A 72,089-nucleotide genomic window follows, 5' to 3' on the forward strand; every position below is an offset into this window, starting at 1 on the left:
CCACTGGAACTATGTTTTTGAAGCTCTGCACAAAAACAGGGTCTTGAAAAGAAATGGCATAAGTGCCTTCAACCCATTTGCTCTTGCATTTCCATGTCCAGCATGCTTGCTGGGAACACACTTTGTAGTTCTGGTAGAATGTGTTGGCGTATGAGATTTTCAAGCAGTCAGAAACGTGTCAATAGCATGGAACTTCCAAAGTATGTCACAAAATAGAATAAATACAATAAATACACAAAATAGAATAAATAAACAAAAATAGAATAAATACAAAACAGAAACTACATGCTTGCAATGTAGAAAAATAGTCTGGAACAAATTTAAGGCAATGAACCTAAGGAAAAAAAGTTGAACAATAGTTACAGAATACAAGATACAGAATTGCCAGACTAGATCACTGAAGAAGATCAGCTTTCTGAGACTATCAATTCAATATGCAGCAGATGTCAGCAAACACTAACTTTTTTTAATTTTTATTTTTTAAAGGATAATGTTTAGCTTCACTTGGAAGAGTACTGAAAGCAAGAAAAAGGGTGTTATTTTGTTGTTACAAGACACAGATATTATAATGTGTTATATGAGACCTTGGTTTAATCACATCTTGAGCACTTTGTCAAGTCATAGTGTCTACTCAAGAAGGATGTAGATAAGTTAGAAAAGGTACTGAGAAGGGAAACTAAGATAATGATGGTGATGGAGCATCTATATTATAAGGAAAAACATGAAAAAACTTCGAACTTTTCAACTCAGGAGGAAAAAAAGAAGAAAGGATGATGGAGGTAAGATAAAGATACAAAAGATCATCAAAGCAGTAGATAAATCATAGAATCACAGAATGGTTTGTGTTGTAATGGTTCGGGTTTTTTGAAAACCCATCCAGTTCCAACTCCCTGCCATGGGCAAGGCAGCCACCCAGCAGCTCAGGCTGCCCAGAGCCCCATCCAACCTGGACTTGAGTGTCTGGAGGGATGGGCCACCACAACTTCTCTCAGCAGCTGTGTCAGTGCCTCATTGCCCTCTGAGTAACGAATTTTCTCCTAACATCTAACCTAAAGCTGAAAAGTTCTTGACTCTAGGTAAGCACTGATCAGCATTATCTAAAAGATTGACATGTTGTCAACAGTATTGTCATCCCAAAAACCAAAATACACGATGGTACCAGTTACTAGGAACAAAATTAACTGTATCTCAGCTGAAACCAGGAAACAGGACACGAAGGACGTTCTCCAGTGAGAATGTGGCAGGCAGGATGTTAACTTCAACAGTCCTAACATCGACCGATAGCAGTCAGTTCCAACAAAACCAGTAAGCTGAACACCAGAACTGTAATGTTTTAAAGCACTTCTGAAGAAATGAAGGAAGGTCAATCACTAGAATTGCCTTCAGGCTGACAATCTGTAGCCTAAAAAATTTGGTCCTGTTGGAGACATACTTCTCTAGAACAGTTTATTCTAAATAAATATAATATGGCTTTTAGAAGAAAGTTAGATCATAGTTATTGCTATTGCCCCAGAGTGATGATGCAAACCAGGATCACCGCTTGCTGAGAAAGTCACAGTGTATAGAGTGGGGTGAAGGCTAGATTTGATTAGAGATTAGGAGATAAAAACAGTCTCATGTAGAACCAGATGACAGTAAGAAGCCAGAGGCAGTAGAGCGGGGAACGCTGAGTCCTTTCTGAATTGATAATGGATAAGGGTGCTTTTCAGCTGACGCTGCTGACAGCCAGGTTTAGAATATAAGGTGTGATGCTTGGTACTAAGTAACTGACTTTACCCACAACTCTGTCTGTTAACCACCTTTTGTTACAGTGTTTACTTATTCAGGCTGTAGACATTATAGCTGTGAAAACTAGGGATAGGAAAAAGGGATAGACACTCATTTTACATGTGGAGAAGACAAATATGGGATGATAGAAGGCCTGTCTAAAATTGCCCAGCAGTCTCAGCTGGAACCAGGGTCTGAGTCCTAGATTTCTAAGTCCTTGTCTGAACTCTCAAGCTGAGCACCTCTTTCCTGTTAATGGTAGTGCTGTTACACCAGGCAGGCACAGCTGGACAAGTTAATACATTGCGTTAGAATGACTCTATATAATCAATCAGCTGCATGAAGTGAACATCTGGCATAATAATCTTCTTGATTTTCTTTCCTTCCGTTCTTTTTCTTGTTTCCCTGGTTGGTGATTTCTTCCTTTTGTAGAAAAGCTTCATCATTCCATCTCCAAGGATTAGCTGACACAGAAAATTATAATAGAATCTTGCTATCACTGTGATGGAATATCTTTTTGGCACAAAATTCTTTTAATAAGCTAGCATCTTTCCATGTCTTCCTTAGCTGTCACAGGTATGCAGCCCTTTAATGTCGCCTCAAGAATGGAAGAAATGAACAAAAGAAAAATATCTGCTGATATTTGTATTTTCAACAAAATTTGCTGCGCTAATGTTTGTGCCTCTTCTTGTTTATGGGTTACGGAAGGATTTTAGACAGCCAGTTTACGGGCATCAGTGTCTAAAAAGAGAGAGAGAGTCTTACAGACAGAACAGATATCTTCAAAACAGGATAATTAAATAAAACCTACCAGGCAGGTGGATAGAATACTTGGAAACTCAGACCAGCCTTGTCTGAACAATTTCTTTTCTTATCCCTTCAGTAATTTTCCTACATCTAGAACATCCCTTACTGTTTCCAATTTTTTAATGTGCGCACTAGTTTTCACATTTACTCTACTTAGTTTTGAAAGGCAGGGGATGGAAGAGGGATTATAGAATCTCAGAATCATAGAACAATAGAATTGCTCAGGTTGGAAAAAACCTTAAAGATCATCAAGTCCAACCACAACCCAACCATACTACCCTCCACTAAATCATGTCCCTGAGTACCGTATTCAAACAGTTTTTAAACACATCCAGGGATGGTGACTCAGCCACCTCCCTGGGGAGCCTATTCCAGTGCTTAAAAACCTTTTCTGTAAAGGTTTTCCTGATATCCAACCTAAACCTTCCCTGGCACAACTGGAGGCCATTTCCCCTCGTCCTGTCACTTGTCACCAGTGACAAGAGACCAACCCCGCTCTTGCTGCAATCACCTTTCAGGTATTGGAAGAGAGCAATAAGGTCTCTCCTCAGTCTCCCCCTCCCCATACTGAACAGCACCAGTTCCTTCAGTCTCTCCTCGTAGAGCACACTCTCCAAGCCCTTCACAAGCCTTGTTGCCCTTCTTTGGACCTGCTCCAGCACCTCCGAGTCCTTTCTGTATCGAGGTGCCCAAAACTGAGCACAGTACTCGAGGTGAGGACTCACCAGTGCCAAATTCAGGGGCGGGATTACTTCCCTAGTCCTACCATTCAGGTTGTGGAGAAAGAGAAACCCCAAAACCCCAGAACCACTTTTCATCCTCATCACATTTAAAATGAGAAAACAGAGGCAAAAGAGAATCTCTAAGCGTCAGAAAACACAGAAATGTCTGTCTTGTATGACCAGTTACAATACTGTATTTAAACATTTCTGTCAATCAAATGAATGGGAGAGAAAAATTAAAAACTGAACTCATCAAAAAGGAAAAAAAAAAAAAAAAGTGAGCAAGCTACAATTTGCTCCTGGTTATTACATGATATAAAAAAGATGCTAAACTCATCAGATAAATTGTTTTCCGTGAATTAGTCACTCGGGTCTAAATTGCTACTCTTTCAGGCAAATACAGTGGAAACCTATGACTCCTTGTCATCAGATTTGTACTTCAGCAGCTGCATCATATTCACTGTTCTTAGCAGAAGTGGCTTTGTGTGACAGTTAGCAATATAATAGTAACAAAAGAATTGTGAAATCTTTCTCTCACGGTATTTTTGTTTGTTTGTTTGTTGTTTTTTAAAATTACCTTGTTCCATATTCATTTTACAGCTCTACCTTTCACATATAGACTCTGGCTCAGCGAATTTCAGCTTACTTGCTTGTAGTCAAGCAATGCTGAAGAAAGAATACAGTGTTAGTAATGTGTTTATTTCCCTTGATGAAGTGGCACATTGACATGTTTTGTAACCCTTTAAGCTGCAGTAACTCCCCAGTCCATCCTCTGCATTCCTTTCTGCTTGCATGAAATTACTTGGCACCCTAAAGAAATGGTCTAGTAAGTAGCCTTCAAAAAGCACTGCAGGTAAGCAAAACAAAAGGGTAGAGAAAATACACTCACTAGTGGAAAGGAATGGCAGAGAAGAAGTAAAAGAATGATATGAAGTATTAATAATACGTTCACTTAAAAAACTTGGGTCCAAAATCTGAACCTCTTTCTCTGCTTGACCAATCCAGAAATAAATGTAGTGTTGCTTTTAGTTTAATAATTTCTTTTCCTGTCTATTATATATGAGTACATCCACACAAGCTGTTTTTTCCACTTTCATCAAAACTCCATTTTGACGAATAATAAATCTATATTTCATTATCACATCTTTGCCAGTCTCCTTCAGCATTTTTAAAAGGAGATGGTGTAAGTAACAGAGGGCTTAGAATTGTACTTGTATTTTTATTTTGTTCTGATTTAATCCTTTGCCTCTAGATAAATGATTCAAACACGAGGCAGGTGCCATCAATGACAGGCAGTGTCATCAAACACTGTACAGCTGATATACTATAAATCTACACATCTAACTGTTATTAATATAGATATTTTAGCCTGTGATTGTGCAAGGGCTGTTTGTGAATAGAGAGAAAGAAAGGCAGACTGGAGAAAACAGAGTAAAGAATAAGCTGTGTTAATCAAAGCTGCAATATATATAGATGTTAATTATCTACATGAGACAAATGGTGGGTCAAAGTTAGATAATGTCATTTGCTATTGTAAAAGCACAGGGCAGTTCTTTCTTAAGAGGTAGCAGGAACACTGTGCACTTTTGGCTGAAACAGAAGTACAGAAAGTGCCTGAAAGCGTTTTTTGGATTGTTTCCTCAGATAAGTAACTCACTTTTCCCAGCTCTTAATCTCTTGACAGGGAGTAAGATGAAGGGAGTAACAGCACTTAGAGTGCTCTGTTACAAGTAAGTTGACAAGAACAAGTGTCTGAATATAACTGGGGTCATACCCTGCATGTGGAGCCTTCTCGTGTTGTTTAATCCTACATCGCAGGAAATATTACCACCAACACATGGGCCTGTGTGGGCCTGGTCACACAGCACTCTGATGGAGTCAATGGTAAATCCTCACCAGACACAGTGAGGAGGAGTCCCATGGAAAGGTCACTCCAGCTGGATTGCCTTTTTGCATTTTAGGACAGGCCCTGCAAGATGTTGGCATCTGTAGTGCGAGCTCTCTGGGGTGGCTGGTCCTCTAACAAGCAGTAACACAGAGATTGAAAAACCTTTACTAAACCACATTGTAATATCAGACACAACAAATTCTACTTCTGAAATAAGATCCAGTACAGAGAAAGTTTGGTTATCAAAGTAAAAAGCATTCCTACATTTTCAAACTCTGGCAGATAGTAGTTAGTAAGCAGGTCTACAAGCATTTAAGCTTATCTTTTGTCTAGGAAATTCAGCTCAGGACAAAACAAAATGCAATGGATCACTTTGAATTTGAGATAAAAATGAATCAGGGTGGTTTTTAAAAGTCTGAAGCAGGGCCTTTAAATGATTGACTTTCACACAGCGCTGAAGAAAATAGGACCATTTTAATTATCATCTGTACAGAAGAAGGTACAATGATCTCTCACAGATCCTCTTCCATCGATATATACAGTGAGAAGGAGAGAGTTATTATTACCCCAGAGCACTGAATACAGCTCACCAAGAAGTATTCCTTCAGAAAGTTAAAAAACAACATTTCAGTAAAGCGTGTAATTGTAACTTAGAGAAGGCACCATGAAACTAGATAACCTTTCAAATCCATTTATCAAAGGAGTTACATTTCTCATTTTAAGGCAAGCGACGTAATAAATATAGATCAAAGAAAGCTAGTCAGTATATAAAATGCTGAATTAGATGAAAAGGCTATTCACAAAAGAGAGTTATATATTTTACAGCTTCTTCTCAGCTCTTCTTATTCAGTGACTAAGCTTTGTTTTCTGTGTCGAACTTTACCAGCTGTTATGTTACATAGCTATAACTTCTAGGGAAATTTTGTAGGAAAAATAAAGGGAGACTTTATGGAGATCCATAAAGAGGAGAAATGGCCACCCACACCCTTTGATAGGGGTGTAGGGTTGATACTCACAAGCCTCACAAATAAGGGAGGCATTAAGCCTTTGCCGTGGGGGGCACTAAAGAAGTAGCTGGGTGAACAGAGCTCTTGCTAAGGAGCCCAGACTTAACAGAAGTGGGAGTGTTCTCATCATTCCTGCTCTCAGGACAGTATTAATGGAAGTGTCAATTATCCTTCATGCCATCCTTAAATCTTTGGAACACACAAGACCACAGTGACAACAGGAGGTGTTATTTTCACCTTCCCAGCCAGTTTCAGTGAATTTGGTTCCTTCATGTGAAACAGTCCTCTTTTGAGCCTGTCAACAGATACATAATTTTCTAGAGAGTAGAAGTATCCCTTTTAACAAGAACTTTCCCATTATTGTAGGTTTCCCTATATACTTGTCACTGATGGCTCTCTGATTTCTTGCCATTCCTGTAGAAAAAAATTGAACTGTTCCCTTAATACTGGAAACCAAAGGAATGATGTTGCATTATTAAGTTTGGGGATGCCTGACTGCCAAATTTGCAAGCAGCTAATTTGATAACTCAGCATCATGTTAACAGAGTTTTGATGTACCATGTGTTGCATTTGTACTTTTTGAGGATAAATAATTCTTTCAACATCCGTCTATTACAGAGAAAATTTTATATGTTCTACCTATTGAAAATTTCATGCTTCATGTTTTGCTAGAGATTATTTGTAATGCATAGAGTGAAGTCTAATTTGTGATCTGGGAATAACAAATACTAAATCTAGGCAGAGAACACTATATGAAAATCCTATAACTTGTCAGACCTGAAGAGCCTAATGCAAGTGCATTATTTCTATAGCTCCTGATACTGTTTACAGCTTCTGAAAAGTTTGGGAAATTTTCTAGAAAACATCCTTTAGATGCAGTTTACGTAGTTAATACAACAAAACAAACAAAGAAATTACGAAAGTGGGAGGAACTGCATTTTTGTGTGAAATAAACAAAAATTTGCTTGCTGGAATGCAAGGAGAAAAACTGAAACAAACAAGAATTCTTTGAGTTTACCCTCTATGAGCAAAACCATGAATAAAATCATGCTAATTTTTCAGCTGTATCAATCACAGAAAGGAAGACATGGGCAACATTCCCCCTCTTCTGTACAGGATGAGTTTCATGCAAGTGTTGTACTATACAATGTCCATAGCTGCAGGATACACAGCCAGCTTGCTGTGTAAGGGAGCCTGTAGGCAACTCCCACTCAGCGATCTTGCTGCTGGCATGGCCTTGCAGCAAGAACTCCTCATGACAAATCCTTTTTGGTTGTTGTTCTTTTCTTATGCTGAAATTGTATGTTGGCTTGAATGATCCAAAGGGAGAGCTTCTCCCTATAGACAAGATTTGCTTTGTTCTGTGCAGTACTCCATGGGAAAAATCCATCTGGACTCTGTCTAATGCAGTATAAACACAAGGTGCTCAGCATCTGAATGGACATAAGATTCATTCATCATCTACATTGCTTTCTTATTCATTCTCATTAAAGCAGTTATCTTATTAAGCCATTTATCTGCCTTTCTTAGTAAGCTCCAGACAGAATCATTCCTGTCCTCTTTCCTCACTTTCCACTCACTCTAGTGCAAAACACATTCCAAGGAAAATAAATAGCAGCTAAGCTCTGTCTGATAGCTTTTCATTTTAAAAAGTAAAAAACCACCATGTCATTCACCAAATATGTCTCCATGCATTCCCCCACAGTGATGGCTCCTACAAAATTAACGCCCTAAAACTGTATCAAGGCTGGGAGTGTGAGCTGAACATCACATCCATCCACTCTGACTGGAAGGCAATACTGACTCTATCTATTTGGGCAATGTTGAGCTGTCATTTAAAAATATCAGTACAGATTAAGTTCTGTTCTAAGATTCTTAGAAAATTGATCTACACTACCTTCAAACACAATATATTGGATAATCTCTGCTAGAACGGCTGAAACTGAGCTTATTCTTTTCCCATATCTGACTTTTTTCTTAAGGAGCTTTGAATGGTTATTTTAATTAAGGCTGTCTGTCTATCATCACAATTTTTCTTAATTTTGTTCAATTTTAGCCAGTGGTAAAGTCTGGTGTATTCTATTTTAGAAATGTCTAAACTTGCAATTATAGTCTACTTCAATAACAATGATCTTGAGCAGGTAAAGTTCATGGCAGAAAACTCTGCACAGATACTACTATATTCTTGAATTACTTAAGTTCCTGATACAGAATACATTTAACTTCACTAGCCCAAGATTATACAAGCATAAAATGTTAAAATGATCAGTGATTTAAAAAAAAAAATTATTATCTCCAATTTCATGACCAATCCATTAACACTATTAAAACAAGTTTCGATTCAGGTATTATTCTGTTGATATTCCATAATAACCATTTATATAGCTAGTACTCTTATTTTTATGTCAGATGATCTCTTAGTAAAATTCCCCTAACAATAAGCAAATGGAACAGTTACTTGCTGATTGCGCTAAGGAATACTGCATAGAAATTTCAGTTCTGGTCCAAATCTGCAGTATATTAAGTTAATGTTTCAGATGCCATAGCTATACAAGATGCAACAGCAACAAATTCCATTTTACACTTAATCTATTAAAGCAGCACTTATAGGGGCACTATAATTCTTATAAATGAAAAGCTAAGAAAAGTTGTTCACCTTTCAGAAGTGACTTATCAGCATGATTTTTCTTTTCTATTAGTATAGTGAATGTAGCCAAAAGGATTGTAGATGGAAAGCTGCAGCAGTGTCTGGGAATTTGGTGGTGCTAATCTGCTGAGACACAAGTTACTGGAAGAGCAATGTGAATACCTGCTCCTCACTTATCAGGTAACTGTTTATTCCATATGTCTGTTCTGGGGATTATGAATTACCTTATGCTTCGTCTGTAGTTTGTTATAGCAAACTACATATATATATATATGCAAGCAGACAGTTAAGAAATATTTAAATGCACAGAGCAGGAATATGACAAATACTGAAAGGAAAATCAGGTTTTGGGACACTGTACTGATTTCACATGCACAGCAATAATATTACAGCATACAGAAATCTTCATACAGACTTTTGTGCATGCAAGTATGTATTTATGTACATACATAATCTACTTAAACACATACAGAAATGCTTCATAGCTATCTGCAAAGCAGTAAGATATATTATGAAAATGATGCCTTCATTTGATGTGGTATGTGACGTAGGTGTGCAGAGCAGAGCACTGAGAGTACTTGCACACATCCAGAAGATGTCATTACTGTTTTAAAACATCAGGTTAATATATTTTCTCCTTTGTGCCCCGCCTCTTTATTACTAGTAGAGTAAGTCTATTTAATTTCATGAAAAAAAATGATTCATAGATCTCAAAGGACTTTGTCAAAGTTGTTAGATATTACTTCAGCTCACATAGGTGTAGAAGAAATGCCTAAACTCATGCAGTGAACTTAAATACTTGTTAAAATATCTGTGCTTCCTTAATGCAACAACACTGCCATCCTCCACGCTGCAACCCTAAGTTGGATCTTTGTACTGCTGCTCTTTGTACTGCATCCTCTTTACCTTCAACATGAAGTAGTCTTAAATCAGCAGCACTTCTTTTCGTGATTGCCAAAACTGATTTTAGTCTTTCTGTAGGCAGGAGGACACTCAATTCACGATCGTAACCACTAGAGGTCAGGCAAGATATAATTCATCGCTGTACAGAAATTTCTGGCGTTGTTAGCAAGATAAAAGTTACCGGAGTGACATTCACATAAGAAGATTAAAATATGACTTTATGTCAGAAAGCTAGAGAACTATGCTCTCGAAAACTAGTATATTCCAGTCAGATGACTTGCACTGGTAGGAAGATAATGGTGAGGGAATGCAATTTTATTACATATGAAACAGGTGTTCAGTTAAATATGGACAATTATATAAATAGAAATTGTTCATAACAAACACTGCATTCATCAGGTGTTAAAATCTACCCCAAAACCATTTATTTAATGGATCTTTTGTTGTCATACGAAGAAGTTTACTCCCACTGCTTTCACTATACAAGGGAGGAGGAGGCATATGAAATAGAAAAACACTATTAATCCTCTTGTCTGAATCAGACTGAGTCTTTGAATATATGTAGACTGATACTGAAATATTCAAAACAGTTCAGTAGCTACTTCCCTGAATTATCCACTTAAGTTGTCTCTGCTTTGGTGAGGACCTCTGAGATCTCCTGCTCCTCAATGAGGAGTGGTGAGGTAGTCTCAGTGGGTGCACAGAGGACTTTTTGCTACCAAACAAGCAACTCACCAATTTGTCTGATGTGCAGCAGCATGCAAAGCCACCTCCGATGGACCTTGTCAATATCTTGACAAGGAAGTTATTTCCTTGGATACATTTAATATAATTCTGCCAACAGCAAGGAGTAAGGTGGGGCCAGATAGCAAAAAAAAAAAAAAAAAAAAAAAAGAACCAACAGAAAGAAAGAAAGAAAGAAAAAAGAGCCAAAGTGTTTATGGATACTTGCTGTCTACCTGTCTACTTGTCTACTGGACTGTCACACTGTCACACAGTTGTATTATGTATATAAATCTTTAGTGGTATTAGGCAAAAAGGTACATAGCAAACTTAGACCTACTTATAACACTACGATAAAAAACAACAAAAATGGAAGACATACATATTTTTACTTATTAGAGCCTGCTAATCTTTAACACTTGTAGATTTCTGATAAATCTGATAGATGTTTTCTTTCTACAACAGCTGGCATCATCTGCAATCACTTTAAGGGAATAAGACTTCCATCTTCTGTGCAGTTCCTTCAATATCAGAATTGGTCACACACAAAGCAGGGAAAACTGGGAACTCTTCTTTGCTAGATTCCCATCTGAACCGATAAAAACAAATTAATGTCCAAACACTACCTGTAATGGTACAAGCATGTTTCTCAGCTGAGGATCACATGGCTTGCATATTTACTGTAGAAATTATCTACCTGCAACCACTGAGAATACAGTGTTGACAGTTGGAGTTGCACAGCAAATATAGTATTCACAACTGGACTGCAGAAGTAGGTTGAAAGAGCACAAGTCTGTTCCAATTCTTGTGTCTCTGTGCATTTTATATATGTGGTATTGCTGTTTCAGTTTAATATACACATAGTTAAATACCCTTGTAGCCTTCAGTTTCTTTATTTCCCCTACAGAAACAGAGAACTTTTAAAAAATAACAAAGGAGGTCTCTTCCAAGAAGGTAATGTGACTGATAGCCCAGCTGGAGTGCCTCTACACCAACATACGCAGCACAGGAACCAAGCAGGACGAATTGGAAACCGTGGTGCAAATAGAAAACTATGACACAATTGCTCCCACAGAAATGTATTTGACAGCTACAATGCTTGTAGAAGAGATGGGTGGGGAAGGAGAGGTGGAAGTGTTGATCTCTGTGATAAGAAATTGATAGATTTTGAAGAGCTGCGTCTGAGAAATAACCATGAACAACTGAGTACATATGGGTTAAAATTAGGGACTGGACCAATAAAAGACATCTGAGGTTGGGACCTACTACAGGTCACCTGGTTTAAAGGAAGCCTTTTAGTGAGGCTTTCTTGCTTGAGCCACACTCTATCATATGTCTATCTGGCTGGTAAAGAGAAGCATTGCTCTCATTTTAACTAGAAGGGAAGATACAGGAAACATGCCAGTGAGCCTCACATCTCTCCCTGAGAAGATCATGGAACAGATCCTCCTAGAAGACATGCTAGAGCACATGCATGACAAGGAGGTGACTGGAGACAGCCAACATGACTTCACCAAAAGCAGATCATACCTGAACAATCTGGTAGCCTTCTAGGATAGACTGATAGTATCAGTGGACAAAGGAGGAGCAAATGATGTCATCTACTTGAACTTGTAGAAGGCTTCTGGTATGAACCCATACTACATTCTTATATCTAAGTTTGAGAGATGTGAATTTGAAGAGTGGACTATTCAGAGGATAACAAATAGGTTGGCTAGTTTTTGCCAGAGGATTGTGGTCAATAGCTCGATATCCAAGCAGAGGCTGGTCATGAATGGTGCCCCCAGGGGTCCATCTGGGACTCATGCTCTTTAAGATATTTATCAACAACCTATACAGTGGAATCGAGTGCACCCTCAGCAAGTTTGCAGATGACCTGAAAGGAGAGGACAGCATAAAAAGGAATTTGGAAAACCTTGACAACTGGACACACATGAACCCAATGAGGCCAAGTGCCAGGTGCTATACCTGGGTTGTAGCAATCCCAGATACATTTACGTGACCATGGAGAGGAACTCACAGAGATCAGCCCTGCAGAGAAGGACTTGGGGGTTCTGGTGGATGAAATGCTCGAAATGAGACAGTAGTGTGTGCATGCAGGCCAGAAGACCAACTTCTGCTGCATCAGAAGAGGGGTGGTCAGCAGGGCAAGAGAGTTCCCCTCTGTTCTGACCTTGTGAGGTTCCATCTGGAATACTGTATCCAGGTCTTAGGCCCCCAGAAAAAGAAGCATGTAGAGCTGTTGGAGTGGGTCCAGAAGAGGGCCACAAAAATGATGAGAGGGTTGGGGTACCTCTTCTACAAAGACAGGCTGAAGGAGCTGGGCTTGTTTGGCCTGGAGAAGGTTCCAGGGAGACCTCACTGCAGCCTGAGTATTTAATGAGAGTTTATAAAAAGGAGAGAGATCAACATTTAACACAATCTGATAATGATAGGACCAGGAGGAATGGCTTTAAACTAAAAGAAGAGAGATTTATATAAGCTGTTAGGTGGAAATTCTTTACTGAGAAGGTGGTGAGGCACTGGCACAGAAAAGTTGTGGATGCCCCATCCCTGGAGGCATTCAAGGCCAGGCTGGATGGGGCTCTGGGTAGCTTGATCTGCTGAGTGGGATCCCTGCCCACAGCAGGGGATTGGAACTGAATAGCCTTTAGCATCCCTTTCAACCCAAGCAATTCTATAATTATGTGAAAAACAGAAGGCCAAGAGCTCATCAGTTTCCATGGTTATGCATAAGGAAATACAAAGATACAGGAAAGTGCACTAGTTTTTTATTGCCAACTCCACTGCAAAGCTCTGAATCTCATGTTGCACAGTAATTAAAAGTTGGACAGTAACAACTGGTGGTTACAGACTTAAGTAAATGTCACAGCTTTGCATATAGGACAGTGTAAGCTTTATTATTAGTATGCACACAATGTAAGCCGCAATTGCATTTAAAATGTGATTTGTGAGAAAACATTGTTACTACTTAATTAGCTACTATTTTTGATTCTGTAAGTTAACAAAGACTACTTTAAAAAAAGAAAAAAAAAAAACAATAGATATGGAATGTGGCATACTCAGTGGTCAGCATCTGTCAGTTTTTCCAGTTAGACTGTATTGACATGCTTCCCCTCTATTTCATTTCTTTGAGCAGAAACAGACTATGCATCTTCACAAGAATAGTGACATAGCACCCTGGCATATTGACTGAACAGAGCAAAGCATGGATGACAAGTGACTTTGCAAACTCATGGTGGGTGAGCACAAATCTTTAAAAATAACCACAGCTGCAGAAATATTCTGGGCATAGGACTCTCCCTCTCCCTTACTGTGTTATCTGAAACTTTAGGATCTCATGAATCTTCTAAGAATTAAATGTAGATGTTAATTAAAAATAAAATTGGAGCGAATTAAAAGAGCAAATAAACTGTAAGTAGCACAGACACTTTAGAAGGCACTGGTTAGCATAGTGCCAGGGTATCTGAGCTGGTTACCTTGTTCCATCAAAACAAAGCATAGTGCCACTCAAAAGTGGTGACCTTGCTTTTAAACTCAACAGAGCTTAGTCACAAGGATACAGCGAGTCTGCTTTGTTCACAGGCTTGAGCTAGCATCTTCTCCTGGACATGCAGAAGAAAGGTATGTTTACTGCAGTTCATTGTACCAGTACAGAACCAATAATGGGATCTCTGAGATGAGAAAGAGCAATGCAGACATTTTTGTGCTGTTACAAATCTGAGTAGAGTGTATGAACAATGGAAGAGTTACAGTCTGTCAGCACTAGTGATGGCTGTACACTGTGCCTACCATCATAAATATTAGCAGGCATGTTTCTGGACTTTGACTTATACAGGACATGAGCAATCTGACAGAGTGCACTGAGCAATGCCTAGCAGTCCTTTCCAGACTATTGCAAGGCTTCTGCACCATTCCCACATGCCATGTTGGAATAATGCACATTAGAGATTTGAGAGGGTGTTCTGCACCTTTAAAGAAAAAGTTATCCTTTCAAGCTGATTAAAATTAGGAGGATGCTTATTTTTCCATCACTCTACTAGGAAGAGTATAACAAAACTGTACCTGAGGTGAATGGAAGGAGCAATAAAACACTGAATCAGTCTATAGTGTACTAGAGATCCTCAAGAAACTGAGAGCAGAGTGTTTCATAATCAATGCAATCCATGTAACAAGAAGAGATGTACACCCATTCAAGAAAGCTATTATAGCCTTTTACAAAACATGGAAATCTCAGCCCAAATTGCTACATAAAGAGATCACAAGAGCATTATCACACTTTTGCCTCTGTTCACATGAAGGTATAATTCATGTATTAAATAGCAAAACGGACAAGCAAAAGTGGAGAACAGAGAAAGAAATTACATAAATCAAGAATGAGAGCAACTTTTTTTTTTAAAGCTGTTCTTTAAAACTAAGGGAAAAGTTTTCAGACAAAGCTGAACACCTGTCCAAAGCATACAGGTGTCTGAAAAATCAGGATATAAATATATATATTTTGGGGAAGAAATTCACCCTTCAACAAAGCATTCTATTTTTTTTTAAGTTCTTCTCCAACACCAAGTAGTAGCAATCACAATTGACTCTTCATACCTGCCTATCATGCAGTACAACTGTCAGGAAAATAAACAACTGTGATACATTAATAATATTTTTCACTGATACAGCATCCTTCATCTAAGATTCTCAGAGCTCTTTACAGTCATAGAAAACCATTAGACTAATGACGGAAAAAATGAAGGCATGGGAAATGACAGTATGGATAGCAGTGTTTTCCTGTTAAATATCATTAGTGAAAAATGCAATACCTATATGCTTTTATTATATTATGTTGAAGATCTTTGTATTATCCTCTGATGCTCACGGAACAAATGGTGTTATCCTAAAACTGTTTAAAACTTTCTTTGTTCTACTCCTGGTATTACCCAAGAGCTACAGTAATCATTCATTCACCAATATATAAGTCATACCAACTTACAGTTTCAAACTGTAACTCACATACAGACATCTCTGAATTAGGGCAAAAAAATGCATGGATAGATGCCTTTTTTTTTTTTTTTTTCCTTCCCCCCTTCCCCAAACCCCAAATGAACGTCTTTTCTCCAAAATGCAGAATTTTCCTATCTGGAATTTTTCTATGTCTACTTGGGCAATTTCTGTTTTCTAATTTTTTTTTCTAAAATTCTAGAATTTTACATACAGTATTACAATACAGAATTGTCTTAATGCAGCTGAGCAAGTTCAATAATCACTTGTTTTCATTTAACTGGAAAATCACATTGGTATCACTTTTAGTAGGCAGTTGTTTATTGCTTTAGCTGTACTGTGAAAAAAAACAATGTTGCTAATGTTTCCTCTTTGTTAGCATCAGTCTCTAATGCGCCCAACTCTCATTTGCTTACTAGCAAAAGATTTCACCTTTGTCAGCACTGCACAGCCCATACTATTGTGAAAAAGCAAACTGCAATCTATTCAGACTCTTGCAGAATCAGCAAAGCATTGGGCTAAGTTCTCCTGCTAGTGATTCTCAGCTATCCAGCACAGTCCCTTACTTTGGAACAGGGACTGTTTTCACCCATGCTAGCTGTTGTTTAACCCTTCATTACAACTGTTATCCTGAAGGCAATTTCAACCTGCAAAGGAATCAGTACTGACTGATTGTTTCCTTTTAGTATCACTGTACTGTTCCCTGCTTTGGGCTCTCCAATATAAAGAAAGCATTGACATACTGGAATGAGTTCATTGGAAGATGACCAAGACAACAAGCCAACTAACGCACATGACAATGACAGAAAGCTGTAAGAAACTGGCTTGCTGAACAAGCCAATATGGCAAGATGAGGAGAAGAAAAGAATCTGACAGGGGATCTTAATGTTGTCTTCAACCACCTCATAAGCATGTAAAGAGAAACCAGATCCAGACTGTTCCTAAAGAGGTATAGAAAAAGTGATAACAAAGATAAAGTTGCTACAGGGAAATTCTAATTAGATAGAAGGAAAGTTTTTTTGTTTTGTTTTGTCTATGTGTGCGTGTGAAAGCAACTAAACACTGGAACAAGTTGCCAAGGAACAAGGAAAGATGTGGTTTCTCCATGCTTTGAGATGTTCAGAACTTGACTGGACAAAGCCTGGAACTACCTCATTTAGGTCAGCTCTTCTTTGAGCAAGGGTGGTGTTGGATACCCTCAGAGGTTCCTTTTCATACTTTTTTTTCTATAATTATCTGATTCTAATTTAAAGAAATAACTGAGATTAACAAGTGATTATTTCTTGTACTCCATTTCTTATGAATTGCCCTTGAAATGAGAAATCAAGTTACAGAAGAAAGATGTCTTATCTTGGGAGAGAGATCTTCACAAAGATGTTAGTTCTTTCCAGTCAAGGGGACAGAAATAATGACTTGCAGTCTTTTAAATACAAGATGAGAAGTTAAAGTACTTAAATGTGAAATAAACAAAGAAAATTATAAAAATTTACTGGCATCTACAAATGACACTGAAAAAGAAGAGGCCTACAGCCAAAAGGATATTTTTATACCGTGTTAATAAATTAGCCCAGACTGTCTGTTTATAGGTCAAACCTCCAAACATTATTCACCTGCTAATTCTGCTGAGAGTACTTGTCAACTCCTTGTTTCAGTTTTCAGTCAGCCCCTTGCTTAGCAAAACTGAGCGCTAGATTATGTTTATAAATAGTGTTCAAGGCAAAGGCAGTCCACTCTATGGGAAGATTAATTCCCACACAAAGCTGCCCTCCTCACTATCAAAGACTGATTCTCAAGTTACTAGATTTGTTTCAAAGGTCCTGCCATGAACAAGTGCCAAAGAACTAGAGCTATATGTCTTCATCTGCTTTTAGTGCTATTTCAAGTACCGAACAAATACAGTCAAGAGTTGCTGGTTTTCCCTAGCTGAAATCTTGTTTGATATCTTGAAGGAAAAAACAAAACAAAACAAAACAATTCCCTTTTGATTCTATCCCCTTTTCCTTCAGATACCTCATCTCACTTATTAGCTAAGCAAAATCTGGTCTTATATTTATGTTTCAAATATTTACACAGAATTTGAAAAGGTTAGGAATAAATTTACATGCAGTAGCATCAGCAAACACTAAACTATTTCACTAGAGATTCATGTGGCTAAAGAGAGAATTCAGGGAGAGAGGAGCTTCTTGTCTTTCACATTCTGTATAATATGATTTAAGATATGTAGTCTAAAACCCAAAGCTTTATTGGCTAAGACGGAAGTAAAACTACTTCCAGATTCCAAAATTAAGGGGAAGATATTATCTATTCTTCTCAATTTCTAACCATGTTCATCAAATAATATAAGTATGGAGAACCAATAAGCAGAAAAAAGATCAATTCAATATTCATCTGTCATTCTTAGATCTCGTGTCAGTTTCATAACTTTATTCAGTCTACTACTTTTTGTTAACTTCATTATTTTTTCCTCAACAGAATGATCCCTTCATGATGATATTTTATGTTACTGTTTGAGTATAGTTATTAAACTAACAGCTGTTGCTGTTAGGACTGTTTGGTATTACCGAAAAGGAATATGGCAACTGCGTCATCAAATATGGATTTTACAAAAAGCTTCCGAGAGGAGCAGCATGAATGTAAGTCTCCTGCTTGGGTTTCTGTGTTGTTCTGTTTTTCATTTGAACTGTTAAATTCACTGTCTCGTCTTACTGCATTTATGATATATGCAATCATATGCAATACATAATAACACCATTGTATAAGTGAATACAATTTATAACAATTAATTACAATGTGCATGTTGAAACAGTTACATGTGAAACTACATTTATATGCAAAAGCATATGTGAAAATATATGAAGATACATCAAAATAAATGATATCAGTACATTCAGGAAGTGAGATTCTTCTCTGGTCAGCAGAGAAGGATTAACTTATGACACACGCCATTAGTTACGTAGGCCTTCAAAACAGATCCTAACATGTAAGTGAAAGCAGAGATTAATTTCGTCTCACTAGGAATAACTGGGCCAGAGGAAGCATAGTTTCTGGTTCATTGACCTAGCAGTCCTCCTACATCTTAACTCATTATCACTTCTTGTCTCCTCCTGCGATCCAAATGATGAGGCATTGCATCTTGTGGTTCTTGAGTTTAGGATGTAAAATACAGAATAAATAACAAGTTTCAAGTCTGTCAAAGCAGGCATTCACAGTGAACATACAAGGTTATGCTGGCTGGGAAAACATTTGTTCTTGCTTGTAATACATTTGCATTATATCTCTATGAAATTACAAATTAAGTTTATATCTAATATGTATTTACCTACATAGTATAACTCTGGAGAATGACTTCCATGTTGCATTGAAACTTCTGCTGCTAAGACTAAAAATACTATTTTGAAGTATATTGAACTTCACGTCCTTATAACATATCCAAGAAGCCAGCATAAATTCTATGGCCAATAATTATGACTGTCTCAGCAAAGAATTTATTATTCACAGTGAACTTAGTCCTCCCAGAGCTTTGGTTAGTACAGTTAAATACAGTACAAAGAGGAGATCCATTCCACAAATGAACTGATTCTACTACTGCTTACAAGTAAGACAAAGTAAGCTGTTAGAAGTGTAAAATTCCTAGTTTAAACAATTGCTAGTTTCAGGCTTCTAATCAAGCTCAAATCTCACAAACTTTGTATATTTATCTGCATTTGTTTCCAAATATCTGTAAATTCACAGAAGAATTTCAGGATGTATTTCAGAAGAAAAATGTTTGTGTTTAAGAAATTCCTGTGCTAAATGTGCATTTCTCTCACTTTTTTGCCGATTAAGATGCATGAGAAACAAAATTCTTACACGGACACAGGCTTCTATAGTTAGAAGTAAACTTGAAAAAGATACAAGGAAATTAATGAGAGCTAATGCAACACATACAGCTTTTAAGGTACATACCCCACAACTAGAAAGACATTCAGAATTTGGGCTTAAAGCTCACCTATAAGTATGCGTCTAGAAAAGACACGTATCAGGTAGAAGGGGAGTAATGTCTGAGTAAACCATGTACTTTTGGTAAGAGGACCGTTAGAGAAAGAGAGAAGTGTGAAAACTTTTCACTTTCAGAGATGAAGTATGAATAAGGAAAACATATATAAACTGTTGGTAAAATTGAGAGATTGGACTCAGAGTCTAGTGTGTACAAACACAGTAATCCAGAAGTCCAGCAACATCTACAAACAGTGCGGTCAGAACACGGCTCCTTGATCATATTAAAATGCCTAAATAAGTATGCAGAATGTTAAATATGTTTTTATCAGACTTATTAACTCAGGACTACCTGAACTTACTAATTAAGGAAGAAATTGAAATTCACATCTTATTTAAATATTCAAAACTACTTACCATTTCTGCAGATTGAAAATTAATCACTGAACATTTTTTATACATAAACTAAGAGTATTTACAAAACAATACAATTGCATTTAACAGTTCATTTTTTCAGAAGTTTAAAATCATAGAATCATTAAGGTTGGAAAAGACAACTAAGAATATCTATCCGGTCCAACCATCAACCCACCACCATCAAGCCCACTAAACTATGTCCTTCAGTGCAACATTTACCCTTTTCTTGAAAATCTCTAGGGAAGGTGATTCCATCACCTTATTGGCAGACTATTCCAATACCTTACCACCCTCTCTGATAAAATTTTTTTTTCCTAACATCCAAGCTGAATCTCCCCTGACACAACTTAAGACCATTATCTCTCATCCTACTGCTGTTACCTGGGAAAAGAGGCCAAACTTCACATCACTTTAATGACATTAGTAGAAGGAATGCAAACAAAATCATACATGCTCCAAAACTTTTCAACTTTTAAGTGAAATCACTAAGTCCTCTGACTTAAAAAGGTATCCATTTTTATCTCCTTTTGAGTAATATTATGGCTATTTCATATAAATACTGTTTAATTCCTATCAAAAGTCTGCAGATCTCTACATATTCAACATTTCTACATTCAGAAATGCAAAGAAAACACAGAAACATCACGAGCTGAATGGCAATCCTTACTCCCCAATAGAACCACAAATTTTCTTTGGCCAGGGAGCACCCCTTCTTTGTTATTAATAATATCATAATTACTTTTTACATCATCTAATAATGATAGCACAAGGGGAAAAGTAAAAGATAGGCGATTTAGGTCAGATATTAGGAGGAAATTGGGGATTGTTTAGTCTGGAGGAGGAGGCTCAGGGGAGACCTCATTCTACTCTACAACTTCCTGAAAGGAGATTGTGGGGAAAAGGGATTTGGCCTCTTCTCCCAGGCAATGAGCAGGACAAGGAGTAATGGCTGCAAGTTATATCACAGGAGGTTTAGATTAGACATAAAGAAGAACTATTTCTCTCAGAGAGTGGTCAGGCACTAGAATGGCCTGCCCAGAGAGGTGGTAGAGTCGCCGTCCCTGGCAGTATTCAAGAGGCTTCTGGATGACGTCTGTGTGATATGGTTTAGTGCTTGTGGTGGCAATGATGATGAGACAGTTGGACTAGATGATCTTATAGGTCGTTTCCAACCTTGTGATTCTGTGATTCTATGAAATTCTTTACTCAGAAGGCCATGAGGCACTGGCACAGGCTGCCCAGTGAAGCTGCGGGTGCCTCATTTCTGGAAAGAAGGCCAGATTGGAAGGGGGGCGCTGGGCAGCCTGAGCTGCTGGGTAGCAGCCCTGCCTATGGCTGGGGGATGAAACTGGGTGGGCTTTGAAGTCCCTTTCAGCCTAAGCCATTCTACGACTCTATGATTTTTTAAGCAGTGTTGTACTTTCTCAGCACGTTGCCAGACTGGGCGCAGTCACAGCAGCTCCAGGGGTGTTTGGGATGATGTTTGGTGGTTAGGAAGAGCAGCTGCCTGCTGGCAGTCAGGTATGATTCACGTAACAGGCCGTGTTCTCCATACGCAAAACATGCGGTTTGAATAAGCAGATGCAACCACCAAGTGCCAGCCTATTAATTAATGATCACATACTTCCTTTTATGTCTAGCCGCTCATGTTTTTCAGTATTATGATCATTATTCACAACGTGTTCAGCGCCCCGGGTGTTGTACGACAGATAAACCTCTCCTCAGAGAGAACACCCAAACGTGCAGAGCCTCGGGCAGCTCTGGCACAGCGGGATGGAAGCATAGCGTCGCCCGTTTCGGGCTATCACAGGGCTCATCCCGCGGCCGACCTACTGCCCACGGGCGGCCCAGCGAGACAGCCAACAGGACCCGTCGCCATAGCAACCACCGAATAGCTAGAGGAGGGGCCTGCGGAGGGAGAGGCCGCGGGAGCTTAGGGCGCATGCGCGGCACCTCTTCTTCCCCTCCCCCCTCCATCCCGGTCTCTCAGGGAACAGAGGGATGCTCAAATTGGGAGCATGCGCAAAGCGCAATCGTAGGCAACCAGCCAACGGCGCATGCGCTCCGTGTCGTCGTCTTCCCCCCCCCCCCCCCCTCTCCTCCTCGCCGCGTGGGTGTGCCGGCGGAGCGGGTAGGGGACCGCGGGGGGCTGAATGGAAACCGGAAGCGGAAGTTCCTCGCGCCAGTAAACCGCTTTTCTCTCCAGTTAGGCGGCTTCTCCCGGGCTGCCCCGCTCCCGCTGTGCCGGGCCCCAACCGTCCCGACCGCTGCCGGCTAGCTGCCCCGCCCCGCCCCGCCCTGCCCTCTACGGGAGGGGTTCCCGTCCCGCCGCCCTCGCTCCCTGGAGGCGCTGCCGGCCCCTCGTCACCTCACCCGCCCGCCCGCCTGCCTCTCCGCTCGGCGGCCACGATGTCCGACAAGGAATTCATGTGGGCCCTCAAAAACGGGGACTTGGATGAGGTGAAGGACTACGTGGCCAAGGTTAGGAGGCCGGGGCCGGGCGAGGCGGCGCTGAGGAGGGAGGGATGTGCTGGGGGGCCCGGGGCCGGCGGAGGGCGGCTTGCTGGGCGAAGGGCGACCGGGAGCCGCCGCCCGTCTGGGCACGGCTGATGCGGGAGCTCTGCGCTGTGCCGAAGCCCAAGCAGCGGGACGTGCTTCCCCTCCCCCCCGGCGGCCCGCTGCTTCCTGGCCTTCCTCCTTGTCGCTCCGCCGCCCTGTTGCCCTCCGGCCCCGCCAGCCCGCTGCGTGTGGCTGCCTGGCTCCTCAGCCCGTGTCCCGATCCTGCCTTGCTGGTTTCGTGTGTATGCATATGTGCGGCCTCGGTTTGGTTACCCTCTCTGTGCCTCAGGGCTCATCCCTAATAGGGTGATGCTAAGCTACCAGGTGTGCTAAGGCTTAGTTTATTAACCTTCTGTCAAGTGGCTTGAGATCCAGTTAGAGCAAGTGCTACAGGAACAGTTGACACATATGTAATGGCTGAAAGAAAGATCTATCGACATGTTATTTAGATGCTGGATCCTGTCCTTGTTTGTCTTCAGTTGTCAGTGAGTTTTGTGGGAAAAGTCTCTGTATAAAAAGGCAATACAGTATTTTGGAGAGCCTTTAGCGCTCAGGAAATACTGTTGAGAAGCTGTTACATCATAGCAGATATTCACAAAGCTCTTTGGAATAATTTCATTTACGTAATTTACATAAATTACGTAATTTAACTGTAATTATTTAGATCTCTGAGAAACTTAATGACTGTCTTTGGCAACTTGATGCATGCTGACATACCTTCTGATGACTTAAGTTCTTCCTGCTCCACTTGTCAAGTTTCGTCCTGAGTTTCCCAAACTTGTAGCACTCTTGGCAGAAAGAAATGTGTACAAGTACTTCCAGCTGCTTTAGTACAAAGTCCAGCAGCTTAGCTTGAATAGTCCTCTCTGACAATTTCAGCTAAGCTATTGGACTTTGCGTCAAAGTAGCTGTATGCTCACATGCTCTGCTTTATCTACGAAGTCCTAGAGGTGATAACAAAGAATAATGTTATTACACTTCAGCTATTTGTTAATGGTCTTGCATGTAACTATGTCAATGCAAATAGTGACACTTCCTTGTTTTCCTTTCTTCTTTGATGGCCTCCACAGGGTTTCAGCTGGAGCCTTCTGTTCCTGCTACAGAATTTTACAAGAATTACATATATAGATCTACAGAAATTGCTGCACTGTAGTGTTTAATGGATTCCTGTGTGTCTATTATTGAGACAGAAAGTTTGCCAGTAGCCATCTTGAGTCAGGTTATATCAACAAGACCACTGCACTACTAGTTAAAAAGATTTTTATTTTTAATATTTTCACCCTTCCTGAAAGATAGGATATAGCTGGTATAGCAGATGGATTTCTTTCATCACTTTTCATCTGCTTCAGTGCAAAGTCAAATACTTTGTTTATTCTGCTACTGCTTGAGCCATCCTGGTGGATGCTGTATTGAAGAGGCTGAAGGTCATCTTCGACATGCTCAACTGGGGTAGAAACCTTAAAAAGAGAGATACTGTTTAAGGTTACTTTACTATAATAAAAGAAGCCTACAATTCTTGAATGATTTTATGTTTCAGAATGGTTTCAAGTGTAGAACATGAATAAACCTTGGAAATTCGTGATCTAATCTTGTTCAACCCCACTTACAAATAGGGTTTTTTTTTATTGTTAGCTGCTAACCATCTTATTTGCCAATAAAGCAAGACGTAAAATGTTTTCTTTCAGTCTGTTATGTTTGTCTGACAGATGGGCTAGTAAACTTTTAGTCTGGTTTCCTGAGGAAACAAAGCTTATAAGAGCAAGTTTTGGCTGACCTCTTCCTTAGTAGTTTGTTAATCTCTTTGGTCAGTTTCTGATAAGTTTTACAGGAACAAAGGTTTCCAAAGGTATTAGTGGTTTTGTGAAACTAAATGAAAGAGGAGGAGGCAAAGTGTGCAAGAGTGAGCTTACATTTTACTAGACAAAAGGAAACATATGTTGAGGAAGGGCAAGAAGACTCCAGAGTCCTCTGAGTGTAGGGAAAGCCTCGGTTAGTATTTCACCTTCTCGGTTCCTAAATTGATGAATTATATGAAGGTGAATATGACTTGATACCAGTTCTCAAAAGAATACTTTCTTCATTTTCCATGTTCTCTTTTCACTGCCTTATGCATGACTGTCTTAAGTATGATTTAATGTTCTGGAATTTTACTGAATTACAAAACTTTTACTGGTAGGAATTTCCTCTCCATGTGATGTGGAAAGTGATCATGCATATCTTAGCATCTTTCTGAAATTCTAACTTTCTTATCCTTTTTTGGGAATTTTTTATTTCCAATTTCTTTTTCTTTCCTTTAGTTCTTGTTCTAGTTTTATTTTCTCATTACTTGAATTGACAGAACAGCTTGTGATCTTGTGGTTTTGTTGCCAGTTACATCATAAAGTTCTTCATCTTTGGTTTTGTGTAATATAAGTGTTAGATCCTGAAATATTAACTAAATGACCTGAGTTTTAAAAATAAAAGCATGAATGGATGTAATCAATGAGACTGCAAGAGTTCAACCCTTGGCAATGAATTAAGCCTTTTCTTTCACTTGTGTGCTCTAAGTTACAGATGCTAATGATTCCAAAGACAATATTATCTTCTATTTCACCTAAAATTTGTTTAGAACATATAAAGAAGACAGCCTAATGACTGTCAGACTGTGATTCAAACATTAGGGAAAACGTGACGTATAATGTGAAAACCTTTCTTTTCAATGGCTGTGTTTTCTCTTCTTTACATGGAGAAAGTTTCTGCCAGTTTAGCAGATGAGTGAAGGGTACAGAGGCAGAAGGAAGAGTCTCAATGTGTGTTTTATTCTGTGTAAGGAAATCTTGTATTCTTCTAAAGATTCTGTCATCAGAAACAGCATCTTCCTTAAAAACAGAAGTTCTGAGGGGTGGCAATGAAACAGACAGTTGCCACGTAATATTGCTTTGTTGCTTTGCAAGGGAGTTTTTAGTGCTGCCAGTCTGTGCTTTTGGAAGACACAGCTGGCTTCTACTTGATACAAATGTGAAAAACTATTTGTATCATTTGAATAATCCTGAAAGGCTTCTTTCTTTTCAGTAAGAAACATCTCATTAGTCTCTACATTTCTAAACTTGCGTCCTTGTAAATTCTTTATGGTAAATGTTAATTTCTACAGATATACTGCAATTTGTGTGTTATGCTAGCTGTTAAGTATGGTGTCATCTATTTTTACTATGGCTAGATTAAAAAGTAGCTTTTACTGTTTGCTTTCTTTGATATCTTTTTTTAATATAGCCAGCATATGTTGCCTTCAGAGGTATCTTTGCAGGGTTGGGATTGAAGGAATTCTGCACTCTTCCCACATACATCCACTCAAATGTTTAAAATTCCACAAGAAAGCAGAAGCTTTCATAGGAACAGATGAATCAAACGTGCACTCGAATGGGTGAGGAGTACCCACGCAGATTAGAGAAATTTGCTTCCCTCAAGGGAGGAAGTGGGGTGCTTAAAAAGCACTAGTTAGAAGAAGGGCAGGCTATATTAAGCCCACAGAACTTCTTAACATGTGTGGCATTTGTGCTTTTCCCTTTCTTTATCCTCGTTTCCTCTGTGGAATGACAAGTTATATAACTGTTTAACAGGACTTCTCTATCAATGTGCAAGTCTTCCACTTAGCAGCTAAGCACGATTTCTTCTGTTCAGTCACTAAGGAACAAAGATTTTGGCAAGATAAACCTGATTTTGTAAGAAAGAGGCTACAATAAGTGTTTTCCTGGAGTAATTTAGTCTTCAGTGGCTTAACTGAGAATTCCTCGCTTCATGAGCTGTTGTAATCCCCTACATTGTTGCTTCTTAATAGTAGCACTGCTTACAGATGTATCTGGCATATCAGCTAACCTAATACTATAAGAAGATAGAGCAGTCTACCAAACTGAAAGTACTGTATTCTTACTGCTCAGTGGACTGGAAAGTTGAAGTAGGCCAGAAGTGTTATGTGTTTAGAAAAACATACATGCTGTGCTTGCTTACTGCGCATTCCTGTTGGGGTGGGGGGAGTCTTCATTTTAACTTCCTGAAGAAAAGAAAATCAAAAAGGCTAGAAGGACCTTCAGTAATTCAGGTGGAAAATGGAGCAATGTCCTTCACAAAACTGTGATACTATATAAAGTCTTGCAATTAAGGATATAATGATATTTGAATGGATGTGACTTGAGAAATGAAGTTTGCTACTGCAAAACTGATTGGAGAGACTAAAGCAATACGCATGATTTAGAAATAGGTTTTTGTGGAAACGACAGTGGTGAGATTAGTGAGTGTTCAAATCTGTTGTGGAAGGGCAAGAAAGAAGAGACTTATATACACCTGGGAGGGGCAAGGAGAAATAAAAAGCTTTAACTTTTTTGAGAGTAGCTTCTTTTCTTTTGAGTATCCACTGAAATCATTTCTTACTTCTAAAGCAACAGACTAAATGAAAGGCTATTGTATGCAGGTGGAATATATGAGTTGGAAGTTAACCACGTTCTGAATACACTGAAATCTACCTTAGCTCAGCGTGGTGAACGCTGAAGTTCGCTTTGTTATTATGCCTGTATTGATACCTGGTTTGCCTCCTGTATGGAAGTAGTTACTATGCTTTAAAGTGATGGGATCTTGAAAGACTGCTGGATTACAGCGTGATGTAAAGGAACCAGGCAGCTTTGCTGGGACTCGTTTGGACTAGCACTGGAGCTGCTGGTCTGAGGGTGTCTCTAGTGGAGCTGTTCTGTGTTGTGGTTCCCCAGTATTCTTCTATTACTTGCACTACATGGGGTTTTGCTGTATTTTAGACCTGTTATTTTTCTCAATAGCAGTTACTCAAGTGTGTTGGTATGTGGTTGCTTAAGATAGTGTAATTAAGCAGTAAACTAACCTGAAAATTGATATTCAGTTTGTTCTGTCAATCTAAGTGTGTTAATCTAAATATTTCTTTTGTGGAACCGTGCAGTTGCTTGCTAGCGAATGCCTGTGAAGGGCTGAAAGAGAGGCTGTTAACAAGTTCTGTATTCATGAGAATTGTTCTTAACTAAAACACTGAGAATGTACAAGAATATTTTTCTAAAGTACACGGCACATCTGGTGCAGTAAGACGTACAAGGTCAATGAAAAACACCCTTTCAGTGTGGCTCATTAGTTTCCCCAGTGTGATTTGAAAGAGTCCGAAGACATGAGCTCTTTGCTTGTGTATTATTGGTTTGTGGGGTAACTAACTCATGAGGTGCAAAGAGGGCCTGTTTGCAACTGTGTAGTGGCCTTGGGTTGCAAACTGTGATCGAACTAGTCAATTCTAAATTGTCTAGTTCTTAATTGTTTAGGGATGTGTTGACTTTACTGTTTGTATGTAATAAATGGAGTTCTGAAGAACTTGAAGTGAGGTATGTGAAGCATAACAGTAATTGATTTATTTTTTTCCAAAGCTGTATGTGCTGCCTCCACTGAATCTTATCAATTAAGACAACACTAAAAGGGGAAAAAAATAGGATAAATGTCAGCAAAGTCACCCCGACTTAACATTGGGTGTATCAGCCTGGGACAAATAAGAGTCTGTTAAACTGTAAACCTGACATTGCGGTGGAATTCATGGCTCGCTGACTGGATGGGCATCCTAGAATCCTTGGATGTGTCAATTTCCTGCCCTAATTAAAAGATTAAATCCTCCCTTATTTGTTTCTCTTTAGGCTGTTGTTATACTGATGTACCTAATTGCTGTTTGAATGCATATAATTGCTGTTTGAAAAAAAAAAAAAAAAAAGTATGATCAAAACTAGTTTTGAATAACAGTGAATTAATTTGAATTTTTGTTGCTGAAAGCTTTGCTACTATATTCAATTCCCTAAGTGAGAAGAAAAAAATCCTATTTCTGCTGTGGGTAAATCCTGTTTTGTCTGAGTCTTTATTTTATATGCCACTAGCTATAAATTAGGAACATATTATGTTATGAATAACCATTAGAAAACTCTAGGTGTGGGAAAAATACTTTTAGAACCTCCTTTTCTTCTCAGCCTTCTTCATTCTATACCCAGTTTTCTTTCTTGTATCTTTTTTCTTTGTTAAATCTGTTTTTTTATATAAGCTCGTATGTTTTGATTCAGATAGTTACTGTTGATTTCAGCAGAAGTGCAAATGGAAGATGAGCTAAGCTTCTTAGAAATGCAAAGTTCTGCAGTGGTCTGCAGTGGTCTGCATCTGGAGTCATTGGTGGCAAGTTGTGTTAGATGTGAAGATTGTCTGGATATTGTGGAATTGGTGAGTTAGGCAGTCTACATAAGTAAAAATACTGAATGAGTAGGTCTTGTAGCGCTATAAAAATGCACGAGTACAGAATTACAACATGAAGGTCAAATAATTTACTCATGCTTGAGGAGGATGTAATGGACTCGGAAATACGGGCTTCACAAGTCCTGTAATGTTTATGAGAATAAAAGGAGTTGTAAAGATGCATCTGAAAGGTCGGAAGAGGAGACAGAGAAAAGAAAAAGAAAGGCTGGGGATGTATCATATTTTATTACTTCAGTCACATATTCATTTTCTTGTATGTCCCTGTGTTCTTAATATTTTTTCTGGTTTTATGTTTAAGTTAATATAAGCTTCTGGGGAAGCATCCAGATGAGAATGTGAACCAAGCTACTGCGTTTACCTACTTTGCACGCTTTCAAGACTCAAGGTTTTTATAAGTTGTTCTTAATTTTTCTTCTGTATGATGGGATATTGCTGGGATTTTGCTTTTTTACATACCCAAACTTCTCTGTGAGAAGAATTAGTTGTTGTTTGAGTAGGAAGATCTTCTACTCAAACAACACTGTTACAAAGACAAACGCATTAACTGGAATTAAGTGCCAATAATCATAGAATGGCCTTGATTGAAAAGGACCACAGTGATCATCTAGTTTCAACGCCCCTGCTGTGTGCAGGGTCGCCGACCACTAGGATAATTGAGCAGTCTGTTGCATAACAGTTGTTTTTCTTAGAAGTTGCAGTTTTGGCAGTTTTAAACTGGTGGATGTTTTTCTGCTTTAGCTTGTTGTTAGGAGGGGCAGGTATAGGTTATCGTGACTGATATTTCACTGGATGGTGGAACGCTCTTTTCTTTTTATTGCAAGTTAATGCTGAAGCCTTTGTTGATTGTGACCACCAATGGTGAATTCCTCAGTCATATGCCAGAGGGGGAGGGGAGGTATTAGTTTCCTTACAGTGTTTAAGACCAGCATGTGCAGTGCTCTCTCATTCAGTGAAGGTCTGTAGCTCTGTCTAGAGAAGTAATCAATATAAACGAGTCCTGTTGACTGAGATACAGTACTTGTTGTAATTTTGACTGGAAGCAAATTGTGTGATTTCTTATTGTTTTTTTTGTTGTTCTTTGTAAAAAAAAGAAACGGTATGATAAGTTGGTGTTGTCCTGAAAACAGTTGAAATCCTGATAAGGTAGAGCAGAGAGAGAAAGAGAAATGTGATCTTGTGAATTCAGTATCATAATACATGTACGCATGAACGTGGCTTTAAAGCATATCAGGGACTTGAATTCTAGAGCTGTTTGGCACTTGAGCTGCATTTATGCTTTTAATGTTTTCCTATTAAGTGTTTCATGTGCAGCGTAGTTCTGAAGTTCAGTGAAGGTACGTAGCACACCAGAAGTCATTGCATTTCTCTGGAGAAAAGATTTTTGTATCTTACTGCAACAAGAATTACAGTATCGTCTAGGCTTTTCTCTTTGCTTATATACATTTGCTGCCTTCTTCAGTGGTTACAGGCCAAAATGGAAATGGCGAAATCATTTTATTTAGCCTTCAGCTACACTTTGAGAATCAAATAGAGTAATTGCACGCAGTGGCTAATAAGCTGAACTGAGCAGAACATCAGTTGAAAGGTATTCTGGAGATTTGCCTGTCATACTCCCAGCCAAAGCTCAAAGAATATTCTAATATGTATCTAATAATGGAGACAGTTTATGAAATAGAATCGTGTGCTTGAAGTTTCTTATGAACTAAAATAGTCTTGATACTTACTGTTGTATGACTTTGCTCAAAAATCAGTCATTTATGAACTTGCTTTTTAACATGCTTATGGTCTATAAATTATTGATCAGTGTAAAAGAGGAAAGATGAGCTGGAAGGCCATTTAAGACAAAAGATAGAGCTGTCCATGGAACAGTTCACAGAATCACCAAGGTTGGAAAAGATCTAAAAGATCATCCAGTCCAACCGTTCACCTATTACCAATAGCTCCCACTAAACCATGTCTCTCAACACAACAGTTATCATCAACACAATAGTTATCATCAGCATATCTATTCTAAACAGATTTGCTAATGATTCTATGAATATAAATCCTGTAGGCAGTATCTGTTTTTTTTTTTTTTTTTTTTTTTTTTAAGTTATTCTGTACTTACAGTTCTTAATTCAGGTAGTGCAATTGGAAGGAGGGAGTTTCAAGTCCTTATATTTACCAAAAAAAAAAAAAAAAAAAAAGGGGGAACAGGCAAAGAAAGTTATTTCCTGTGAAATGAGATCTGTATTTCTCTTTGAGCATACCCTGTTAAAGAACTTTGCAGGATCCTTCTTAATCATGTAAGATGTTTGGGAGTATCTTTATTTCTTAGGTTCCTAACTTCTTAAAGCCGTCAGTAATAATATTTCTTTTGCTTGGCTGAAGTGTAGCTTAAGTTTTGTGGGTGGTTCATCTAAATATCTAAATTAGAAGAGTTCAATATAAATATTGGTATGTTTTAATGGGAATGTTGCTATAAAACTAAGTGCTGCAGATAAGTGGTTTGGAAGACCATTGTATGAATCTCAATGCATTTCTTGGATTTTTGTAATCAAGTGTTTTATTTCCAGGGTATCTGTTTTTTTTTTCTGATTTTTATTTTTTCGGTTGCTTCAGAATGTCAACAAAAGTCTACGTAAGGCTTGGAGCTTTTGGAAGTCATTAATGGAAAGCTATATTTGTTTTTATACCTTTCTGTGTGATCAAAATGTAAACTCATGGTAAAGAGCACAACGCAACCAATTAGAGCCATCTAATCTGAAAACTTATTTAGAAGTCGAACTTGATTGTTTTAAGGATTGATAGAACGTTGCATTTTGCCTTGAATGCATTCCTTGTTTAGATGCTGGAGAAGGAAGTCATGCTTTTAATGCCTGATCACAGTTATAAAGCCTGAATTCAGTATCTTTTTTAAATTGTAGCAGTAAATTCTGGAAGGCTTGCTCATTTTCCCATTTATCCTGCCATCTTTATGGTGGAGTGCAACTTCAATTTTCAGAACTTGCATAAATCATCATGATTTTTTTTTGTTGTAGTAGTAGTTTTTAGACCACATAATACAAACATCAGGGTGACATTGGTGGAAACTGAAACTCAGTAGCTGGCCTCTACTGTTCTCCTAGAAGGAAAATAGTCATTTCCTGTGCATTCTTTGGACAGTATGCACTGAGAATTTTAATACAGATATTGGCATTGGTACTCTTACAGTAACTGAAAATATTTTCATTCAGAGCTAGCAAGTAAATGGAGATTGGGTACTTAGTCTTTGTTCGTCTGCTTTACTTACGAAGCAATGGTCTAGCAATAAAGACTGCCCAAATCCTCCAATTAAACCCCTAGATGCTTTTGTCCCTGACTTATTATTTTACCATGATACGAATGTGGAAGGAAGAAGATGCAGCACATAACAGTATATTTTTTTCTATCAAAATCTGCTTTCAGAATTCCATGGTGAAATGATCTCATGTATTAAGTGTGAGTTTGTGTTAAGGTACATAAATGGGTGTTTTGTAGGAGGCTGGTCTGATTTGGTGTTATTCTTTGTCAATCTGCTGATAGTACAGTAGTGAATAACTTTCTGCTTCATGTGTTGTTCTTGTCTGCTGTTCAGCAGTCATCTGGCACCCCCTGAGGCCTAGAGTATTTTTCTGCTTGATACACCTTTGAAGTGGTAAATCCTCTAAATCAGATCAAAATGTAGCAATGTTTAAAGCACAGAGTCTGACCAATCACTTCTGGAGGAAAAAAATCCTTTTAAGGCCATCTCAGTGCTGTCTGTGAAAGTGGATGCTGTACTGTGCTCAGAGGACATGGTAATTAACATACCTTTTTAGAGTGAATATTTGTTTTTTTTTGTCAGATTAAGAGATATAGTTTTACATTCTGGTTATGATTCCTTAAGAATTAATTAAACAGTTTAATTTTTGATTGTGCTCCTGTGTTCAAAATCAAGCCTGACAGACAAACCCTGATTCTGTAACTAAAGCATTTTAATTTTATTTCCAAGTTCTAAACTTCAGGTCAGAAAGACTTAAAAGGAGTATCTGATTGCTGACAGTTCAAATTCATGTTCTTGAATGTTTAGCACACCAACAGTCTTTGATTTTGATTTTAAATAGTTCTTGTAGCCAGCAGGGAGAGGGAGATGATTGTCCCCCCTCTACTCGGCTCTTGTGAGGCCCCATCTGGAATACTGCGTCCAGGCCTGGGATCCCCAGCACAAGAAAGATGCATAGCTCTTGGAGCTTGTCCAGAGGAGGTCCACTGAGAAAATCAGAGAGCTGGAGCTCTTTTGTTAGGAGTAATAATACCTCTGGCTGAAACAGCTTATTCTGTCAAAACTAGTTGCTGCCATTAGTCAGAACTGTTGCCTAAGTAAAAGGTGAGTACTTTTTGGGTGAAGCTTTTTAAAAGTGATTTATGAGAACTAAGAGAAGATGCAAAACTGGCCACTGCATTGCTGTATCATTACTTACTAATGCAAAGTGAGTGGTTTCCACTGTTTCTCGCTGAAATCTTAAATAGTTAAGAGTTTGGGGGAGAGTAACTAATTTCAGTAATGCAAATAATTCATACGTATTCAAAGCTAGGATTGTAGCACAAGTTTCTAGAAAGTCTTGCTAGAAAACATTAGGTTCATTTTTGCTTTACGAAACTACTAATCAGGTTTTTGTCTCTTAAAAACGCTGATAACTGAAACACAGATGGCTCTGTAAGTCAGTTTGTTTCTGGAATCGTATTCTTTTGACTGAGACAAAGGACTTCAGACTGCATTTGAGTACGGTGGATAAGCTAGAAACTTGTTAACCACTAACAAATCCTGAAAAGAAGGCTGTTTAAATACCTTTTTGTTGGCTTTATCAAAAATAAGTGTGAGGATGCTTATAAAAGCTTTTCAGTATGTTTAAAATACCATATCAAAATAAGCAAGATCAACATCAGGTTCATAATTCATTTTCTTAACATGTGTTACCGTTGATTGAGGCTTCTGTAAGGCAGAGGATTATATATATCAATGAGAAAATAGATACAGTTCTTAAACGTATTTGGTTCTTCATCTGTCTGCTCTGGTTGTACTTGCAGGAAAGTGTCTACTGGAGAAGACTTGTGGTATGATCAGAACAGGTATCTCTCACACCAGTGAGTCTTCTAGAGGAAACGTGCTGAAATTCTTTGCCTGCTTTCAGTTTTTAAATAGTGAATCTCAGATGGATGTTGCAGGCAAAGCTAATTGGAAAGACTAGATGTGAATTCAGAGCAAAGTGGAAGCTTGGCTGGCTATACTGATGTCTGCAGCATCTTCCACAGAGACTTAACTTTGTGTATTCAAGAAGTTCCATTGTCAGCATCTGTTAACTTGAACAGATAAGAATTTCTAGATCTTAAATTCTCCAAGTGGAAGCTACTATCCCACAAAGTAAATGTAGATCATTTGCCTCTGTTCAGTTGTCCACAGACAACTGTGGTCTGTTCAGGCCGCAGCTGGAAAACTTTTAGAACAAACAGCATTTGCTTCACCACTGAGCAGCAGCAGCAGTCTCTCTACTGCAGATTAAATGATTATTATAAATGCAAATTATTATAAATGCAGATTAAATAAACATTCATTTATTTAGTGGACTGAAAATAAGTAATTTTTGAAAATACAGAACATCTTAATGAAAACCAGGATCTTGCACAAAATTGTTCAGTTGCCATGGGAAATTAACTACTTGTAGTTACCATGAGTTGATTTCTTAGCCTTGGCAGAAATTTACTGCTGTTTTTTTATCTGAAGAAATCTGCTTCAAAATCATAAACAATTTGCAAGTTACAAACTTATTCTTTTTTTCCTTCCATTTCTCTCTTTGAACTTGACCCAACCTTTGAGTTATCAGTTACTTAAATGTTCTCCATGTTTGCATTTCCACTTCCGCTCTTAAGGTGAATATTGACCAGGGACAGGAGGGTTTCTTTTTTAATAAAAATAAAGCGAGAGAACATGGTACTTCATATTCTTGTTGAGTAGAATATATAGAGGACACTAATACTTCTTTAGGTCTCCTCTGTTGTTTGCTGGATGGTTTTTGAATGCATCAAGTTGAGGATGTGTCAACTTGATCTTTTTGTCTCATCGAACTAGATCTTAGTTTTGCAATCCCTGAGTTGTTGTATGTGGTTTTTTTTCTTCCTTTTACAGGAAAAATACATAAAAGTTTAATGCTCCTTTTTGGCTTGTGTAATGTGGTGGTTATTTGATCTCTTCTCTTGTTCCTAATAAATAAAAATTTCCAGATCTGTGAAAATAGGGGCTTGTTTGTACTAAACTGTTGTTCCAGTTAGCTTCAGGCTTGTATTAGGAAGATTGATGTGAATACATAGCACCTGTAGCAATTTAAAACAAAGTCTGTTTCAGTAGTGGAGGCAGATGTGTAACTTCTCTGGCCAGCAGAAACTGCTTCAGGCAAGTGCTCCATTTTGGTTACCATGGCAAAAATCTCCAGAGAAGGTTGTATAATGAGCTCCAGGTAAGAGACTAATTCGTTGTCACTACTAATTGAAGGTGTTTTGAGGCAGGAAGTCATTTTAATTCTTGAAAACTAGGAGCGAGTTTTTTCTGGGGGGGGGTTTCAATAGTTCTGGATTAGTGAATTAATTTTAAGAGTGTGTCTATGGGCAGTCGCAAAGCACCTGTGAAAGTCCTTGTAGATCTTAGTTGAATGGGTTTATACCAGAGGTCCCTTTCAGCCTCAATTCATGCATGACCCTGTATATCACAGAAGGAATGAAAGCTGCTTCTACCAAGTCAGTGCTGTTATTTAGACTACAGAACTGTTCTCTAAGAGGAAGAAACTGTTAAACCGCAGTACCATCTTGAAAGGCTGGAATATTGTGAATGCTGTACTGAAGACTTAAAGTGCAGACTAGGTGTTATATAGTGAGCTCTAGTTAAGATCTTGTGTTTTATAACAATGTCAATGAACACATTTTACAGCAATATGTATTTTGGAACAAAGTACTGTCTGCAAATCCAACTTTAATGTCAGCAGAATGTGAATCAGTTCATTGGCAGTCATTAGGTGAGACCTAGAGTTAGAAAATGGAAAATACAGACCACCTCTAGTGGCTGATTAAAGAAGATAAAAGCTTTCTCCAAGAGGTCACATGAGGAATCTAATCTTCCTGTGTATAAACCCCAGCAGTGTTTCAGTAGTGAGAAAACTGAGATAGTAGCACTTTGAGCTTTCAGCAGTAAACCTAAGCTTACTTTTTTTATGCTGCTGAAAATTGAAGAATACAAGAGTTTTTGTTTGAACTCATTCTCCCACTTTAGTTCTGCTTTAGTTCAAAGGAAGTTACTTACGAACAAGGGTAGGTGGAGCTTGAGTTTTGTCCTCAAGCAACTGATTAATGGAAGAGCAATTAAGGAGAGGCAAGCAGTAGAATTTTCTTTCTATGATGGAAGATCGGGCTCCCTTTTTTGGTGTCTTTGAATATAGATGAAACAATACCACAACCTTTCTAAAGTAAAGAAAGTTAAGAAACTTCAGGGGGCTTCCTTTGTATTCCAAGATGCACCCATGACTGTACGAAAAACAGAGTGAATTCCATGGCTGGTACTTGGAAACGCGAAATGTCTCTGGTCACGTATTTTGAAGAATCTGTAACAGTTAAACAAAAGGTGAGAAGAAAATGGTCTACTGGAAGGAATGCAAAAACATTGCACAAATGCTCAGGGGTGGGGTGAAGATGTGGAAATAAAAGTTCAACTGACAGTGAAATCAGAATTAGGATTCTGAAGGGTATTAGAAGAGGCAAAGGAAGATGTGGACCAACTGGGGCTGAGGCCTGGTGATATATACGTAGAAGCCTTTTTTACTGCTCTTCTTATTTGCGAGGCCTCAAGACTCACAGCCTATGTAGAGAGTCTATGGCAGTGGGGTACTTTTGATATCATAGGAAGATGGAGTTAGGGAATGCCTTAGAAGCAAGCTGGATATACACCTGTCCATGGGATCAGATGTGCGATGGATCTGAGGATGCTGAGGCATCTATCTGTTGTCTTTGTGAGGCTGTTTGTTGTCATGGTTGATAGATTCTGGTGGCTGGGGGGGAATGTTGTTGGTGATTCCCAGAAAGTAAACATAACGCTTGAAGAGTGGTGAGAAGGAAGATGTGGGAAACTGAGGACTAGTCTGCTTAACTTCAGTCTCTGTGAAGGCTATGGAGCAAGTCTTCCTTCTTGTTTAGCAAGATCTTTGTTACAAGGATACAGGGAGAGACTGTCAAGACAGGTAAGTGAACTGTAAGGTTGGTGGAAAACTGGCTGAGCTGTTGGTCTCAAAAGGGTTGTGATCAGCAGTATTACTTTTAAGTGGCACTTGTCTACCACAGGCATCCACTAGGAGTTAATTTTAGTAGTACTGCTTAATGTCTTTGTTATGTCGTAGGCAATGGAATGCCTTTAACAGTCAAAACAATAGTTTAGAAAGCAATAAACCCATATAACCATACAAGCTGGGGGCTAATTAGTTAGGTAGGAGCTTTTCAGAAAAGAACTTCAGGGTCCTGGTGGATATCAAGCTGCAGACGAGTTTGCAGTATTTTCTTTTGTTGAAGGTGAGCAACATGCTAGTCTTCATTAGAAGGCAAGCAGCCAGCATATGAGGGAAATTGTTCTCTTCTCCCAGGCATTTCTAAGTTTGCATCTGAGTACTTTGTCTGGTTCTTACTAGTTCAACTATGGTGTTGATGTACTGGAATGTGTCCAGAGGTAAGACTGTGTGAGAAGGTCTAATTGTCTTCTGTAGCAAGAACAGGATACAAAGGAAGTTGCTTACAGGTGCACAATAAAAATGCAAGAGGCAACCATTCCAACTGGAATGTGAAAAATTTAAGTATTTTTCCCCTTTTACGTCTGAACTGTGATCTAGGACTGAGAAAGACTGCTTAGAGTTTATGGAATCCTCAGTCCTCAAAGAAGCATGAGTCTCAGCTGCTCTGTATCCTGAGGAACCTGATCTAATGGGACTGGTCTTGAGATGTTAGACTAGATAACCTCCAGAGTTGCCTTTCAGCCTTAAATAGTCTGTGATTCAATGAGTCTGTGATTCAGTGAGTCAGTAAACTCACAAGCGTGTAGTATTGAACTGTTGTTATATTTTTAGATTATTAGTCACATCTCAGGAAGTGTAGAGTTTGTATTTCCTCTCTCTAGTTCAAGTATTTCTGACCTGTGGATTGGTATAGCATCTTATGTTTTTACTGTTTGAGCAAGTAGAATAAGGGCAGAAGTTTTTACTTATAATTATTGTTAAACTGACAGTGACTTCAGAAATTGTAGGATGACTGAAGAATAAAAGTATGTAGGAAACAGGTTTTTTCCTTCAGTTGTTTTTTAATTATTGTCCTTAAAGTTGTTTTCAATCAAGGGGCAGTGCTAGAAAGAGAACTTCTGTGTTAAATGAGCCACAACTGAGAAGTGATACCAGTAAACAGTTGGAAAGGCTATGAGCATGCAACTGAAACATGAGCTAAACTGAATTTTGACAAATTCTTGAAATACAGCTATTTTCAGAATATAAATAGAATTATGATGATAACTTAGGTATTTTTAATTTTGGAGTATACTTGGGAGGGGGATTTTTTTAATTACTTTTTTTTAAAGTAGCATTTACTTGTGTGAATGAATCTCGAAGAAATTGTACTGGAGAATGAATGAAGGGATGTGGACTGACTGAAACTTTCATGGAGAAAAAAGGGAGAATTGGCAGACAATTAATACAGAGCAGTTCTCTCCCACGCCTCTCATTGCAAGAAAGCAAGGTTGTCAGCTAAACCCTGTTTGAGTATATATTGGTTTTATTGTTTTGCTTTTTTTCTTCTCCAGCTCAGTTTTGTACAGATTTGCTTTCCCTTCAAGGAACTGCCACTCTCACGTGCTTTCAAAGCTCATGTTATCTGTATTCCACTTAAAAACACAAAGCTTACTCTTTAGGCAGTGGTTTAGATGTGGCTTGGGTTGTAAGGAAAGAATTTTCATTCATTGGATACCAGTGTAGGTTATTTTATGGCAAAATCAGTCTTTAGATTTTATTCAGTAGCGTAAGCTACAGCTTAGTTGTACTGGTTTCATTTTATGAGGTTAAAATGAAATTGGCACACCTGACCATGGCATTATTAATTAGAAGACTTCTCAGATCAAAATATAAGAAATATTTTTACATTCCAGGTGGAGAAGATCACCTCCATCATTATTGGGTGTGCCAGAGTTTACATAGCTATCTACAAGAAATTCTATTTAAAAGGCATCACATGGAAAACACAAAAAGCAGATGCTGTTTGGAAATTTGGAAATTCACCTGTTTGTTTTCAAATGTGTGTTTTTTTGTTGTTTTTTTTTTTTTTTTTTTTTTAGAATAGAATTTCTGGAGAAATTTTTTGTCAACACCACACACTTGTAAAGTGCAGAATGTTGCTAACATTGCATAAAGGAATGTTCCAAGCTGTCCTTCAGATATGAAGGCCGTACACCATCATGTGGCAAAGAAACAAAAAAAGTATGGAATACCCAAATTTTTACTTTATTCTTTTGTCCTCAACTATTTGCCTACTGTTCTTATACCCGGGGAATGTGAACATTCAGAACCTGAGATGCTGCCGTTTTTCCATGAGTATTATTCTCTTTTGCTATAGATCTGTTCAGTGAAATTGATTTGAAATGTTTCTGGTAAACCGTATCTCAGTTCATCTTTTTGTTGAACATTAAAAGCAAATTTAGCTAGTGTGGACAAAGGCCTGTGGGAAAGACAGTAAACTGTCAACTGATTGGAAACAGTATTCTGGAGATGCAATAAGATCTTCCCAGATATTTCATCCTTAGGATTTAAACTTTTCTTTACAGAAAGATGATTTCTCACTCTTTATTGTTCATATGACACCAATGAAGTTACTGCTTTATCTAAATGTAATTATCTGATATTCTTATTATCTTGTAACCCTTTTTATGCTAAGATATTGGGGTAATGAAACAGACTGGCCAGAGAGTCCATTTTTTCCCAAGGTAATGGAGACTTCATTACTCTGTAATGAAGCTCTTATAGGATGCTTTCCTGCATTGTAAGGATATCTGAGTGTATGGAAACTGGTTTTCTTAATTAAATTTTGAGGAAAAAATGTGTGAAATAGGGAGACAGTTATTTCTGCATGATAGGATAAGTGCAGATGGGGATCTAGATTTATTTCTGAATCTGAAAGAGCATTTTAATGCCATCAGCATTACAGCTACTGCTCTACTAATACAGTTAACCTATGCAATAGGATTTAATGAGGTCACCAGTTTCAGTTTCTATTCCTGTGGTGGAACTGTAGTGTAAATCCCAGCTACTTATTTCTGGTGTGTTTGAGTGCCAAGCGGTGAATCAGATGAAGGAACATTCGTTTGGAAGGGTGAAGTGATCAAGTGAATTCTCTGACTTGTTAGCTGCTTCCCTGAATTCATTCAGCCCTGTCATTCATGTAAGGATAGGAAGGATCAAACTGTGTCTAGGAGTAGTGGTATTGTAACTATTACACAGGGAAAACCAATACAAAGTTAATTGAGCTTAGATGGAAAGAATGTAGAAGCTTTCCCTGACACAGATGAACTGGGAAAGCCAAGGCTTTGCTTTAGTTAAACTGGAAAAGGGTATGAGACAGTGGGGGCTTTTGTGTAGTTTTATTGACAAGAAAAGGTAGAGCAAGGAATATGTTGGCCTGCAGATGACCTAGTGATGAAAGGTATAAAAAATAAAAAACAATAAAAAACCTGGAGAATCCATGCAGTGTTAACCTCATTTCTTGTAAGTTCTGCTGTCAGGTCTTGTAGGTTCATGTGCCCAGCTCAGAGTCTGGGCTAGAAGTGATCTTCGTTGTGGTTAGTGAGTTAGGAATCTCTTAAACTAGGTTTGCATAAATCTGTGTAACTGGTGGTGTGCAACCTGGTTATAAGTGTGGTGTACACACTGGTGGTGTACTGGTTATAAAGCTGCTTTTTATCATCTTTCTACTTTGAACTGTCAAGTAGTAACAGTTTCCAGTGGCTAAAAAAAAAAAAAAAAAAATAACAAACCATGTCATACTCATCTTCCAGCAGGGCAAGAAGAGAAGTTCAAAGCAGTAGGCTGATCAGCCTCAAGGCAGTCCTCAGAATGACTGTGCAACAATCCTAGAAGACTTTTCCAGATCCATAAGAGTGATTAGTAACAGCCAGCGCAGATTAACAAGAGCAAAACATACCTGATAACCCAATTGCTTTCTGTGATTCTGTTTTCTGTTTTGTTTTTGTTTTTAATTGTAAAGGAAATGCAGGAAAGGGAGGGAAGAAATCATTTGGATACAATAAAATTCCATTATATATAATTGAGTACTGGGATAGGGATTCTGAACAACAGTGTTAGAAGTTTCAGGGCTGGACTAGATACATTTCTGAGCAGCCTAATTTTAATTCAGTTTGAACCTTGCTTGAATCAGGAGATCAGATTGAGACCTACTGAAGACCCGAATAGTTCCCAAGTAGTTATGTCACTCTGAATCAGTGATTTATTTACTTTTTTTCTTTTTTCTTTTTTTTTTTTCAGGGGGGAGGGGGAGAAGGGAGTTTGGGGGGAAGTGAGGGGCTGTATCTTGGGGCTGTTACTATATAATATGTTAATCAGTTGCTGAAATAGTGGAATGAAATATACCTTTATCAGATTAGCAGATGTCATTAGGCTGACGGGAATTGGTTTATAACATGGAAGGTAGAACTGCTGCTCAGTGGGACTTCAAAAATATGTTGATAGAACCTCAAATTGTAGCAAAGATAAATGCAGTGGACACAAATAGCATGACTGTGATTCTGTGTGATTCTGTGACTTTGCAGGATGTGCAGCTGGCCTTCAACAACCAAAGAAGTCCAGTGGTTTGAGAGAAGAGTCCAGTAAGTTTGAGAGAAGTGACTATTTGTCAGCACCTCTGAGCCCATACCAGGAGTGGTGTGTACAGCTTGGTGTTCTGTGTTGTAAGAGATGTAAACTGGAGTGAGGTCAGAGGGGGGCCACACTGATGTTGAAAGGAGGATCAGATCGTATGATACATAAGGACAATGTTTCTTCAATTTGAAGTAGAAACGTTAGAAAGGAGGTTAACAGCAGCTTTCTGGTATTAAATACAGACATGTAGAGAAAACGGAACTGGACTTATTCAGAGATGCTCAGCTGCAAGACAAGTTGCAGAGATCACAAGTTTCAACAAAGGAAACTGAATGGACACAAGTGTGAAAATAACCACTGCCATAATGAAGTAAAAGGTGTTGTACAGAGGGCTCTGTGAGGTTTCTTTCAGTACTGAAATGGACAAAGCCTTGATTGAACTTCAAGGATAGCTCTGTTTTGGGCAGGAGGTCGTACTAGATGATATCTCATGATTCCTTCTGACCTTACTTTTTCGAAGGTTGCTCTGTTTTCTTCTAACTATCTATTTGATGTTATTCAAAACATTGGACAAAGCTGAGGTATCAAATTAAGCTTATTTCACTGCAAGCTTTTGTACGGAGGTTAGTGGAAGAATAAAGAGTTCGTAATTTTGACAGTACTCGCTTAAGAAATTAGTTGGGACAGGTCTCTTTATGGATTTAATTGCTTCCACTGTGGGAAATGAATGTGGTAATTGCTTTCAGAGGTCTTTATGATGAACCGTACTATTAGTTATTTAAAAAGCATGGAGAACTTATGAAGTGTTTAGAGTCAAGCTTCAAGTTTTTGTTTTCCTTTTTCACTGAGTGTTGATAGCCAGTTTTCAACTAAAGCTGTTACTTAAAGTCCTTCTAAATGAATCATCTACTATTCTTCATGCATGTGAGTTTTCTAAGTAGAACATGAGATGACTGTGGTGTAAACATCTTACATCCTTTCTTGTTTAGTAATTGGAGATTCAGAGAGAGGCTTTTCTTTACCTGTAATCAAATGTTAATAGAGAGGATTAAAACAGATACCTGCTAACTGCTGGTTCTCATGTTTCATGCATTGAACTGGTTTTTAATATTACTAAGTAGATTGTGACCTAGGTCTCTGATCAACAGTGGACATTAGTTTATGCCAGAGTTAGCCTCAATTCTAACGAAGTGAACTCAGTGCATTCTAGAAAGTCATTAAAATAGGTGATGGTTACTGTTTGCAAAGGCAGATTCATTTCCCAGCTTTGTACTAGCATTTGCACAAATGCGAGTTTGCAACTCGATTCTAGAAAGTTGACTTTTCTAGTGCGTATTTACTACTTATTGGATAATACTATGTACACAAAATGCTTGCTATGCAAAATGTGATCTGTCATTTCTGACCAGTCTTTCAAAACTGAGAACCCACTTGCCCATGTAACTCAGCATCTCTACCTGATAGCTGAACAGTTGCTTCAAATGGAAAAACGAGAAAATCCAACTTTGAGTGTGTATTCATTGAAGACAAAAATCAACACCCACGGTCTTACATTTAATGGAGAATGGCATCTTGTTTAGATGATCTTTGACAACCTCATCTAGAATGTTTGATGTGTTCTACAACACTGTGTAAACCAAGAAAGAAGCCTCTTGCAGCTGTCTTTGATACCAATGAACTATCAATTTGCATCATATATATACATATTATTAGAACGTATCTTGGTTCTGTTGATTCCAGCTAAAATATTTTAGTGCTACAGTTCGGGTTTGAGTGCTGCTGATAAACTTCTTCAGTGCTATTATTGAAATCTGTGTGGTTGCATTTTTGGACATCTTTACAGTGTCTGTTAGGTACTCACCTCTGTAAACAAGCTTTAATCATCTGTAAGGATAACTTAGGAAACTTGCTGCTTGGATGACATTGAAGTTTGTTGTCCAGCAGAGTTTTTTTCATGTAACTAGTGTAGGAGAAATCAGAAGGATCTATTGTATATTATTTCAGAAGAAAAATATACTTTAGTCTAAGTCAAGAAGCCAAATGTTCATCAGCTTAAAGATGAGCTTTGAACTGTCATAATTCAAACGTGACTCTATAGTACAAAGAATTCTTTTGAGCATGAACTTTGTTGCTTTACTTTGTATTGTCTCCAGAGTTAGCGCTTGTTTGTGCTTCTCCCTTATCCCTGTATTTACTGTCTTTGTATGTGACAGATGTTACAGGTGTTTTAGGATTATCTGCAAACATCCTGTGCTATTCAAATGCCAGTTGTTTTAAAATTGACAGGAAGTGGTGAGATGCAAATAAGAGTGAGTGAAGTTTAATTTACTAGCTAAGGAAGCTGCACACTTAGCTTATGTGCCTTTCAGACTGATGTGACTCTTTGTGTACTGTTAGTGTATTGTGATCTGGATGATTTCTTTTTTTATTTATTGGAACACAGTTGTTAACATTCCCTTGCCAGTAATTTGTCCTGCAGTTTAGCAAAGCAAGGGAGGAGTTGCGTCACAAGACTTGTGGAGCTGATAACACTATTTAGCAAGTAATTTGTCACAGAGTTGGAATTGGTCTTACTGGGATTTCACATAGTACTGTACGATGTTGCGTATCCATAGCTGAAGCTCTGGTGGACTGTTTAGAGGTACAACACATTGCTGTTCTGAAGAGCATACATAATAGTAAAACTTTTTTTCTGATGTCCAACGTTCTTTAGAATCTGGTGGTTGGTAAAAACCTGTAGGTCTTTTCATCTAACTGCTTTGAAGCCGGAACATTCAGTAGTGTAAGAACAAAGTCCTGATTTCCGAGACCAGAAAACGTGCAGTATTCTAGTTAAACGCTGGAAGTTAAACATTTGCTTTGACTTTTAGGGGAGCTTATTATGGAAAGAGTCAAATACAGTATTGGAAAGGAGAAGGGAATTGCCTAGCCTCCAATATAGAACTGTGACAATATAGCGTATCAAATACAGAAGAAGATTTCTTTCTGACAGCCTGCTCTTCTACTTTCAGAAGAGAGCTGCTGTCTGGAAGATGCAGTTCACTCTATTCTTTGAACTTGAAGAAATTTGGAACAATAGTGAGAGTATTTCAGAAGTTCTACAGAGAACTGCTAGTTTGTGCTGCAGCTGAAATTCTTTGTTTTTCTGTGGAGGCAGAAAACTTGAGGTAAGGTGCTAAATTTAGCTGCAACCTAAAATACTAAGCTCACTTGCACAGATGACCAAGAAGTTACTTACCGTGTAGCCTGCCAGTATTTGGTATTTAGTAACTCCTTGTCACTGGTGTGCAGCAAATCAGTTTATCCTTAGTTGCACAACTCAAGGTGAAGAAACAAAGCTGATTAGGCACTCAGTAAATTAAATTTCTCTTAGGCCTTAAGAGATGTCTCACGCCACAAGTATGAGTGGCGTTAGAATGTAACTTCCTTTGTCCCGAGTTGGTTGGCTGTCTTCAGACCTCTGTTTAATATTATGGAATTGGAAGATGCAATGCTACTTATAAAATAGGATGGAAAGTTTCTTAATTGGTGTAGTGGAAATGCTAAGTCATGGCCTGAACCAGTGATTGAGCACCTGGTGGAAGGCAGGGCCAGCTCAGGGGAGCTGAGGTGCATGCAGTGCTCAGAGATCAGGAGGGATGGAGCCAGAATCTGCCCCTTCACAGACCTTATTTAAGTGTTGGCAGTGGAGGCAAGGGTATCTTGCTGGAGATTCCTGCCTACCTGAGGCCTTTTCCTTCGTTCCTCTGTCCACAGCTGCTGCATTTGGGCTCGTTCTTATTTGCTGTAGCCAAAGACTTTGCCACCCCTCTATTATTGCGGTTCTCTCCATCCCATTGCAGCATTACAATTGGGTTTTGGGTTATGGATGGTCTGTACTCACTTGCTAGTAGATGTGATGCTTAGTTTTATGTGTGTGACTTCTCTGTGTGCAGAACCTCAATGGGTGAAAAGCAGGGAAAGTAAGTTAGTAACTTAAGTAGCCAGACAATTAAGATCCCAATTAGGGGTAGGAGAAGCAAAGCAAATGAACATGAGCATTTTGTCCGTACTCTTTTTTTTTTTTTTTTTTTTTGTCATATTGCATAGTGCATTTGGGCACTCACTAACTTGTGATGCAGTGTGGAAGAAGGAGCTGAAGCTGTCAGTCTTACATGTGCAAATGAAGAAGGAAAGGAAATCAAGCAACTTAATTTTTACTTTTGCTAGGCGATGGCCTTAAATTTTTGGATGGAACACTCTTGTATTGTTGGATTTCTTTTTCTAGCCCTTTTTGGTGTAATAACTCTTAATTTCACTTACAAATTGTTGTTTATATTCAAGGGTGAAGATGTCAACCGGACACTTGAAGGTGGGAGAAAGCCTCTTCACTATGCAGCAGACTGTGGGCAGCTTGAGATACTGGAATTTCTGCTATTGAAAGGAGCTGATATTAATGTATGTACATCAAAATTTATAATCATCTACGTTGGTTTTTTTTCCCTCATGTAAGAGATAAATGCTTACTTGATTACTGGAAGAGTTAGATGAAACAAGCAACTTGGTACATGTAAGAGTGTTTGAGAAGTGGTCTCCTGAAGTTTAGAAGCTTAAAATTGCATTTAATAAATGTTCTAACACTTTTGGACATTCATAGGGAAAACTGTCTATAAAAATTAATTTTAATTTGACAGTTATTAGAAAGATAGAACAATTGCATCTAAATGAAGATATTGAATACTTAATGAATTTGTCTTCTGGAGTCTCTTCCAACATTATAATACATCCTTGACCAGGACAGAACCAACTCTGTTTAAATTGGTGTACTTCTCTCTTCATATTTTCTTGATCTGTTTTGAGACATTCTTTGGGGAGCTTTGCTGTGGCTTCACCTGCGCAGTTTTGTGTCATTAAAAGATTTATGTGAGCTCTTCAAAATGATATTGTCCTCCATTACATGAAATTTCTAAATATTTTAACTATACTTTTCAAATCCTATGCTTTAGAACACTTATATGAAAATTAATGTACATCTATCTAATGTATATCATATGAAAATAATGTACATTTGAAACAACTACAGAATGTCTCAAACTTTTTTTGGTTGCCTGGAAAGACAAGAATTTTCTTGGGAGTACTCCTAGTTCAGCATAAAATGGAGGAAAAAATAAGGACGTTTCATTTGATCCTTTTCTTATCCTTTCCAGGACCATAGTTTAGAGAGCTGAATGCCTGGAGAACATTTCAGGCCAAAGCAGCTTTCTGAAACTAGATTGTCTGAGAAATGGGAGAATTAAGGGTACTGTTTTTGAACTGACAAAACTTCTCATATGAAATATTGTAGTTTCTGTCATTTGGAAAAAAAGAAAAAAAAAAAAAAAGAAAAAGAAAAAACACCAAATACGAATGTGAACTCTTTGATACTAAGCAGACTTAAGGAGGAAAAATCTTACTGTTCCCTAACTGCTTTTATGCCATGACTTTGCCATGACTTTTGTTTTTAAAAAAGGAGTAAAAATTTCTCAAGGAATGTATTTCTGGAAAATATTTTTAAATCTTCATTTTACTGTTGGCAAGATAAAACTACAAAATTAAGCAAAACCTTTTAATGCTGTGTGAAATAGTTCTTCAAATAACGGTGTCTCAATTTACAGGCTCCAGACAAACACAATATTACACCACTCCTATCAGCAGTCTATGAGGGCCATGTTTCCTGTGTGAAATTGCTTCTGTCAAAGGTGAGATACAAATGTTTAGAAAAAGTTACCAACTAGCAAGTATGTTACTATGATTTCTTTTCAGTAAGATTACACTGCTTCGGCTAGGTTCAGAGCATCAAACAGATGCTGTTTATGTTACTGAGACTTTTGCAGTGCAGCAAGAGGGATAGCAACCACTAAAAATACTGTGAGCTCTAGCTGAGAAGTTAAGAGAGAGAGAGCTGAGAGCACATCAGGCAAGAATACAAGTGTATTTGTTCAGAGCTCTGGCAGCTGCTTAGGTGTCTCATGATGGAGTCTCCAAATAAGTTGTGCAGAGGAGTGTTTTCCCTCTGTTTCTGCCAGGTGGATGGAAACCTATCTGGGTTGGAAAAGTAAAAGTAGGAAAGCAGCGAATTCTTTCTGCTGTAGAGCTTGTAAATTTAATCCAGAACAGAGTAGTCTTAACTATTTCTAGTCTCCTTTTGATTCATGTTAGAAAGGTGATCTACTTTACAAAGCAGTAGTTAATTGTAGAAATGTTTTGTCTCTCTTCATACATTTTCCTTCTTGTTATGCCTCTCTTCCTTTGAAAACAAGAGGTTTAAATTGTGTTTTCAGTATGTGAACATACCTGAGTCAATCAACCAAAGGATTATAGATTCTTTCTTATGCATAAGGTCATCTTCTATGGTAAAACGGTTCCTCTTAACTGCCCTGATGCTATGTGCAGGTCATCTTTTTTATCTCTAACTCTGTCTAATGTTAATTTATCTTTCTGTAAATAAATGCTGTGACTTTTATTTTAGAAGTCAAATTTGTTGTGAGGACTGATCTATGAATTCAGATTAAAGAAACTTAAAAACCTTTTTTTCTGTATATGCATTATAACTTGATTGCAGCTCTAACACTTGAGTATTTTCAGTATTTTTCAGTATTATGGCATTTGTGAAACTGTGTTTAATTTGTTGAACAAGGTATATCATCTAAACATTTAAGGGAACAGACTTTTTTTTTTCCTTCTGAGCAACTGCTGTATTCAGAGCTGAGGCATGTAAGTACAGACTCTTGTCCTCATGTCTTCTTGTCTGATTCAACAGCATTTTTGATACAAGCCTCAGTTCTGGAAACTTAGTTTGCAGAAGCAGACTAGTAAATTTTCATATTGTTTTGTTACCTTGTTTCATGATGTTAGTCTTACTGCTTAGCTTAGATGGCTTCATATTCTCTTCTGTAGTGAAGGCTTCCTTCCCAAGTAGTCCTTTGCAATAAAGTCCCCACATGATCCATAACCAGAAGGATCTTAATATCTTAAAGGACAGCGCACGTTCTGTGTAAATGCCTTGTTCTTCAAACTGGAAAGAATGCAATTCAAAGCTACTAAATATTCTCTGCCTCGGGTTCCAGTGGTCAAATGTTTTATTTCTACCTATTTCTTCTACATGATTTCCATTATACAGCTTGTTGTACTTTTACAAACAGTTAGTACAGTTACTCCAAGCAGTGAACTGCTATGAATTGAATTACTAGAAGTTGCTTTTCTGCCTAACACTCAGAATGCTATTCAAATGTACTGAATGCTATTCAAGGGAACATATTATGAGAGAACTTCCAGAGGTGCAGGTTTTCAACTCATAAAATTTAAATTACTTGTATGGAGTTAGCAGATACAGTATATTACTGACCTCTTCTTTTTAAACGTTAATCAATTAATAGTTAATGTTCAAACATGGCTGCTTTTTAGAATCATGGAACCATAGAATCACAAGGTTGGAAACGACCTGCAAGATCATCTAGTCCAGCCACCCTCCCATTCCTATTAGTACCACAAGCACTAAACCATCTCTCGTAGCTCCTCATCCAGGCGCCTCTTGGCGACTCCACCACCTCCCTGGGCAGCCATTCCAGTGCCTGACCACCCTCTGAGAGAAGAAGTTTCTCCTAATGCCCAACCTAAACCTCCTCTGGTATAACTTCTGGCCATTTCCTTGGGTCCTACTATTAGCCTGGGAGAAGAGGCCAGACCCTTTTTCATCACAACCTCCCTTCAGGAAGTTGTACAGTGCAATGAGGTCTCCCTTGAGCCTCCTCTTCTCCAGACTGAACAATTCCAGCTCCCTCAGCTGCTCCTCATAAGACTTATTCTCCAGACTCCTCACCAGTTTCGTTGTCCTTCTCTGGACACATTCCAGGGCCTCAATGTCTTTCTTGTAGTGAGGGGCCCAATTTTCCTGTTGATTAACAGTTACTGTGGCTGTAATGCTTAGAGTGTCAGTGAGTTAATTTCAGGATTTCTACATTATTTTAGTGTATGGTTTTGTACTAAATTGAATTTGCATCAGTGTTCGTCTGGCTCTGTTTGATTGTATCTTGTACTGGAATGGGAAATACAGGCCTTGAGGGTAAGTTTTGGGTTAATTTGAAGAACAAGTGTGATATAAATCTTTACTAGTGCATCAATGTCAATAATATAAAGGAATGCCTTTATCATTCATATTTCTTACCATTTCTATGTTGATGTGCTTTGTTACTCCTAATACTGGTATCCATGATGCAGTCCCACGTTACAGCGAAGCCAGTGCCAGGAAAACAGGGGATTCTGTTCAGTCATTTGATGCTATTCCCTGCATGTTTTAGCTGCTTCCTTGCAACAGCCCTGGCATTGTATGGCATATGTATGTCACTGACAATGACAGTACCTATCACTCGTCCCTACTGCAAGTTATTTTTCTGTAGCCAGAGTCCTGCCAATTGAGGTCTTCAAATTTAAGTTGTATTGTAAATTTAGTTCCTTGTGTTAGTTACTGGAATTGGAGAAACACTGATGCCGACTCAACACAGAACAGAACTTATTTTACTTTCACTTCTGTTGTTACCTTAGGACATTTTTCAGTGCTCTTGCACTGTGACATACCTGTTCCAGAGAGCTGTCTCTTGGGTTTATTCGCAGTTTTTGTGGGTGTACAATTAGAACTCAGTTTGTCTGTTTTACAGCTCACCTAGTGTCTGTGTTGCTCTCTTGTAAAGGGCAGATACTTGCTTGTTGCTATGTACTGCTTGCTTACTTTGTTGACTCTGTTGTGGAAATGTTTGGGTTTTTTTGTAGAGAATGGATGAGTTTCAGATGAAACTTGAGAATAAGAAAAAAGGAACAGATGTGACAATTAAGCTGTAATCTCTCTAGCTGGCTCTTCAGTATGTTTTATGTCCTCCTTTGCCTTTTACCTTCACTTCCAAAAGCACAAGTGGTTTCATTTTCTCCCTTGCCACACTTCATGATTATTCTTGAATATCTATTGGGAAAATATTTTCACTAAATACTGAAAATCTTTTTGAAGAAATAGGGGGCAGTAACAATCCAAATGCACAATGATTTTGTTTAATAACAAGGTTTTGACCTTTGTATAGAAAATAATATTCAGCTATAATTATAGGCAGAATGAGGAGGTGAGAAATGAAATAGGTTATTGAAAAAGTAGCTATTGCTACACGCTCAGTGAGAAGGAATTTCACTGGTAGGGATAATGAAGTCTAGAATATTATGCTTACTAGAATAGTGTATACCATGTTATGCTACCTCTCTTCTAATGCATTTTCAGGGAAATGGAACTGATGACTTTTATATGAATTTAAATTTCCTAGGCCTTACTTCCTTCCTCTTCCTTCCTTCTTCTTCTGAATGCATTCAATCATGTTTTGTGTCAACTACAACTTCCAATAATGAGATAGCTAACATTTTCCAAAATATCTGCAGGTCCTATGGCATTGGGGCTACATACTAAAATTTGAACACTGTGAAAACTCCAATGTAGAGTTCCTCCCTTAATCTTGTGCATATTATAATACCTTGTGATAGTTTCACACCAGTATGTAGCCAAGCTCCACTGTGCCATTTCAGTCTGCTTCCTCAGAAGACGGGGTGAAAATAAGATGGGGGGAAAAAATAGTAATTGGTTCATATTAGGAGTGGGAGATTGCTCACAAATGATTGTCGTGGGGCAAAAAAGACCTGGCAGGAGGAAGATGAATGCTTTTTATTGTGTATTGGTAACAGACAAGAGCAGTGAGAACAGAAAGCAAACTAAGAACATCTTGACCCACCATCCACCCTTTTCTACCCTCTTCCTCGCAAGGGCACAGACGATGAAGGCTACAGTCAGTCCACAACACTTCAGCTCTTTCATGATTACTCTCTGCCCCTGCTTTACATGGGGTCCCTCCCACAGGATTCTGTCCTTCTCAAACTGATCCTACATGGGCTTTCCACAGGTTGAAGCTTTCCAAGCACTGTACCAGTGCTGCTCTGGGCTGCAGGACCTATCCTTCAGGAAGTGTTGCAGCATAGATCCCCATGGGTGGAAGCTCCTCTAGATCTTTTGTTTCACTGTGGGGCTTCTCTCCATGGGCTGCAGCTCTGGTCTGGGGTTGCTCTTGTGGAGGCTCTCCATGACCTCTGGTTCCTTCAGGCCATGTCCTCTGCTGCACTGTGGGCCTCCTCCGTGGCTGCTTGTGGAGATCTGTTCTGTGTGGTGCCTGTAGGCTGCAAAGGACATCCTGCTCCTTTATGGGCCTCTCCGGGGCTGCAGGGAACTTCTGCTGTGCACCTGGAACACTTCCTATCCTACTTCTGTACTGACCTTGCTGACTGAAAGGCTGTTTCTCTCACTCCTCTCTCCCAGTCACTGTCATGCAGCAGTTTCTTTCTTCAATCTGCTCTCCCAGAAGCACACCCAGCATCGCTTGTGGCTCAACACTGGCAGCAGTGGGTCTCTTTTGGAGCCATCTGTAGCTGCCTATGATCTGACATGGGTCAGTTGTTCTGCACTGTACCTCTGCAACTCTCCCATTAACAGGACATTGCAGTGTAAACCCTATAGATACGGTGACTTCAGAAATTGCAGGATTACTGAAGAATAAAAATTCAAATTTCTGTCTTTGGAAGGATAATAACAGTTAAATACACAGATTTGTGTAAATCAAAGCATTTAGCTCAAAATTACTTAGATTCTCTGCAAGCATTCAAATAGTGGTGTTCTGTTAAAGACAGATTAACCCTGTAACATTTGATTTGACCATGGAAGGTAAGAATATTCATCAAAAACAGTGAAGTGCTATGAAGAAGAATCATTCGATGGAATTTCCTACTAGGTTGTATAGAAAGTATTTGAAATATTATTTAATATTAGTGATTACAAATGAGACTCCAGCAAGTTGAAGCAATTTTTATTACAGCTGTTTGTTTTTTCTTCAAGTTTTTACTTACTGTGTTGGTTGCATGTATTTAACTCCCTGTGTTTTATTTGTGCAGTATTTTCTTCTATTCGTGAAACACTGCAAAAGCAAGTTATGGTTTTATGATTGAGTTACTTTGAACTGTGGCTTCACATGTTGCCATAGTTGATGGTGATAATCAAGTTCAGACATTTTTTTGTGTATGAAATCAGATGTAATCTAGATGTAGTTATTTTTTGTAAACAGTTTGACTTGCATTGTTTAAAACAAAATGCTGGTTGCAGTTTGCTGAAAATGTATTATGGTATATTAGAAGAAAACAGTGTGAATGTAGTTAGCTTTAAATGGAAAGTGCTCTTTAGACTTAAGTTCAAAGGTAGAGCCTCCTGTCTCACTACTGCCTTAACAGTAATTATTTTTATCAATTTTACAGTATTTCTTCCAGGACTGAGAGATTTTTAAATATCTGTGGTCATTTTAAACAATGAAGTGGTTTGCAGCATACGGTGCTTTTTAAAGAAGGGCAGAACTGTCATATGTCATGTTGGGTTCTTTCACTTCTGCCTTTTCACTATTATTAATGTTAAGTAACATACTGTTTGAAGGTATTCTACTCTTAGGGAGGAAATGAATTCAGTAGCTTTTGACAAATATGGAAATGAATTGTCTCGAATACCGGATGTGTGTTTAGCTCACATTACAAGGGAAAAAGGTATAAGCCTTCTACAAAACAAAATAACAGTGAGTACTGTTAGCTAGGGAAGTAACTTCAGTCACTTCAGTTTGCTTTTAATTTTTGCAGGGATAGCAGAAATACTTAGGTTTTTCTGCATTACAAATAAAATTCAAATTGTCCTGTGTTCTTCATGCACATTTTGTATTTGAGTTTTCCATGTGAAAAGATTTTTTTCTTCAGTGTACTGCAGAAGAAGCCAGCATCATTACAATGGACAATATCAGTTTGAATGCTTCTAAAGAAGGTCTCTAATGTTTTTGTCTCTGCTAAAACATAAAACTCTGCTCTGTTACCTAATTTAGTGTTGTTTTTTTTTATTTATTTATCACCTTTTTCCTCTGAGAATGGCAGAATGGATGTCTTTGGAGAAAAACTGTAGATTTTACTACTTTGGCTCATTTATTCCTCTGCTGTATTAGGGATTTTAGAGGCTTACATCTATATAGAAGTTTGCAAGTCTACTCACATTAGAATGTGTTCAGAAGTTTATTGTCCTGGAATTTATCCACATCCTTTTTCAACCAGCTGCCGTTTGCCTCCATAAATTCATCTGGAACCTGATTCTGGAAGTTCACTCCTTGCTGTGTAAATCGGCCTTCTACTGGCTTGCTTCATAAGAGTATTTTCAGTTTAGTAACAGCTCTGTGTTGACTGTCTTTTTTTTTTTTTTTTTTTTTTTTTTTTTCCTGAACTGCAGATATACCTTAGTAACTTCTGTGCTCCCTGCAACATGTTTTAATACTTGGTATTACAAGAGTGCAAACATTCTTGTTTGTTGTTATTGTCCTGCCAAACAGTTTTGTGTGTGTGTGTGCATATACATACATATGTATGTATATGCACACATAGGAAAAGAACATAATGTAAGAGATTAATACCTTTTTTACTTCAGGGAAGTAAAGAATACTGTGGAATCTTTTGCTTTTATGAACTTGTAATTAAATTTGCTTCCTGGCAGTGCTGTGCGTTTAAAAATTAAAGTTCTCATGACCTGAACTTTATTATTTTTCTCCTATTGAATGCAGGCAGGAATCTTTCTGCTTAGCTTTGGGGCCATTCTCCTAACTTAAGAACACTGACTTTATTAAACAATATCCTACATTCAGTAAAAATGTTTTTAAAACTTCAAGTTTTGTGTTTCTGTAACTTCTCTGAAGTACAAATACATGATGACCACTCTGAAACTAGTGTCTCCTATTTAATTATGTTAGCCCATGTTGTCAAAGATGGATGTTGGTGGTATGGCAGTAGGGGTTGCACCTTTAAGTTGTATTTTAATCCTAAATATTGTATGCTGACAGAGAGTGAAAGTTTTTTTTAAGCTAAAATTCAAGGTGAAGGATGCGTCACTTACTGCATAGATGACATAGAGATGTCATCTAGAGGGATCTAGAATGCCTTGAGGAGTGAACCTAATGAGGTCCAACGAGGCCAAATGTTCAATGTAGGTCAAGGTAATTTCAGATATGTCTACAGACTGGGGGAAAAACTTGCTGAAAGCAGCCCTGTGCAGAAGTACTTTGCAGTGCTGATGAATGAAAAGCTGGGCATGAAACAGCTGTGTGTGCTTGCAGCCTGAGGGACCGACCAACTTTATCTTGGACTGCATCAAAAGAAGAAAGGGTAGCAGGGTGTGAGAGGTGATTATCTCCCTGTACTCTGTCCTTGTGGGGAGTACTGCATCCGGGCCTTCAGAAGAAGAAGTGTGTGGAGCTGTTGAGCAGGTCCAAAGAAGGGCCACAAAGATTATCAGAGCACTGGAGTACCTCTCTTATGAAAGAAGCTTGAGGGAATTGGGCTTGTTTAGCTTGGACAAGATAAGGCTCTGGGAAGATCTCATTGCAGCCTTCTAGTACTTGAAGGGAGCTTTTAATCAAGAGGGAAACTGTTAATGCAGTACAGTGGTGATAAGAGAAGGGGGAATAGCCTTAAACTAAGAGAGAGAAAATTAAGTATAGATGTTAAGTGGAAATTTTTTGCTCAGAGGATGGTAAGGCACTGGCACAGACTGCCCAGAGAAACCGTGAATGCTCCATCTGTAGAGGAGCTCAAGGCCAGATTGGATAGGGCCTTTGGCAGCCTGATCTGGTGGGTAGCAGCCTTGCCCACAGAATGAGAGTTAACACCACATGTTTCTTCCATGTGAGGCACAGGAGGTTAGATTTGTACTTATTCCCTGAACAGGTAATAAGTGAAACTGAGAACAGAACTCTGCAACACACGTTCTTGCCAAAGTGTGCCTATATGCAGTGTTCTTACTGTCAATTGACTGAACTAATGCAAGGATGCGTATCTTTCATGAAGAAATGTTTTGGAATCTTCACTTATTTTGGGGAAACATCTCTTTCAGGGAAACGTCTCTTGTAGTTCTTTATTCTCTAGTAATTTTAATCATTAACTATTCTTTTACAGTTTAGTTTGGGCTTCCATTTTTATGTACGTGAGTAAACAGTGCTCAAAACAAACATGACTCTTTCCTTTTGGTTTTTTTTTTTGTTCGCCTTCTGTATTTTTGGTGCTGTCTGCTTCTGTGCTTACTGTTCTCCTATTGCCCACTTGGCAGATTTTTGTTATCCTCTATGAAGTATTGACAGATCTGTAAGTAAATTGTTATAGCCTTCTCTATTATCCTAGATTAATTGGTAACTTCTTGATCTTGTAGCTTGCTGTTAAACAAAAGTTACTTGACTTTTTTTTTTTCTAGTTATCAGGTTTGAGTGTTAGCTGTGTGGTATATAGTTAAATGTGGCCCATTTAATTTCTATGTGAAAACTGGACTAAAAAACTGTGATGAAATCAGTATATTCAAGGTAAGTGGTGTGACGCACTTGATACTAATACAGCCTATCTTTTTGAATTCACCTTACTTCTCAATGTCTTTACAGGGTGCTGATAAGACTGTGAAAGGACCAGATGGACTAACTGCCTTTGAAGCCACTGACAACCAGGCAATCAAAACTCTTCTTCAGTGACGGATGGACTGTTATCTTATATGTCTCTCCTGTGGCCTCACACTGCTGCCTGTCTGTCACTCTTTGCATCTTCCAGCTTCTTCAGCTAAATACTTTGGGGGGAGGGAAATTCTTGATGAATCAGACTAGTTAGGGGCCTGTATCAAAGGTTGTTTTGGAGAGGGTTGAAAACTATTATGAACAGTATTGCTCTAGGACTTCTTTTCAGTGCACAATCTCTTCCCGTCTCTAGTGAAAACAGAAGAAGACCATGATGTTGAATTTTTGGCTTGTAAACTGCCTATGTTAGTACTGAGGTTTCTGTTGAAAGATTCCCTTAGATGGAAGTACTGTTCTATGTACTTGAAGTTAATTGTGAAGAGGACAGTAGTCCCATGCTATTAGTGTCTGCCATAATCTGAAGTGTAGCAATGTAGGTGACTGGGTTGCTTTTCTCTTTTCTCTCTGTGGGTAGCTTTCTTCTTCTGACTAAAGCTTGTGTTGCAGTTTTGAGGACTTTTGATACTAGTTATTGGAGCAGGTTTTTTTTATTGACTAATTGGATGTCACACTAATGCTTTTCTGACTCGAGTAATCCAGGAAAGATGACTTGAGGTATGGTGTTATTACACTCGAGAATATCTGCTAATGTACTTCTGGAGGCAGGAGTTTGAGGTTTTTCTTCCCTTTGTGTGTTCTACTCCAGGATAGAGACTTAAAACAACTGTGTGAGAGAGTTAAAAATATCATTGTACTTACTTTCAAAAGGACTGTATGATGGAATTTCCTTACCATGTCAGCATAAAATCTACAGATGTTTCTGAAAGTAGCAAGCTGTTTGTCAGGCTACACAAAGATAATCAAGTTGTGCAAAATGAACAGTAATTACTTAGACATTCATGTCAGGTGCATACTTTTGCTGAACTTCTCTGGTAATCATTTGAGTTACTTGTAAACTCTCTAAGTTGAGATGTTAGAAAGACTTAAAGTCAAAGACTTAACTTGCTCTTTTTACTGGAGAAGTCAAAACTATTAATTGTGGATATCTTTGAATTAGTATTTCATAGTTTGCTGAAGAAATGTTAAATATCATTATTAAAGAATGGGCTTTTTTCTGAAAGTTCCCACTGGAACCACACCACATGAACTATTGTATTTTAGTTATTTTACCACTGAATATGACAGTACTGGGACAGCTGTGATGGAAGATATTTAGAAATTGTGGTAGAGATTCCTGTCACATCTTACAGTCCTCAGGAATGTCAGATTGTGGCTTTTATTTTGAGAATTTTCTCTGGTGATTCACCCAAGTCTGAATAACAGATTTTATTAAACAAAAGCATATGCCATGAACTCAAACATCTTCCTCTATTTGGAATACAGATTTCAAACTTTCTGATAACGTACAGAATACAGAAGACAATGTATATAATATCTCATGCTGAATTCTTAAAAGTAGCAGATATTACTTTGATATCACTGTTGAAATTGAGAGGGTATGTAGAAATAAATAGGCTGGTGACTACCACTCGTAAATATTTAATGGAGACTTAGTTTTACTTGAATCATGTTGCATATTATTATTGAATGTCTCAGATATAAAAAGCCTTGCATTTAGATTGTAAAATGAGAGCAGAAACTGATTTGCATGTACACATCCCATAAGAAAAGCAATGGAGAAAACAATCAACTCTGGCCATAAACTGTACAGTGCAATTACTCTTGGCTTCTTGGATATGGATGGCAGGAAAAGCAGAAGGACTGGAAGTCAGTGATAAAATAAATTGGTGAGCTGCTGATAAAAGATAAAGCATGTTTGGTGAAGAGTGCTTTCAGTGACTATTTAAAGAACTCCTTAATCTCATCTCTAATCAGTGCTTAATTGTCATGTCATTGTGATAGTGTGGACACAAAATATAGGTTTAACTTTTTATTCAGCTACGAAAGAAACCAATTTTGGATTAAATTTGCCTCCGTGTTATGCTATTCAATACTTAGCTATTAAAGTACTAGTCTAGAAAACTGCAATCTATTTTTACATGGAAAAACTTGATTATTCAAGTTCTTTTGTGTTACTTAGTGTCAAATTCTCTGGCTGTACTGTTTTTGGTATTTTTTTTTCCCCTGTATTCTTTACTGCCCTTCCCCTTCAACTCACTTGAGTATTATCATAGTAAAGAAATACCATCTTTGTACTAACTCTTGTGGTGATTGACTGAGGTAATTTTGCCTCTCTTTTTCTATAGCTATGTGAACACCTTATTTTTTCTTAATTCGTTTGAGGGAAAAAATGCAAACAAACTTCAGTGAAACAAATGTTAATCTGGCTGTCATATACACCCAAGCTGCCTTTCCAGATAGTTAAAAGATGGCTTTTACTGTTTGACTGTAAAGAAGAAATACTTTTTTTCCTTTTCTTTTTGCATTACATGAAAAGTGATTGACAGTTTTGTCCAAGACTTTAAAAAGTTAAATAAAATAAAAAAAAAACATTTATAATTCTCTAGAAGCTGAGCTTGTTCATTCATTCCCTTTTTGTTAGCTACATTCTGTGGGAAAAAATTGATAGGTGGCTGCCTGTATCTTTGTATAGTTCCTAACTAGATGGAAATACCAAACTAAATTATTTTACTTTCTTTAAACAGCATTTAAATACATTGTCAGACTGGATTCACAAGTGTTTGGAAGATTGCTGTTCTTAAATACTTACCTTTGAAATTTGTGCTAAGTTATAGCCTAAAATGTAGTTTGGATTTTGTGCCCTTTGCTCCTTGTTGTTAAGGGGAGCAAATGGGGAAAAATGATGTGGTAGCTGAGTAAAATTTTATCTTCAAATATAATATTGAAATATTAGCAGAAGAGGCTGATAAGAGTGGAGTGTCCTAGGTCAAGCAATTGCAGTGTTGCATGCAAAATTTCAAGATGAACTTGTCTTAATTATATTTTGTAAATGGATAAACATCTTTCTACGCAGTGATGGAAGAAAAGTAGTGCTTTGTGCATTTTGATATTTGACTTCCTCTTTTCACCATTGTTACCTGTTTTGACACAATTGGGTTCATTATCATGGTTCATAGACATCAGAATGCAAAACAATACTGTATTTTTAAGTTTGTGTTGCAAGAATGAATGGAATAAACTTGAATTGTGCGGTATGAATGTCTGGAGTTTTATTTCCCTTTTTGCTCCTGTGTTTTATTAATCTCTTTGGCTACAACTCTAATTGCCTGGAGGGCGTCTAACCTTTTACTTGCATTCAGAGTGATTGAAATATTGAGATACTTAGAATTCAAATGAGATCTAAGTATGTAAAGCTTTTAATTCTGTAGCCTGGTAGTCTACAGTTTTCATTTTTAAACGATGGCGCATAATATGGAAGAATTTATCATGATTAACAGATCCAAGAGCCATTCTGTGGGTAGGAGGATGTCACTCCCGATGCATGTTAGGAAGACTATAAACTACTTCAGTTTTTATCAAATAAATGAGTTGTTTACAGAAAGCACAGCTCAAATCTAAATAAAATTGTCTTAAAATGTGTATTCATTATTCATGTGCACTTTGAGCTTCCAGTTAGAACTTTGTCGCTAGTGATTTAAAAGCCGTTGCTTGAATAGTTTGATACTGTTTATTTTAAAATATGGATTTATGAAGAAAAACATAGGAAGGTACTGTATTAAAGTTGGGAAATTGTATAAATTTGGAGAAGAGTATTTTTAAGGAAATCTGCTAAATTTTGGAAGCAGGATCTTAATGCCATATGCACAACTTTTCAGTCGGCATTGAAAGCAAAGAGAGATCGGTTCCCGTGTCCATCTTTTTTTGTTTGTTTGTAATGGAGAGCTTTTCTGTAGAATGAAATACCTGCTAATGTTCTTGCTAACCAACTTTGTCTGTTCATGTCAACATAACCTCATGTTTATCTAAGGGGGCTGGAACTAGTTAATCCTTAAAGTCCTTTCCTATCCAAGCCATTCTGTGTTTCTTTGATTCTATGATTTTTCAGCTCCCATCCTTCTGAAGTTGACCTGAAAAAGCAATTTATTTTTTTTTTCTAACTGAATAATTTCATTGCTTCTGTTTTGAGAGAAGTATATTCTCCTCAAAATAGTTTTGTTATGATTGGGCATCTTGGAGCAGCTTTCCACTAAGTAATACCATAAACTGTAAGACATAAAGGACCTTCATTATTTGGAAAGCACTTGTTAAGTGAACGGCCACTTTTCCCAGGAGTCACGCTTCTCTCTCCTTTGTGTTAGCAGTCAAAACAATGTTTCTATTAATTTTAAACTAGAAAAAGTTCCACTTAGCTACTGTATTTTGCTTTTGTGATCTAATGTTAATTGGAAAATCTGGAAAGCCTTTTTTCAAAAAGGGTAAGTCCTGAACTTTTTTGATTCTTCACTCTTTAAATTGGTTCTGGAAAGCACCTGTGCACGCATGTCCATTCTCTTGTGTCCTAAATGTTTGGTTCTCTCGTTGCAGGCCTTTTTCCACAAATACCTTCCTTCTGACACACCTACAGAAAGCCTGCTGCTAAAATTACCTGAATTCTGATGCAGGCACACAAGTCATTTAAGAGTCTTCTCTTGCACTTGGTGATGTTGCTGTGGAGACCTCCAAAGTAGTCTGTCTCTTCCTGACCTAATAGATATAGGATAGCTCAGGTATCTACAGAGTTGTAGAGAAGAGTCCCAGTATGAACTTCTTGAATCATTAAGAAAAGAGAACGGCTTATTAGCATCTGAAATATGTTAGTGTTTTAGGTATATTTACTGGAAGGTATTACTACTGACATGTACACTTGCAGGTATTGACTGTTACTAGAAAGATGTTTTAAACTTTCAGGTATCTTGTGTCTATGTCTTAAAGCTGCTCCTACTAAGAGTGTTTGCTATATTTTAGTATGTAGGTTGCACCTGAAATTATGCCTTCTATTTTTTTTTTCTTATCAAAACTACAACAGATACAAAAAGGACAGTGACATTTAGAGCAAGCAAGTTCTCAGCTACAAAACACAATAGTTCATTGTAGACACCACCATTAACTATGCATTTTGGCCAGCAATGAATAAGAGCCTGCATGCTGCACCAGCAAAAATGCGTGGCTGTCAAGAAAAGGGCTTGTCTTCTGCATTGCTGTTGCCCTGCTGAAGTGCACCACCCGCACCTTACTGTGCTGACGCCATTGTTTGGTCTCTGTAAACATTCAGCAAGCATACATGAGGGAAAACTTTTTCTCTCAGAGAGTGGTCTTGCACTGGAGTGGCTGCCTGGGAAGGTGGTGGAGTCACTGTCTCTGGCAGTGTTTAAGAGGTGTCTGAATGAGGAGCTGCGAGATATGGTTTAGTAGCTTGAGGTAGCAGTGGTAATGAAAAGACAGTTGGGCTAGATGATCTTACAGGTCATTTCCAACTTTGTGATTCTGTGATTCATTCATGAATATGAGTGCGTGCCATTTTCTCCGCATGGAGGAATTCAATGAAATACCTTTGCACTTCTGTAGTAATTGGACAGATCAGTATGATGAGAAAGGCATTAGAACAGAGGTGTGATGACAGAAGGATTGGCACAATAGGAAGGTGCTATAAAAGAAGGGTGGAAGTTTATTCACCTGTATCAGAAGATTCCAGGTTTGCAGGGGGAATCCTCAACAAGGAGGGATCTCCAGGAGATCCTTCCCCAGTGGCACCGCTTCTGGTCACGCAAGTGCTCCCAGGGCTCACCCAGTCTTTTCCCCAGGTGCTCAATCAGTGATTCATGCTGTGATTTCAACAGTTACCATATATTCTATCCCTTCACAGCACGAACCAATGATTGAGCCAGCTGGAGTTGGCAATGCCATAAACCTTTGTATGTTCTTTTGGGACCAAAAAATTGTCAGATCAACACAGGGCCCCCAGTCCTGTCTGGGGGCCCTAGTTACTGGGGGGCCAGCATTCCCCATCACCCAAGTGACTGCACAATTGCTAACTCTTTTTCCTCTGGTGGCTCAGGCATAGTGAGCCTGGGTCACTTGAGGAGGCTTTTTCCTTTTACTGGGTACTAGGAAATCTTTCAGGTTCCATGCTGTTGTTGGTGTTATTTTTTCAATAGTTCTCACCCCAGGTTTTTTGGGGGTGATTCTTAAATTTCTAATTGTCCTCCAACTGACTCCATAGCTGGAGGAGGACATGATTGGGCCAGCGATCAATTTTTGCAAATTGAACCCCAGTCTGGATTATGTCATTAAACATTTGTTTTCGGGATACTTGTATGGGTCCCAACTGAGGAGTCCGTGAGGAAGGTCTCCTGGTTTTAAATACAGGGAGGACCTCAGCCCCTTCCAGTGTTCGGATATTGCACCTGGTCTGAAGGCACTGTTTCTCCTAGACCGGACATGAATTGGGCAGCCTGTTGGATGATGGCCTCAGAGGCCACTGAGGGGTTTAGTATGGGCACCATACTAAATGTATGTAAACATGAATGTAAACATACTAAAAAGTGCCATACTGATGAAGAGGAGCTTCTTGTAATACAAGGTTCCTCATCCCCGCTGAAAACTTAAGTCTGGACTCTCAAGGGAATAGTCATATATTGCCTCTTTCATTCCTAGTTCTCCAACATAATTTTGAAGTTCCTCCATTGAGGTCCGTAGATCAGTATTTATCAGAACATCACTTTGTTTGTCCATGTGACTCTATGTGCCACCATTATCCACTGTATTAGAGAATGGTTTTTGTCGTGCACCACAGAGGCCTATAGCCTTTGTCTGAGAGCTGGCTGCTTGGTAATGAATGCCAGTTTAGAAATCTCAGGCCCATTAATTACCACACTTCTGGCTCCCACGTCCCATAATCTCAACAGTAAAGCCACTATGCTCTCTCATGATCTTTGCTTAAATCATTGTAACAGATCTATGAGCTCAGCAGCTGTGTACGGGCACGCCATTACATGTAATGCATGTGCAGGGGGCCACTCCTCGGGTGCCAACCCTGCTGGTTGGTCTTGGATTTTCTTTGTCTTCTGAGTTATTACTGGCCTTATTTCTAGAGGGCGTTCCCAGATTCTCTAGTTGGTTCTTAGTTTGCTTAGCCTTCTTCAGTTCAACTAGGATCCAAGGATCCTGCTGATCTTTTTCCCTTTCTAATGATGCGGATCCTCATTTCAAAGGCGAAGTTCCATTTAAAGATGGGGTAGTTTGCCCTGTCAAAGATGTAATTTTATTTTCCAGTTGTCTAATATGAACTTTCAAAAGCTCATTTTCATCTTTTAAGTCGTCTTCTGCTGAGTGATATGTATTAATAGTCAGAAGTAGCTGCCATGCCATGGCAGATGCTGCTACTATTCTTTCTCAACTGTCAAAAAGTTTTGTCCTAATTTGTTCAGGAAGTCAGACATTTTTGAAGAGGATTTAATAATGGAATTTAATAATGTCCCTTATTGGTCCCCATTCTTTAATAATCCGTGCAGCATTAAGCCATAGAAAACCTAGGAAATCCAGGGTTTCCCCTGTTGTCCCTCTGTTGGTGTATTTGGTTGTCCTTCATCCAACACATAATTTTTTTAAGGTAATCATCATAAATAAGTACCTGCCTGGATTGCCAAATGTAGCAACATTGGACAGATCAATATGATGGGAAAGGAGTTACAACAGAGGTGCAGTGACAGAAGGACTAGCATGATAGAAAGGTGCTATAAAGAAAGGGAAAAGGATTGCTCCTCCATTAGAAGATTGCTGTTCACATCAGAAGATTCTAGATTCACAGGAGAAAGCTTCACCAAGGAGGGATCTCCCCGGGGCAGTCAGCCCTTAAATGAGGTCTAAGAGAGGTGCAGCCATGGTAATGAGTGCTGGTGGCTATACAAATGTACAGTATGTAATGGATTCTTTGAATTAACTTAATAAAACTGATCTTTATGACAAAACTTTTCAGTAAGGGCCAACACTTCTGAAAAACAGATGTATGTCAAATCTTCAGTGTAAGAGAAGATGCTTTGCTAGATCTAATTGAAAATGCATTGCTTCATTCCTGTTAACAGCAGTTTATAGGAACCCTTTTAACACAGACGTAAATAACTCCTGCAGAAGTTTTCTGAATTCATTTGTATCATGAATTTTAATCCTTTGTTGAGTAACGTTAAGCCAAATGCTGTCCCAACAGGCAGTTTCATTAAATAAATAAATCAAACTGCTCTATCAGCTACTTTTAATGTTTTGCTAGTACTGCAAAATCAAATTAAAAATATGGAAATAGAATGCTAATTTTAAACTACGTTAGTGAAAATGCAGGAAGTGACTGGAGAGGAACTGATGGTTACTGAAGGGTTTGCATTTTCCCAAGAGTGAAGAGGTAGAGGCCAAACTTCTGTCAGTGTAGATACAGAAGTGGGATGTGCCTTCATAATTATCCCTATTTAGTAAAGAAATGTACTGAGATTTTCGCTGTGAATTGATTGTCTTCACCAAAGATAGCATCTTTTTAGGCACCGTGAAGAATAGAGGGAATTATTAGGTTTCTATGACGTTGATGAAAGAAAGTTTCAGGAACATTTCAGATCAGTTCGGACAGTGGACATGATGCTGACTTCAGCTTCCACAGAGTCTCTGATGACCAAACTGCTGAGTGATTGCATTATTTCATACTGCTTTCAAGGCAGCTTTTTGCATCTGTTTGCTCTTGCGCACAAGATGTTCCCAAGTTTATAAAGGAATATCTTGGGTTCACTTGCAAGGCAAGTCTTGCTTCCTTCAGTATAGTAAAAAAAATTTCAGGGGGCTGGGGGATACAACAACAGCAACAAAACCTTTTAGAGGCACTTTTTTTAAGTTGTCTTTTTTTTTTTGACCGTAATTCCTCCAAAACACTGAAGGTGAGAACATAAGAAGTTCATTTAATATGAAGTAAGGCCACTTCCCTCTTTGTGGTTTGTTATCTGCTCTTCTGATGAAAGTGAAAGATGAAGAAGCCCTGCTCTTCTCAACCTTGGCATACTCATCAGCATTTTGCCACCTTGATTTGCTGTTTATAAGTAACACACACACACACACACACACACACACACAAAAAGGAATTTGCAAAGCCTTTTTGGTGCTCTGCAAGAAGGAGGTTCATTATTCCATTTTGGAGAAGGAAAGGAGAATCAGAGTTGATTATGTAAACAGGAGGTAAAACTGAATTCAAAAGCCAAGAATGCCACAGCAGTGGAATCCACTCACCAACAAGGAACTTCCACATACAGTGGGAAATGTAGCATGTTCTTTTTGCATATTAACATACAAAATACAGGATCAGCATAGGAAGTTTGTGAATTGACTTGATTTAGCAATAACAGATTAAGTCATTGTAACTGTGATTGTGAAACGAGTGGTGATACTGATTCAGTCCTAATTTAAGGAGCCTAAAAACTTCATTGGTTAATTGATGAGACAGTTTGTATGAGACAGCTCTTTAATACCAAGCAGACTTTGACTAGCTGCATTGTTTCCAGTGATGCATAGTACTTCTCTAGCCTTCTCTAGAATTGCTCATTCCCTTTGTAAGAAATAGTGCATTGATAATATAGCCTGCTTTGAACCTATCAGAATGGGAAGTGTATGTATTAGAGGATTGGGTTTTTTTTCAAGGTATTTCTTGATAGTATGAAGCTGGGAGTCAGCCAAAATCACTAGCTTAAATCAATATTTCTACCAAACTTACTATTCATTAAAAGAGAGCTCATTTTGTTTTTCTCAAGCTGAACATAAATGTGAAGGATCCAGAACCATTACTTAGTCTACAAAATAATTTCTTGGCCTATGATAAATTCAAGTTTGGTGCACGTATGTAATTACTTTTGAATGATTTCTCCGTATATTCTTCTCATAAACTTACTCTAACTGAAAATAATTTCTCAATACATTCAGAACAAACTTCAGTTTGTTCACCAAAGCTTTTGTTTCAGAACAAACCATTTTCTAGTTTGTACATAGTGCTGATCTATTTTAAGGCAGAAGTTTATTTAGGAAAAAAGACAAGAATCTGAATGATGCTATTACCTGATTTAATTTCTGCAATGCAGAAGACTTCCAAGTCTACACCTACATTCATCTACATTCACACAGGGCAGTGAATGCAGGAATGTACCAAGCAGCAATTTCTCATTAAACCAGAAGAGCTATGACCATTGTTATGTGGTTGTCTTTTAGAAGGAGCAAATGATTTCTAATATAAGGTTATAGAAGTCTTTCCCAGAGTTAATTCTTGTTGCTTGTATGTGCATATATTTCCTTTTTTTTTTTTTTTTTTGTCTTGCATATTCAAAAAAAAAATTATTTTTAGCTTTCATTGCACCTTTTCATAAAGCAAAGTAGTAACTTTGTCTTTTACAGAAGAAATATGTCTTTTATTTTTGAAAGATGTCTCATAGGTATATGCTTGAACTTTCTTATTTATAGCACAATGACAGATATACCAAAGAATACTTCTGAACTGCAGTTTAGGCAAATTATTATCAAAACCTATTTCTACACCTACATATTCTAAAAAAAAGAGTATTCTAGGTGTAGAAAGCACATTTCTACACCTAGACGATCCCTGAACAGCAGCAGTAAATAAAATACATGAAGAGATGTATGAGGCACAGGGTGAGATATCATTACAGCTGGGATTAATACAACAACAATAGACTTGTGACCGTGCCCAAACCTTTCTGTATTTCACTTCTCAATTTGAGAGCATCTCTTCTTTTCTTCTTTCCTTCGCGTTTTGTTTGTGCACTTGGCCTGCAAGCTGGCTGAAGGATTATCTCACAGAACCTGATGCACCTTAAAGGCTTTTTGTATGTTTTGCAGTCGGTGTCAATAACCTTCTCAACTGCACAAAAGAGCTTGGCTTAAAAAGGGAAATGAAACAGATGGGAAGCACACCAACCTCCAGTGTCAGAGGTATAAAATGGAAGAACAAAACACAACCTTATAAATTAATGAAATTTCTGAAGATAAATTTAAATTAAATATTTACAAAGCAATATTAAATGACTTGAGGGAAAAGGTAAAAAAGAAAAGAAGTAAAAAACACCCTACAGCAATAAGGCTATACAACTGTATGTTTAATAAGGAGGTGCTTCTAAGACTGTGTTGTCATTATGAACAGCTGGATATAAATTGACCACTCTTTCTTGTCCGTTTCAAGTAAAATGAAATTGACACCTCGTTAGAAGGTGGTTGTTTTGGGGGGAGGCAATTCCCTTGATTCCAATTTGCAAAACTCAGAGGTTAAGTTTGAGGATGTTTTTCAGGGTTTTGGATTTTTTTATTAATTAGGGTCAGAAGTGAAATTTACAGAGAGCGTAATATTTTGAAAATTAATGTTAGTCTCCCTGAGTAATATCTAAATCCCACATTCAGTCAGGTGCGTTCATTCCCCACATGCCAGAGCTGACCTGAACTGACACTTGCTCTCACATGCTCAACTTTATCTGCCCTTCATTAATGGATAGCTTTCAAAAGCATACATGATTGCTTATGACACATTCAAACTACCTTGATTTCCTGGGACTCTCTTCCAATGCTATCGGCTGGTTTTAAAAAAGATACTGCCCCTTCTTTACAAATCATGCTTCATTTGTATCCTTAAGTCTTTATGGCTTCAACATTACGTGGTGCAAATTAAAGTCATTTCTTCTCAACTTGCCCTCCTGAAGTTTAATAAGCACTATTACTAGTGATGTGACTCCTGCTACTGTAGATTATTATTTAAAATCTAACATTTATAATAAAACTATAAGACATTTCCCATGGTACTATGTTTTTTTATCCTGAGATTTACAATAGTTTGAACACTCTGTCAATGTCCTATTCATCCACCACATCTGTGCGAAAGAGATTAGAGGGTAGACTTAGACGAGGCATTAGGAATAAGTTCTTTACTGTGAGACATTGGAGCAGGTTGCCCAGCAAGGTTGCCCCCACCCTGAAAGCATCCAAGGCCATGTGGGATGGAGCTTTGAGCAAAAGCAGGGGGGTTGGAACTAGATGACATTAAGTCCAACCCAAACCATTCTACGATTCTATGATTGTTCTGAGTATTTTAACTCAATGAACTTTGAGTAAAAATTGTTAACCAAGTACAACAGATGCATATTTTATAGAATTATCTACCTTGGGAAAGACCTTCAAGATCATCAGGTCCAACCTTCAACCTGAGCTACCAAATCTCATCATGAAGTCCCATGTCCCTAAACATTGCATCCACTCATCTCTTAAATACCTGCAGGGACAGAACCACTTCCATGAACCGCGTCCAATGCCTAACCCCCCTCTTGGTGAATAACTTCGTCCTGATATCCAATCCAAACCTCTCCTAGTGCAACTTGAGATCATTAAGGAATTTTCTACCTACTATCCCCCTTAATGTGAGAATTACATTCCTAAACCCCGTTTTCTACAATTTACATGGTAATCACATCCACGTTTGATTTGTTGTGTTAATTTTGAAGCAGTTCTTCGGCCACCAGTGTTCAGTCTTGTGTTTCTCCAAGAAAACATATTCTACCTTTAAAATTCTGGAATTTACCTGGAGTTTACTGGAATTAATGTTTGTACAGAAACTGCTTTCCTAGGAACTTAACTTAGCTACTTGTAGGGCAAGAGCTGAATTGAGAACTGTGGGCAGCAATCTTCTTAGCATCTATCCTAACCTTCCCAGTGCAAGTTATCCACGACTGGGAATCACAGTTGTCAGAACTTTTGATATTGAATGAGGACTGTAATTATTATTTTTTTAACCTTTGTAGCAGATTAATTTTCTTAAATCAGCACAGTCTTTAATTTACATTTTAAGCTGTTGGCAGTTAACTTATCGTAGGAATAGCAGAAATAGAAGACTTCTTGAATGCTGTTCCTTTTTACAGTATGTTTGTCCTTGCAATTCCAATGTTGTTAGTTTTAATACAGAATAACTGAAAATATATCTGGACAGATGCACCCCTTGAAGACCAGGCAACTTAATGAGCAAGACGACTTAGCAACAGGCATTTTTAATTAACTGGGCATAACAGCACTGTAAAGAAGAGTAGGAAAAATTGTTTAGAAGAGCATTCATGAATAAGGTTAAAATGATAAACCTGGAAGCCAGATCAAAGATGGAGCAAACTTTGCAATATTCTAGCACTTTGCACTAGGAGACTAGACATGCAAATGAAGGATATAAAAATGAAACAAAGTTTGAGTAGTTTTCTCAGACCATTTTCTATTTAGAGTTTAATTATTCACAATTAGAATTAGAAAAAAAAGCACTTTTCAGTAACAATTGGAAGCCAAGTTCATAGATATCTGAGCTTCAGACTGTACGGGGGAAAAAAACCTAGTTGTTGAAGGGACAAGGCAGAGTTAAGAATTACATACAGTTTTTGTGTTTAACAAGACATCTTATTTTCCAGAACATCCAGTATTTTAATGATCAAAATCTGTGTGTGCATTTGTGAGATATAGTCCATAATCCTAATGGCTGAAACATTTTGGCTTTTCTTATCATTATTATTTTGACTTCTAGTGTTCCAGTGTTCTATAGTACTTTTGTATTTTGTTCATGCTGAAGGCGGTTTTTATTGTTTTCCTGCTCTGATGATAGATGAAACATGTTCTATGAATTTATTCATTTAGAAAATCTTAGGTGTCCTTTGTTCCTCAAATGTTTGGACTGAGAAATGCTGCTCTGTTGAGCTGCAGTTTTGCTGCAAGGCAGAGGCCCATGTCAGTGCAGAGCTGTCTGCTGCATATATAAGCATTTTTGCTGCAGAGAGCAGCTGCAATGGACTGTGGAATTCAAAACGTATTTTTCCCCACTGGTGGCTGTGAAAATCAATCAGTAATTGTGTTGGGAGAGGAAAGGGAAGAGGAGTACTCACTGGATATGTATAAGGATGCTGGAGTAGCAGGTTTGTTCAGAATCTAGAACAACAGTGATAAAGGCTAACAGCTAGTATGGGAGTCAACCTACTAAGGTGTTTGATCAAATAAAAATTAAAACTTTCCTCACAGAAGATGTGAAATTTCACTAAACTTATTTTCAGAACAAGTTAATGGTAGGGAGTATTAGTATCCCTTTTTAATGTGTTATCAGAACTTGCTTTTTTCTAGATTATGACAAATATGAGAAGTCAACCTTCTCCTTATATCCACATTTCACCTGTGTATAATGGTAGGTTGTTGGTTACTCTGTCATTCAGTTCTCTGTTTTAAAACTGGGATGTATACTTTGTATACTATTGAGACTCAAAAACCAAAAGAAAACAGAAAAAAACTTTGTAGCCAGGGGAAACTTTTAAATATGTAAACAGGCAGAGTGATGGCCAGCATACTTGATTTATTTAAGTTACTTTGCTTTTGTTTCAGAAAGGGAAAGAGAGACGGAGTAATTTATCTTATTCATGGACCATCGATCACAAGGAAATAAGGAGTAGGAATTTCCCCAATTCCTGGGCTTTGGTACAGTTTTCTCATTAAAAACTGATGCTTTCTTTATCAGGATATCTTCAGCAAAGTTAGCGTAACAACAAGACATGATGAATTTTTTTAGGTTGAGTTCCATATAAATGGATCGTGTCATGGATCAGCTTCTTGTCGCAGCTGGTACCTAGTATTTAAGGATTTCTTTTTGAGAGTTGAAGAATTTGGGGCAATTTGTTCCAACCACTTTCTCTATAATGAGGAAATAAATTTATGCACTTGGTTTTGAATGGCAGCTAATAAGCAGGGATGGAAACACCCATGGGAATCTTCAACTTCCTTTGCAAATATCTGACTGGATGTACTGCTGGAAAACTTAAAAAGCAGAATAAATGATCAATAAAGAATACATAGCTCTGTGTTCCTGCCTGAGAGAGCTGACAGATTAATATTCTGTCTACCAACATTGTAGGTTTTGTCATTGTACCAGTGTCAACAGCGGTAGCATCTTAAAATTGGTTTCCTCAGTGTTATGTGACTTGAAAAGAGGTACAGGAAATATCAGGCCTTACTGTTTGTGTTTTAGCAAACTGCTTTCTACATTGTCTTCAGATAAGCATTTTCACATGGCACTGTTTCAGTCGTTAGGCAGGCCAAGTCTACAGGGATGCCAGATCTCCTAATCTGCTTCTATGAGATGTGGATCTCTTTCATCAGAAATATTGGGGAAAAAATATTACAGGTAGGGCTGATTATTTTATCTAATTTGATCTGTGGTGTTTAGCTTTGGCAATGCTGAAGTGAAACTTTGAATGTTGTTCTTATAATAACTAATTTTTTGCAATAAGAGAACATAGGCTGACATGAAAGACTGCTCCGAAAGTAATGCTTCCCATTTTATTATGTTGGCCCACAACATCAGAGGTGAATGTTGGTGGTATGGCAGTAGAGGTTGAACATTCCACCAGTATTTCTTTATGTCTTATGTTACCGCGTAACAGATGGAAGCGGAGGGGCAGTCTGACAGAATGGTGTCCAACATGGAAGTGTGTATGAAGAAAAGGTATGTCACTGAATTCCACTGTACAGAAAAAAAAACGGCACCCAGTGACATTCGTCAGTGCTTGCTGAATGCCTGCGGAGCCCCAGCATTTGATGCGAGCACAGTGAGGTGGTGGGTGGTGAGTCTGAACAGTGGCGACATCAAGTTTGTCACATCCACTGGTGCGGAATTGTATGAGCACAACAATGCATGGCTAATGGTGGTGACTGTGTTGAAAAACAGTGTTTTATAGTTGAGAATTTTCTCTATCAGGCAGTGCTACTATGCTATTTGTTGTAGTTTCCATGGACATAGAAGAACTCCTTCAAGCATTGTATGTAAAATGGCAAAGAAGCACAAAGCAGATGTTGTTTTTTTTTTTTCTTTTTTGTTTGTTTGTTTGTTTTCCAACATATAAGTAAACTTAGACCTTAGAAAATCTTCTTGATCATAGTT

The 72,089-nt window shown here is 38.1% G+C and overlaps 1 protein-coding gene across 1 annotated transcript; it reads left to right on the top strand.

Moving 5' to 3' along the window:
- The first annotated feature begins 22,180 nt into the window (after window positions 1-22,180).
- On the top strand, window positions 22,181-59,337 carry MTPN (myotrophin). The gene is made up of 4 exons (XM_042837919.1): window positions 22,181-22,323; window positions 45,909-46,022; window positions 47,219-47,302; window positions 56,117-59,337. Exons 1-4 carry the CDS (start codon window positions 22,252-22,254, stop codon window positions 56,201-56,203), a joined length of 357 nt encoding a protein of 118 aa, XP_042693853.1. The 5' UTR covers window positions 22,181-22,251; the 3' UTR covers window positions 56,204-59,337.
- The last annotated feature ends 12,752 nt before the right edge of the window (window positions 59,338-72,089 follow it).

The sequence above is a fragment of the Centrocercus urophasianus genome, unplaced genomic scaffold (genome assembly GCF_019232065.1).
Source record: "Centrocercus urophasianus isolate 14NV4802_14NV808 unplaced genomic scaffold, USGS_Curo_1.0 seq_73, whole genome shotgun sequence".
Taxonomy (NCBI): Eukaryota; Metazoa; Chordata; class Aves; order Galliformes; family Phasianidae; genus Centrocercus; species Centrocercus urophasianus.

Excerpts from the sequence above, each read along its gene's own strand:
- MTPN (XM_042837919.1), top strand. The coding sequence starts at position 22,252 with ATGTCCGACAAGGAATTCATGTGGGCCCTCAAAAACGGGGACTTGGAT. Across the intron at positions 22,324-45,908 it reads TGAAGGACTACGTGGCCAAG|GGTGAAGATGTCAACCGGAC; the intron begins GTTAGGAGGCCG and ends TTTATATTCAAG. Across the intron at positions 46,023-47,218 it reads TGAAAGGAGCTGATATTAAT|GCTCCAGACAAACACAATAT; the intron begins GTATGTACATCA and ends CTCAATTTACAG.